Source organism: Lissotriton helveticus, chromosome 8 (assembly GCF_964261635.1).
Source record: "Lissotriton helveticus chromosome 8, aLisHel1.1, whole genome shotgun sequence".
Taxonomy (NCBI): domain Eukaryota; kingdom Metazoa; phylum Chordata; class Amphibia; order Caudata; family Salamandridae; genus Lissotriton; species Lissotriton helveticus.
The window spans coordinates 14,860,004-14,932,092 of NC_136069.1; positions in this window are offsets into that span (position 1 = coordinate 14,860,004).

Below are 72,089 nucleotides of genomic sequence, written 5' to 3' on the forward strand. Positions count from 1 at the left end.
GCCCTACAAGACAAGTGGACAGGGCCCTTCAAGGTGGTCGAGCGCAAGGGTCCGGCTACCTATCTCATCGACTTGGAATCTTCCCGGAACCCCCTCCGGGTCCTCCACGCTAACAGACTGAAACCGCACTTTGTACGGACAGAACTCAGCCTCCTGATGGCCACAGACAATGGGGCTGAAGAGGACTCCGAGCCCCTCCCGGACCTCCTACGAACGCGGGAGAAAGACGGTTCCGTAGATGGGGTCCGACTCTCAGAGACCCTCACCCGAGAGCAACACCAGGAGTGCCAAGTTCTCCTATCACAATTCGCCAGCCTGTTCTCCCTCACCCCAGGTGTCACTTCCTGGTGTACGCACGATGTGGACACGGGGGACAGCCCCCCTATCCGCCACCGGGCCTACCGCGTGCCAGATCGGGTACGGGCCTGCATCCAGGAGGAAGTAGCCAAAATGCTCACGCTCGGGGTCATCGAGCCCTCAGACAGCTCCTGGGCCAGCCCTGTAGTACTGGTCCCCAAGGCAGCTGCCCCCGGCACCACACCAGAACTCCGGTTCTGCGTCGACTACCGGGGCTTGAATGCGGTCACCAGGACAGACGCACATCCCATCCCCCGGGCAGATGAACTAATCGACCGCATGGGAGCTGCCCGCTACCTCAGTATCTTCGACCTGACGGCGGGCTACTGGCAAATCGGCCTCACACCCCGGGCACAAGAACGTTCTGCCTTTTCCACGCCCGATGGCCATTACCATTTCACAGTCATGCCCTTCGGCATGAAGAATGCCCCAGCAACATTCCAACGGCTCGTCAATCAGGTCCTGGCGGGGCTCGAAGGCTTCAGCGCCGCCTACTTAGACGACATCGCTGTATACAGCAACCAGTGGTCCGAGCACCTCCACCACCTCCGAGCAGTACTGCACGCCCTTCAGCAAGCTGGCCTCACGATCAAGGCCAGCAAATGTCAAATTGGGCAAGGGTCTGTAACCTACCTCGGGCACCAGGTGGGAAGCGGCCTGGTGGCCCCTCTGCAGCTAAAAATTGCCGCCATCCAGTCCTGGCAGCCCCCCACTACCCAGACCGAGGTACGAGCCTTCCTGGGCCTCACGGGCTATTACCGAAGGTTCGTGAAAGACTATGGTACTATCGTGAGGCCCCTCACAGAGCTCACGTCAAAAAATCAGCCCCAGAAAGTCAACTGGACCCCAGAGTGTCAAGCTGCATTTGAACAATTGAAAGCCGCCATGTGCTCCGCCCCTGTGCTCCAGGCCCCCGACTACAGCCGGGAGTTCATCGTCCAGACGGATGCCTCCGACCATGGCATTGGGGCAGTCCTGTCCCAAGTGAACACCGAAGGCCATGACCAGCCGGTGGCCTTCATCAGCCGGCGACTCCTACCACGGGAACAACGCTGGAGCACCATAGAGAGGGAGGCCTTCGCGGTGGTATGGGCCCTCAAGAAGCTCCGGCCCTACCTTTTTGGCACACCCTTTCGGGTACAGACCGACCACCGACCCCTGCAGTGGCTGATGCAGATGCGGGGGGAAAACCCGAAGTTACTACGCTGGTCCATCTCCCTACAAGGGATGGACTTCACAGTTGAACATCGGCCTGGGCCCGATCACGCCAACGCAGATGGCCTGTCCCGGTTCTTCCGCCTCGACGCGAAGAGTCCCCAAGAGAACGGGTAACTCTCCCCGCCTTCAGCTGGGGGGGACGCATGTTGGACAGGCCACATGAAGGGCCGCTCTCCCCCGGCCCAACCAGGCCCGAACCAGCCACGCAAGTACCACACACCACCATTGCACGTCCACCGTCCCCGCAGGGACCCCTACACTCGAACCTGTTGACCCCGTAGGCCGACCCACTACCGGCCTGCGCGCCCATCCTGGGCGCCATCTTGGACACTCCACCACGAGGCCGCCTGGCCCCCGATCGACCTCAACCCTGGGCCTGGCCAGGCCTCAGACATTCCGGCACCAACATCCACCCAGGAGGTGAGCGGGCTACTTGGTCAGTCAATGGGAGCAGGAGGTGTCGATGGCTCTCCCCCGCCAAGTGCCGCTCGCCCATCGCCTCCCCGGACGCTGGCTCCACCCCCCTGCTGGGTGTCTGAACCCCCTCATCCCGGACCTCCCGACCTCCAAGTGCGAGGGTCCGGACATCAAAGCACACCAGCCCTATAACTGGGGCAGCTCCAGAGCAGGACGGGAGTTGTATCTTGGAGTCGAGAGACGCAAAGAAGAACTCATCCTTGACGGACTACTGGCGCTGCCGTAGCTCTGTCTTGTGCACCCTCGTCTTGCCTGCTGGCGCTGCCGCGGCTTTGGGAACCACCCTATCCTTCATCATCGTCGGGACCTGCTGGCGTAGCCGCGGACCGTTTGTAACCACCACCTTCATCGGGACCTGCTGGCTCTGCCGCGGACCGTCGTCTGCCTTCATCCATCTCGGGACCTGCTGGCTCCGCCGCGGCCCGTTCATCTACACCACCGAGCTCGAGGATTGAGAGCTATTTTCCATCGTTTTGGTAACAAGACTGTCCCGCTACCCTTTTCCCGAACAGAGACCAGAATAGAGGGGACCCCTGAGTCCAGACCTCCTTGTACCATTCTACCGTACTTGAAGAATTGTCTATAAAGTATCGTTGAACTTTATCATTGTGTGGTGTCCGTCTGTGGGGGGGGAAGTTACTTGTCTGTACGATTCACTGGAGACGGCTCTCCCCGGAGACCTCTCCCCGTATCCTCGGCCGACCCTCCCGGTCCGTCTAACAGGCAGTCACACCTCTTCCTTCTCTGTGAGAGACAGTGGCATCCCTTGTTTGTCTCAGAGGCAGTCACACCTCCTCTCTCTCTGTGAGAGACAGTAGCACCCCTTGTTTGAGAGGCAGTCACACCTCCTCTCTCTCTCTCTCTCTGTGAGAGACAGTGGCATCCCTTGTTTGAGAGGCAGTCACACCTCCTCTCTCTCTCTGTGAGAGACAGTGGCATCCCTTGTTTGAGAGGCAGTCACACCTCTTCCTTCTCTGTGAGAGACAGTAGCATCCCTTGTTTGAGAGGCAGTCACACCTCTTCCTTCTCTGTGAGAGACAGTGGCATCCCTTGTTTGAGAGGCAGTCACACCTCTTCCTTCTCTGTGAGAGACAGTGGCATCCCTTGTTTGAGAGGCAGTCACACCTCTTCCTTCTCTGTGAGAGACAGTAGCATCCCTTGTTTGAGAGGCAGTCACACCTCTTCCTTCTCTGTGAGAGACAGTAGCATCCCTTGTTTGAGAGGCAGTCACACCTCTTCCTTCTCTGTGAGAGACAGTAGCATCCCTTGTTTGAGAGGCAGTCACACCTCTTCCTTCTCTGTGAGAGACAGTAGCATCCCTTGTTTGTCTGAGAGGCAGTCACACCTCTTCCTTCTCTGTGAGAGACAGTAGCACCCCTTGTTGGAGAGGCAGTCACACCTCTTCCTTCTCTGTGAGAGACAGTGGCATCCCTTGTTTGAGAGGCAGTCACACCTCCTCTCTCTCTCTGTGAGAGACAGTAGCACCCCTTGTTTGAGAGGCAGTCACACCTCTTCCTTCTCTGTGAGAGACAGTAGCATCCCTTGTTTGAGAGGCAGTCACACCTCTTCCTTCTCTGTGAGAGACAGTAGCATCCCTTGTTTGAGAGGCAGTCACACCTCTTCCTTCTCTGTGAGAGACAGTGGCATCCCTTGTTTGAGAGGCAGTCACACCTCTTCCTTCTCTGTGAGAGACAGTGGCATCCCTTGTTTGAGAGGCAGTCACACCTCTTCCTTCTCTGTGAGAGACACTAGCATCCCTTGTTTGAGAGGCAGTCACACCTCTTCCTTCTCTGTGAGAGACAGTAGCATCCCTTGTTTGAGAGGCAGTCACACCTCTTCCTTCTCTGTGAGAGACAGTGGCATCCCTTGTTTGTCTGAGAGGCAGTCACACCTCTTCCTTCTCTGTGAGAGACAGTAGCACCCCTTGTTGGAGAGGCAGTCACACCTCTTCCTTCTCTGTGAGAGACAGTAGCATCCCTTGTTTGAGAGGCAGTCACATCTCTTCCTTCTCTGTGAGAGACAGTGGCATCCCTTGTTTGAGAGGCAGTCACACCTCTTCCTTCTCTGTGAGAGACAGTAGCATCCCTTGTTTGAGAGGCAGTCACACCTCTTCCTTCTCTGTGAGAGACAGTAGCATCCCTTGTTTGAGAGGCAGTCACACCTCTTCCTTCTCTGTGAGAGACAGTAGCATCCCTTGTGTGTCTGAGAGGCAGTCACACCTCTTCCTTGTCTGTGAGAGACAGTGGCATCCCTTGTTTGAAAGGCAGTCACACCTCTTCCTTCTCTGTGAGAGACAGTAGCATCCCTTGTTTGTCTGAGAGGCAGTCACACCTCTTCCTTCTCTGTGAGAGACAGTGGCATCCCTTGTTTGAGAGGCAGTCACACCTCTTCCTTCTCTGTGAGAGACAGTAGCATCCCTTGTTTGAGAGGCAGTCACACCTCTTCCTTCTCTGTGAGAGACAGTAACATCCCTTGTTTGAGAGGCAGTCACACCTCCTCTCTCTCTCTGTGAGAGACAGTGGCATCCCTTGTTTGAGAGGCAGTCACACCTCTTCCTTCTCTGTGAGAGACAGTGGCATCCCTTGTTTGAGAGGCAGTCACACCTCTTCCTTCTCTGTGAGAGACAGTGGCATCCCTTGTTTGAGAGGCAGTCACACCTCCTCTCTCTCTCTCTGTGAGAGACAGTAGCACCCCTTGTTTGAGAGGCAGTCACACCTCTTCCTTCTCTGTGAGAGACAGTGGCATCCCTTGTTTGAGAGGCAGTCACACCTCTTCCTTCTCTGTGAGAGACAGTGGCATCCCTTGTTTGTCTCAGAGACAGTCACACCTCCTCTCTCTCTCTGTGAGAGACAGTGGCATCCCTTGTTTGAGAGGCAGTCACACCTCTTCCTTCTCTGTGAGAGACAGTAGCATCCCTTGTTTGAGAGGCAGTCACACCTCTTCCTTCTCTGTGAGAGACAGTAGCATCCCTTGTTTGAGAGGCAGTCACACCTCTTCCTTCTCTGTGAGAGACAGTAGCATCCCTTGTGTGTCTGAGAGGCAGTCACACCTCTTCCTTCTCTGTGAGAGACAGTAGCATCCCTTGTTTGAGAGGCAGTCACACCTCTTCCTTCTCTGTGAGAGACAGTAGCATCCCTTGTGTGTCTGAGAGGCAGTCACACCTCTTCCTTCTCTGTGAGAGACAGTAGCATCCCTTGTTTGAGAGGCAGTCACACCTCTTCCTTCTCTGTGAGAGACAGTAGCATCCCTTGTTTGAGAGGCAGTCACACCTCTTCCTTCTCTGTGAGAGACAGTAGCATCCCTTGTTTGTCTCACAGACAGTCACACCTCGTCCTTCTCTGTGAGAGACAGTAGCATCCCTTGTTTGAGAGGCAGTCACACCTCCTCTCTCTCTCTGTGAGAGACAGTGGCATCCCTTGTTTGAGAGGCAGTCACACCTCTTCCTTCTCTGTGAGAGACAGTAGCATCCCTTGTTTGAGAGGCAGTCACACCTCCTCTCTCTCTCTGTGAGAGACAGTAGCACCCCTTGTTGGAGAGGCAGTCACACCTCTTCCTTCTCTGTGAGAGACAGTGGCATCCCTTGTTTGAGAGGCAGTCACACCTCTTCCTTCTCTGTGAGACAGAAGCATCCCTTGTTTGTCTCACAGACAGTCACACCTCATCCTTCTCTGTGAGAGACAGTGGCATCCCTTGTTTGAGAGGCAGTCACACCTCTTCCTTCTCTGTGAGAGACAGTAGCATCCCTTGTTTGAGAGGCAGTCACACCTCTTCCTTCTCTGTGAGAGACAGTAGCATCCCTTGTTTGAGAGGCAGTCAGACCTCCTCTCTCTCTGTGAGAGACAGTGGCATCCCTTGTTTGAGAGGCAGTCACACCTCTTCCTTCTCTGTGAGAGACAGTGGCATCCCTTGTTTGAGAGGCAGTCACACCTCTTCCTTCTCTGTGAGAGACAGTAGCATCCCTTGTTTGAGAGGCAGTCACACCTCCTCTCTCTCTGTGAGAGACAGTGGCATCCCTTGTTTGAGAGGCAGTCACACCTCTTCCTTCTCTGTGAGAGACAGTAGCATCCCTTGTCTGAGAGGCAGTCACACCTCTTCCTTCTCTGTGAGAGACAGTGGCATCCCTTGTCTCACAGACAGTCACACCTCCTCTCTCTCTGTGAGAGACAGTGGCATCCCTTGTTTGAGAGGCAGTCACATCTCTTCCTTCTCTGTGAGAGACAGTAGCATCCCTTGTTTGAGAGGCAGTCACACCTCTTCCTTCTCTGTGAGAGACAGTAGCATCCCTTGTTTGAGAGGCAGTCACACCTCTTCCTTCTCTGTGAGAGACAGTGGCATCCCTTGTCTCACAGACAGTCACACCTCCTCTCTCTCTGTGAGAGACAGTGGCATCCCTTGTTTGAGAGGCAGTCACATCTCTTCCTTCTCTGTGAGAGACAGTAGCATCCCTTGTTTGAGAGGCAGTCACACCTCTTCCTTCTCTGTGAGAGACAGTAGCATCCCTTGTTTGAGAGGCAGTCACACCTCTCTGTATGAAAGGTAGTCACAGCGCGCTGTCGTCCTTCTCACAAACAGCAGAACCCACTGTCTCTCTGGGAAGCAGTCACACCTCTCTCGCTCAGACGCCGTCACACGGGTTTCTCTTTAAGAGACAGCCCTCGCAGAGATCTCCGAGAGACAGCCAACCATCCTTTCTCTAACAGCAGCAGCAGCAGCACCCCTTGCCCCCCCTCGTAGGGACAGGCGTCCCTCTTGTCTCCCAGAGAGACAGTCTCAGCATCTCTCGCTCACGCCATAGGAGAGTCCCAGACACCTCAAGTGCTCCTAGAAGCCCACGTGACAAGGTTGCGAGTTTTCTCGCTATATGTTAATCTGAATATTTGAGTCAGCGCAAAGGACAGACAGTGGCATGTGGTGGGTCGCTCGTCACCAGTGGCGCCTCCTTTCAGCACGCAGACGTCATTGGAGGGGGGCGAAGAGCAAGACAGATGGCAGCGACGACCCCACCCGTGACATTCCGGGCTCCAAGGCCATTCCCAGCATTCCACGACATCCGTTTTGCCTTCCTTCTTCAGTCTGGTGGGTGAGGCCTGAGCTGGGCACAGCTGGCAGGGAGGGGGCAGCCTGCTGCCTCAGAGAGCTGCTGTTCAAGGGGAGCCTGACCTTGAGGTTTGCAGCCCCAGCCCCCCTGACGCCTCGGGAGGGGGGGGCGGATCTCACAGGTGCAGCATCTCCCTTCAGTCAGGTGGGTGAGGCCTGAGCTGGGCACAGCTGGCAGGGAGGGGGCAGCCTGCTGCCTCAGAGAGCTGCTGTTCAAGGGGAGCCTGACCTTGAGGTTTGCAGCCCCAGCCCCCCTGACGCCTCGGGAGGGGGGGGCGGATCTCACAGGCGCAGCATCTCCCTTCAGTCTGGTGGGTGAGGCCTGAGCTGGGCACAGCTGGCAGGGAGGGGGCAGCCTGCTGCCTCAGAGAGCTGCTGTTCAAGGGGAGCCTGACCTTGAGGTTTGCAGCCCCAGCCCTCCTGACACCTGGGGGGGGGCGGATCTCACAGGTGCAGCATCTGCCTGTGTCCCCAGGCCTGCGTTTCCATCCCTTCGCCCTTCTAGCTGCAGCAGAGGGCCCCAGCATGGAAACAAGCTGCTGGCACCTGCAGGGAGGGGGCCCCAGGAGAGGGATGCCCAGCCTCCCTCGCTCTTGTCACCAGGAGGTGAGGGGACCCCAGGGGCCAGCCCGGGCCAGGCCCAGCCACAGCAAGGGCGCTGCCAAAGCACTGCTGTGCGCTGCACTTTCCAAAACAAGGCCTCAGTCCCAGGAGACTGAGCTGTGATGGAGAAAGGCGGAAGCACCGCCGGCTGCTGCCTCTAGAAGGCAGGGAGGGCTGGGCAGAGTCAGTCAGCATGAGATGACCTGCCTTTACCCCGCATCAACCTGCTCTCTGCTTTGTGTTCACCGGAAGGCGCCTATGTTTCAGGAAGTGCTTCATTTATGAGCCTCACTGAACTTGCATAATACAAAAGGGAGCCTTGTCAGCAACAAATACCAATATACTCCACAGCATTATCGTGTTTTAGTTGTACCGTGTGTAGGAACCGTACAGCGCCTAGACGTCTGTCTCATGAGGATAAGTAACCTGCAGAGCATTAGAGGGAGAAAGAGCGGTGAAGCACAGATGAAAGGAATGAAGACAAATAGAACAGAAAATAACTAAACAAGTCTAAGGTATCTAATGGGGCGGCTCCTCGGTAATGGCGGAGAAACAGGGCGCACTGGTCAGTCAGTCAGCGGTCTAGCACAAAATAAAATGACCACAGTTAGAACTGTGCGTCTCTAGTTGGCTGAGGCAGTTACTTTAGGCCAAATAGGGACCCTTGCTTCTAGTCAGGGAAAGGAGGGACACCCTCTGGTCGGGGACATTCTCCGGCAATTAACTGCTGCACTGAGCGACGCTAAATGGAGAATTAACACAGCTACAGACGTCGGAATATCTCTGCAACGCGCTGTCCGAACTCACTTTAGAAAATTCTACACGTTCGTGGAGAAAACTGCTTCCGAAGTTGGAAAGCCATGCCTTCACTCGCTGGCTCTAAGATGGCGGCACGGTGCGTCCTACATCGAGCGGACGAATAACATCCTGTGAGCCTCCAAACTGCCCGAGCTGCGACATCTGACGGACTGACAATGGCCAACTAGACCCCGCTGCTGAATGCTGTCGATACTTGGGTAAGCTGTATGTTCTATATCGCTCCGCCACATTATTGAACGAACCGACACTCGGAAACTACGAAAATGGCAGAGCGCGACGGACGCGGCAATCCTGCAGCGTCTTGCCCTTGATGCTGCTCCCCCCACCCGCATGATCTTGAGATCGCCCATCTGCTCACTCACCGGAATAGCGGAGCCAGTCCCAGGGGGCATGTGACGCTGATACGACCCCCCCTAGATAGGGAACACACTTGTCGGAGATCAGCGGGGGGGCCCTGCCTGCGCTCCTGGTGCGTGCCTTCCGTGCCTGACTTCATCATGTCGGAGACCGGGGCTTGCATGAAGCACACGTGAGGAGCGCCCGCGAATCTTGGCGAGCCCCTGCAGTCAAGGCAACATCCAAGGTGGTACAGCGAGAGGAGCCTGCCCCAACTGCCCACGGGGACCGCCGGTAAGGAGCAATGGGTCTCCCCACCCCGATATCGGCTGCATGCTCACCAGCATTTGCTGATGCCTGACCTTAAGATGGCGGCGCGTCTCCCCCTGCTTGTGGCGCCATAGGGACCCACGGGGCTGACTTTGAACACCCTTCCAGCAACGTGGGAGCCTTGGTGGGGATGCTGACACTGGAGCCAGGTTTCTGAACAAGGGGAGACAAGCGGACACTGACTCTGCCCTCAAGCTGCTCCTCTGCACAACAATCTCCCCCCCCCCTCCCCTGTTGAGAAAAAGGTTAAAATGGGGACCGGCTGAATGTTAACACCAAGATCAGAACCCCTTGCCTGACCCATAGATGGCTGCCACTAAAGTCCCTTCCATGTTGTGCTCCTACTTTGAGATATTTAATTTGACATTGACCTTTCCCCCATCCGGACATTGAATCTGTGAACTTACCCCTGACCATGGAGACCTAGTATTCTGACCGACGCCCAGTGGAGCTACCTGGTAGCTAAAGAGGAGATGGGCTGTGGACTTTCCCCCTCGGCTGTCACCTACCCAGCTGGACGTTGGGCAGATTTTTCCTGCTTCTCTTTGTCATATGTTCCCTCCTACTCCTTTACCCTTCCCCATTACCTCTAAACGCTCCATTTATTTTGCCCTCTATGGTCTCTAAATGTTTTCCCATTGAGACCTAGCTATTTGGCCAATGCCGGGTGGAGCTACCTGATAACTATAGAGGAGATGGGTTTTGGGACTTCCCCCTCACCGTCACCTACCCAGCCGGACTTTGGGCAGACTTTCCTTCGTCTCTCTGCCGTACCTCCCTCCTACCCCTTTACCCTTACCCCCTTCCCATCTACACTTCACTCATCTCATCTTCCATGCTCTTGTAATGTGTGTCTAGCAACTGATGTAAATCGTAACTGATGTCATTTTGTAATTTGTGGAATCTCATGTAAAGCGCTCTGATCCCTCCGGGTCTAGCCAGCGCTATACAAAAACCTTTGCCCTCACCTGTCCTTGCCCTAGTCCCCACCCTGTTTACCTGTGAATTTCCAGCGTCATTTGAGAGCTAGCTATTTTGTCTGATGCCCGATGGAGCTACCTGGTTTAGCTATAGGGGAGACCAGTCGGGGATTCCCTCCTTGGACGTCACCGACCCAGTCGGTCTTTAGCCAGACTTCCTTTCATCTCTCCTGTCGTCTCTTCTCGCTTCCTCCCTCTATTTATATCTCTACTTCTCTCCTCTCTCAATGTATTGAGACTGAACTATTATGTCTGATGCCCGATGGAGCTACCTGGTTTAGCTATAGAGGAGATGGGCCATGGATTCCCTACTTGGTCGTCACCGACCCAGTCGGCCTTTAGACAGATTTCATTTTGTCTCTCCTTGTTGTCTCCTCCCCTATCCTCCCTTTCTCACCTTCCCTGTTCCCTCCTCTCTACGCTCCATTTATTTTGCCCTCCATGTTATTTAAATGTTTCCCTTTGAGACCTAGCTATTTGGCCATAGCCCGGTGGAGCTACCTGATAGCTATAGAGGAGATGGGTTTTAGGACTTCCCCCTCGACTGTCACCTACCCAGCCGGTCTTATGGGCAGTTTTTCCTTCGTCTTTCTGCCATTTCTCCCTCCCATCCTGTTTTTCTGCGAGCCTCTTCCCTCGACACCGAACTTCTTTGTCTGACGCCCGATGGAGCTACCTGGTTTAGCTATAGAGGAAATGGACCGTGGATTCCCTCCTTGGCCATCACCTACCCAGTCGATCTTTAGACAGACTTCCTCTCATCTCTACGGTTGTCTCTTCTCTTATTCACACGTTCTCACCTCACCTATCCCCCAATTCCTTTCTCTCTCCTCCCTCTCCTCTCATAATGTATTGCTGATGGTTTAATGTAATGTGTAATTGTTGATCTTTTTATGTCATACTGTTAAACCACATTGTTGCACTTCCTTTCGTCCCTCCTGTCGTCTCCTACCACATCCTCCCTCTATTTATGTCCCTTCTTCTCCTCTCTCTCAATGTATTGAGACTGAAGTTTTTTGTCTGATGCCCAATGGAGCTACCTGGTTTAGTTATAGGTGAGATGGGCCGTGGATTCCCTCCTTGGTCTTCACCTACCTAGTTGGTTTTCAGACAGACTTCTTTCCGTCTTGTCTCTTCCCTATCCTCCCTCTCTCACCTCCCCTGCCCCCTCCACTACTTTTCTCTCTCCTTTCTCTCCTCTCCTAATTGTATTGCCTAATTTTTGGGATTTATTGTGTTATTGTTGAACTTTTTCTGTTACATTGTTGTTTCTCATGTAAAGCGCTCTGATACCTCTGGGTCGAGCCAGCGCTATATAAAACTCTTTAAATAAATAAATAAATAAAATAAATTAAAAAAACCCTGGTAGCCTGGCACGAGCCGCCAGGCTTATCTTCAAGGCAATGTGTAGAGCATTTGCAACCACACTCCTAGTGACACAGTGATAACACCACAAATGAACACCATACTGATGTATGAAAATAGCGGTATCTTTATCAAGAAGAACAATTCAGTAAGACCAAACGATAAAAATCCAACATATGTGTATTCATAATATTTCACTTTGCCGGTTATTAGGCCAACCAATACTTGTAGGTTCTTGCGGTATTAATGAGCAGTTCACGATGTCAAATGCAGTCCTAATGCAATGCTATGCAGTTTGTAATGCAGTTCGTATCGTCAGACTAATGCAGTTCGTAATGCAAGAATAATGCAATCCTCAATGCAAGTAATCAGGCAGTTTGCAATGCAAAGAATAAAGCAATCCTCAATGCATGTTATCAGGCAGTTTGTAATGCAAGAATAATGCAATCCTCAATGCACGTAATCAGGCAGTTTGTAATGCAAGAATAAAGCAATCCTCAATGCACGTAATCAGGCAGTTTGTAATGCAAGAATAATGCAATCCTCAATGCATGTAATCAGGCAGTTCGTAATGCAAGTATAACGCACTCCTTAACGCAATAATAAGGCAGTTGGTAATGCGAGAACAATTCAATCCTCAATGCACATAATAAGGCAGTTCGTAATGCAAGTATAACGCACTCCTTAATGCAAGTAATACGGTAGTTCGAAGTGTAAGAATAATTCAATCCTCAATGCACGTAATCAGGCAGTTCGTAATGCAGGAATAAAACAATCCCTAATGCAAGTAATAAGGCAGTTTATAACGCAGGAATAATACCAGGCAAATCAACGCGATTAGCACGGGCACCACTAGGCCCCAACCACAGACAACAGTATTGAACTTCCGAGGGGGCCCCCAGTACTGCCGGGCAGGTCCGGGCCGCTCGATGACTCAGCACGTCTAACACGATGCAGCGGGAGAGAGAGACGGGAGCACTCCTGTACTCCTCTTGCGTGCCTTCCCAGGCCACGCACGCTTACGGCTCCCGACCGGAGTTCAAGCCTTACTTGGGGATGTGCTGCCTCGCTCTCTCTCTCTGCCCGCTCGTCGGACGTCCTGCTGGGCGCTCCCTATGACAACGCAGCTCCGATGCAAGGTGACGCTGTAGCCAGACAGGTTACGGTGCTGCCTTCTCCGATGCTGACGATCTTGGGCAGCGACCCTTGACCTTCCTGGTAGGTCACCCCCCCCCGCTGCAGCTGTGCCGTCACCCCGCTGTCTCCTGCTGCCGCCGGTGTATCGAGGCCCTCCACCACCCGCAGGCTCCACCTGCGCCTCATCCCTGGTGGCCTTAGGTACGCTTTGCTTGCTGCCTGTTGCTTTGAGCCTACTTTGTAACTGTCTGTGCCCCCTGCCACCGCTCGCCGCTCTGATTCTGTGCCCCCTTTTATTTTGTACCCCTCGCTGTTCTTTGTATCTCTGTGCTGACTTGTGCCTCTGTGCCCCTTGATTTTGTCCCCTTTTCTCTTCAATGCCCCGCGCCGGTCTCCTGCCCACCGTCCCCGCCGCTGCCTCCCCTGCGGCCCAGCCCCCTCCGCGCCCATTCGGTCACCCGTCCCTCGCCTCCCGCCTCCCAGCTGCTCCTCCCTCCCCACCTCCCCATATATGGCAGCTGCTGCGCGTCCATGGGCAGCGGGCGCGCCCGTCCGCGCCTAGACCGCGCCCAGGCCAGAACCCCTGGCCCCCGCACCAGCCACGAAGACCGCCTCTGTTACGACGCCAGCACCCTCGTCGCTCTCAACCCAGGAAGAACTCACACCTGCTGCAAGGACGGCCCCAAGTGCACCCACGGCCCCTTCACCTTCAGGGCCGATAATAAACAGCCATGTGCCCTGATTCTCTTAGACCTGTCGGCAGCATTCGACACGGTCAGCCATGCCATCCTGCTGAACCATGTATCGAAACTGGGAATAATGGGGCAAGCATTTAAATTGCTTAAATCCTTTTTAACTGGCCGGACTCACAGTGCAAATGGGAGATCAACTATCATCTGCTAGTTCAGTGATCTATGGCGTGCCCCAGGGATCTGCACTGTCCCCTCTTCTATTTAATATCTACCTGCAACCTTTAGTTGAAGAGCTAACGCATAGAAACTGACAAGTTTTTAACTATGCGGATGACACTCAATTGTTGGTCCAACTTGAGAACACCAGCCAGGCTCAAGACTCGGTAAAAAATCTTCTTAGGTTTACGGTTAACTGGATGGCAAATAATCTCCTGAAGGTTAACCCGGATAAAACTGAGGTGCTCATCATCGCAACACAAGATAACCCCCGGTGTGAGCTTTTCTGGCCCCCAGAACTTGGGGAGGTACCAACCCCAGGAAGAGTAGTAAAAAGCTTAGAAAAAAAACTAGAAATTGATGCAGATCGGTCCATGGCCCCCCAAGTCTTCGCGGTAGTGGGCTCCTGTATAGGCCTACTTAGGCAACTCCGGAAACTTGTTCCTATTCTCTCTGTTCCGACATTACAATCCATTGTGTCCGCCACAGTCATCTCTCGGCTGGACTATGGAAACGCTCCGTATCTGGGTTTCCCTCGGAAGCTCCTTAGGAAATTGCAGGTAGTTCATAATGATGCAGCAGGCTCATTTTCTCCCTACCGAGGAGAACACGAGCGACGCCCCTCTTACTGAAACAACACTGGTTGCCCATCGAACACCGTGTGCAATTTAAATGTCTCTGTATAGCCCATAAAGCCATCTTGGAGAGGCTCCCAAATATATTAAAGATCATCTGAGAAAGTACACCCCAGGCAGAGCCTTGCGCTACTCTAAAGCCTGTAAGTTAACCCCACTGAGATTCAACCTTAAATCAAAGGGCGGTAGACCTCTGTCGGTCCTCCTTCCTCAAATCTGGAACGAGCTACCTGCAACCTTGCAAGGGGAACCAATGTTACTGCCCTTCAGAAAGGCGTTAAAGACCCACCTGTTCAAAAAGACAACATCCTTAATTTAATCGTCAGCTGGGTCGCGGGCGGACAACCGGTGGCTATTTGTTGTGTTCCTTTCTTTAAAAGTGCTTAGAGACCAGTGGTGATTCGCGCTATATAAAACTATAGTAACATAACATAACCTGCTGGAACTGCAGCTTCTCCTGCCTCGAAAGCACCAAGACGCCTGCCACGCCGGAACCCAACCAGCTTAGATGCATCCTGATCAACACCCGCTCCGCACACAAACACGCCGTCGAACTCTGGGACCTACTCGACACCACATCACCGGACGTCGCCTTCCTGACCAAGACCTGGATAAACAAAACCTCCTCGCCAGACATCGCCATAGCCATCCCAGACGGGTACAAGATCACCCGCAGAGACCCCACCAACAGGGCCGGAGGTCCACAAAAAGACCATCAGGGTAGCAACAAACACCAACAACACCCTCAGCACCGCCGAACACATGCACTTCCAGATCCACATGGACCCCAAGACCACCCTTAAGAGGCAGCCTCGTCTACAGACCACCAGGACCCCGGCCTCAATTCTGCGACTCCATCGCCGACCTCATCAGCACGCACGCGCTGACCTCCACCGACTACATCCTCCTCGGAGACCTGAACTTTCACCTGGAGAACAAAAACGACAGCAACTCCTCCACCCTGAAAGACAATCTCACCAACCTCGGACTGAAACAGCTCGACACGCTAGATGCCATCTTCTCCTCAAGCCCCCACGTCACCTTCAGCCACGCCTCCGAACTCACCTGGACAGACCACCACTGCATCCACTTCTCCTTCCGAAAACCCCTCACACACCACCGCACACTACAGACCCCCTGCCGCTGCTGGGGCAAAGTCACTGAAGAACAACTACAGACAAGCCTCGCACTCAACCCTCCGACGAACCCCACCAACTCTGATGAAGGTGCACTCACCCTCGAACGCTGGATGAACGACTGCGCCAACACCGTCGCCCAGCTGAAAAAACCCCACCAGCAGAAACACCAGCTGGTTCACCCCGGAACTCCTTGACTCAAAACGCACCTGCCGGAAACTGGAAAACATATGGCACAGCGACAAGATGCCAGACAGCCGCACTGCCCACAAAGACGCCGTCCGCAACCACCACCACCTCATCAGGACCGCCAAAAGAACCTCCTTCACAAACCGCCTTGACAACAACGCACACAACAACAAGGAGCTCTTCACCATCGAGAAGGAAATCTCCAACCCCAGCTCCAACGACATACCACCATCGCAAGCCCTGTGCGACTCCCTCGCCACCTTCTTTCATCGGAAGATCACCAACATCCATGACAGCTTCAGACCCCGGACGACCCCTGCCGACCACACCGCACCGAACCCCCCGCCCATGACACCCTGACAACCTGGGCCAACATGAGCATCGAGGACACAATCAAGACCATGGGAACAATCGACTCCGGTTCCCCATCCAACCTTCTCCCGCACCACATCTTCAACAAAGCCAGCAATTCCATCGCACCCCACCTGCACAAATTCATCAACCTCTCCTTCAAGACCGCCACCTTCCCTGATAACTGGAAGCTCGCAGAGATCAACGCCCTACTGAAGAAACCCAAGGCGGATCCGAGCGACCTCAAGAACTTCCGTCCCATCTCCCTGCTTCTGTTCCCAGCAAAGGTCATCGAGAAGATAGTAAACACTCAGCTCACCCGTCACCTCGAAGACAACAACATCCTGGACCCGTCCCAATCAGGTTTCCGCAGCAACCACAGCACAGAGACCGCCCTCATCGCCGCCACAGACGACATCAGGATCCTACTAGAGAACGGCGAGACGGCGGCCCTCATCCAGGGCACACGCCTCCACGACACAGGGATCCGAGACAAGGCCCTGGACTGGACCACCTCCTTCCTCTCCGGCAGAACTCGGAGAGTCCACCTCCCCCCGTTCCGATCCGATGCCTCCGAGATCATCTGCGGCGTCCCTCAAGGATCTTCCCTCAGCCCGACGCTGTTCAACGTCTACATGGCTCCACTAGCACGCATCGCCCGACAGCAGGACCTCAACATAATCTCCTACGCCACTCAGCTGATCCTCTCCCTCACCAAGGACCCCCGCACTGCCAAATCCAACCTCCACCAGGGAATGAAGGCCGTCGCAGACTGGATGGAGGACAGCCGCCTCAAACTGAACACAGACAAAACGGAAATCCTCATCCTCGGGTCCAACCCCTCCGCATGGGACGACTCTTGGTGGCCCACGTCACTGGGGTCCCCCCCCAAGCCCCCACCGACCACGCACGCAACCTGGAAGTCATCCTCAACTCAAAACTCTCCATGACCAAACAAGTCAACGCGGTCTCCTCCACCTGTTTCAACACCCTCCGCATGCTCCGCAATATCTACAGATGGATCCCGACAAACACAAGGAAAACAGTCACCCAGGCCCTAGCCAGCAGCAGACTCGACTACGGAAACGGCCTCTATGCCGGAGCCTCGTCCAAGCTCATCAGCAGACTGCAGAGAATTCAGAATGCCTCTGCACGCCTGAACCTCGACGTCCCGCGCCGCGACCACATCACCCCCCACCTGAGGAACCTGCACTGGCTCTCCGTCGACAAAAGAATCTCCTTCAAGCTCCTGATCCACGCACACAAGGCACTCCACAAAACCGGCCCAGCCTATCTCAACAGTCGACTCTCCTTATACGTACCCAACAGGAAACTCCGCTCCGCCGACCACTCCCTGGCCACTGTCCCTCGTATCCGGAGAACTACTGAAGAACCAGGTTTTAGAACCCAGCGGCGCCAGGGGCACGCCCAAAGTCTTCGGGTTCCACCTGTCTTGGTATACAGAGACACGGAATACTTCTGGATGGCGTCAAAGATCAAATGTATTAGCTGCAGCTAGTAACAGTAATCCCAGCAATACAACACGGTGTACAACTCAGGAAACTGCTCAACTTTCGTAGAGCAAGACATCTCTTTTTATCTACATTTTGCTCATTATAAATGCACACCCACTGCGACAAATACTGACGAATGAAATACATTTTCCCACGCATTATCACATCATAAAAGCTCGATTTACATTGTACCAACCCACAAGTTAATTATTAGGAATGTCCCAAATTCGATTTCTACAAGCCGGACAAACCCATAATTGAAAGCACGATCCATGTAATGAAAAGTCATAAGAAAAGGAAACAGTTCAGATGCTGAATAGGATAAGATATGTACAAGAGCACTAAAATGGCCTGATGAAATTGGCTTCGCAAAGGGTCAGTTTCAGGTGACGGGGTCAGCGTCCTACAGTTCACTCACAAGTCAGAAAAGGCCTAGTTAATGCGTACATGAACAACGAAGCCCATGCAACTTGTTCGTTCGGTTACCTCCATAGGCCTATGTGAGGGCAACACAAAATGGCGTCACGAACAACTCAAACAAAATGGAGTCCGGTTCGAGAATCACAGAGCCTCACTACTTCTGGAGGCAGATCCTTCTCCCATCGCGCCACCAGGACATGGAACACCCTCCCCCTCTACCTGCAACAAACCGAAGACCTTCTGACCTTCAGGAGACAACTCAAGACCTGGCTCTTCGACCAAAAGCAGCAGCACTGCCGAGTGATCCTCAATCACTCAGCAGGAGATGGCGCCATTGTTTTATGGCCGCAGCCCAGGCCTCTTCACCTCCAGGGGCTACTCCTCCCCCTACAGTCCAGATGCAGGTCAGCCTGTTGCTGTCCCCTACTCCTCCCCTAGGTCAAGACATTTCCCAGATCCTATCACATTCAAATCCAGACAGTCAATCCACAACCAGGCACACACAGAATTGTTAGAACAAAGAAACCAGCCACTTCTAAAAGCGCGGTTTCTAAACACACAATGCAAAAACCACCGTCACAAAAAGATGTGTTATTAAATTGTGAGTTCAGGCACACTTAACTTCACCTCTCCATCTTAAGCCTATGGGAAGATAGGCTGGAAACATATTACACAGCCTTCCCCATTCTGTCCTATGGGCAAGATGGCCTTGCAACAGTGAAAAACGAAATGGAGAGTATTTCACTGTCAGGACATGGTACACACCTCAGTACATGTCCCACCTTTCACAGACACTGCACCCTGTCCAGGTGGGTACCTTGGACCCACCATAGGGGTGTCTGATGTGCATGGCAAGGGAAGTGTAAGACCTGGCAAGTAGGTGCACTTGTCAGGACAACATGGCAGTTGGCAAACTGCGCACAGGCACTGCTATGGCAGGCCTGAATTCTCTCTTTAGGGCTACTTGTGTGGGTGGCACATTTAGTGCCGCAGGCCCATGAGTAGCATTTGCATTACCAGCCCTGGCACACATAGTGCACTTTACTAGGGACTTTACTAGTAAGGCAAACAAACTAATTATGTACAACCAATTACCATAACACTTTATCACCTTCGGCGCTCATGACGAGCTCAGCTCGTCATGAGCACAGCGCCACTGGGCCTCATGACGAGCTGAGCTCGTCATGACTGCTGCGGTGCGCCCACGCGGGGATAATTTCCCTGCTGTGCTGGGCGTTCCATTAAACGGGCGTGGTCATGACGAGCTCAGCGTGACATGAGCACAGCGCCACCGTGCTGCATGATGAGCCGAGCTCGTAACAAGCACTGCGGCGCCGCGCGCGGCCCCCCTCCCCCCGCGTCGCGGGAGAAATAGCCCCGTGGCGTAGGGGTTATATAGGGAGCATTTCCACTTTGACACTGCTCAGCAGTGGCAAAGTGTCCAGGGTCCTAAAACCAACAAAAACAGGTAATAAACAATACAGGAGGAGGGCAAAAAGTTCAGGGATGACCCTGCAAAAAGGGCCAAGTCCAACAACCACTGACTGAGCTGAATCCGATGTCAGCAGTATAGGCAGGGGCAGGGCTGGGCATATCAGGGTGGAGTCGGGTGTGCACTTTAAGTGCGCATGCCTGTGTAGCCGGTCATCTTAGGCTGTCCAAACAGACATGCGCACTTAGGTTCGGAGGTGGTGTATAATTTATAGCTCATTACTTTGTTGTTTGAACACTTTTCATGACATTTATGAAACTTTACTAAGGTTCTTGAACTGACTGAAAGCATGCACATCACATGGTATGAGCGTTGGACTGGCCCACTGCTTTGCTCAAGTGCACTGCATTTGGGGAACCGGTCTGAGCTACTACCTCTAACATCTAACACACTTATAGCTCCCAGGTCCCCAAGAGCCTCTTGGTCCACCGAAGGTCAACGCAAACCAGATTATCAAGATATTCACATGCAATAGATTCATACTCAATCTATCTACACAGAGGTGAAATACAAAGTTTGTAGTTATCATTCAGATCTGACGTATAATGGCCTCTCCGGTTATGTCATGTTTGGACAGTAATGAATTAAGTGAATCGATTTAAGGCTCATGGCTGTTGGCCACTTGCATTGCATCATCTGCCAACCATGCATAAACGATCGGATGGACAGATTACAAGCATTAGCAGAGCAAATAGGTCCAGGTGTGATGATAGTATTTTTTTTTTTAACTGCAAGCTTCTGGTACAAAAAAAAGAGCAAGAAATAAACATCCTGCTGCCTAAATGTGATGACCATATATGTTTGCAACAACATTTTAGATTTAAGAAAAACTAGCCATCACATAGAATATTAATTGAGAAGTACAAGTGGTTCCCACCAGGAAGTGTAACGGTATAAAAAATCTTTCTAGTTTTAACACACACAGGAAAACATTTGCAAACAGAAAATGCAGTATTGGTTTTCAATTAGTATAACCTGAAAACACAGCTGAAAGATTACATGACAACTAAAAAGCATACAAAGGATAAAGGATGCATGGGCCCGCCAGCTGCGGCAGTGAGATGAGGCAAAATGCGTCACTTACAGTGCAAGAAAACCAATGACCAATATGGGCTGACCCCAAGCTGTGTGTTGTGATGGGTGGAGGCAAAACGCAAATGACAACTGAAGTGCCCGGTCAATGACGAGGGCTGACCAACGGCCCTTTATATGGATGTATGTATGTATTTAAGTATTTTTCTTTTATTACGTACGGCTGGTGACACACCAGACCTAAAAATACAGTTCAAGAAGCCCCACATTTTTGGGTAGTGCATCAACTCTCCTCCATGGAGCAGCAATTACGTGAACAGCCACCAAGATGACATTCAAAATCAATTTACAGTTGCTTCATGTAGCGTAGCCGTCTGGCTGTTTTTTTTTTACCAGCATCACCAGCACTTTAACGTCCCAACTGGTACAAAAATTGGAAAACGCACCTAAAGGCGACATCTCCCTGCCCCCTTTCACTTATCTTAACATACTTTAAACGGTAACTATAAAAAGAAAATGCTATAAAACGTGTGCAAGAGCTGCCTCAATAGCACCTCGCTGATGGTGATAGTAAAGAGAGAAAGGTCATGTGGAGAATTAATAAAGCCAATTTTATTTAAGGTTCTAATTGAGTATCAAGTCTGGGCCTTGCAGCATCTTAAGAAGTGAATGCATGGCCGGTATTTTGTGGGGTGCCCCTAGCTACACCCCAGTTAAAGAATGAAGGACTGTTCCTCAAGAGATGCATTTCCTTGAAGCTTCAATAAAGGCCTCTCCTTCCACCCTCCCTGCTCAGAGTCTTCTCTACGGTGACCCTCCCTTGGGCACTGAAGCTCTGTCCGGTTTCCCAGATCCATGCCTGGCGTGCTGCCCCAGGCTAGGTATTTCCTTTGAATTATGGGACTTGCAGTCTTGTTTCTTCCAATATAAATGAGGTCTCCACGGAGCTGGGGTAACAGCCAGAGTTCTAGACTGTGGAACTGGTGAACTGCGTTCGAGTCTCAGCGTCAGCTCAGCATCCTGTGATCCTGGGCAGATCACTTCATGTCCCCGCGCCTAACAAAAATGAATGTTTTCTTTGGAAGCGCCCCGCGGCCGTTGCAGACCCAACCGTCGCCTCAGGGCCGCCATTTGCCGCGCGTTCCACCGCGCACCTGCTTGGGCCGCAGCCATTGCGTCTGACGTCACGGCGCTGCGTGCGTGGGCGGCCATCTTGTCACAGTGGCTCGCGCACCTGAAAGCAGCACGTGCGCAGCTGAGGGCGAGCTCCATGGATGGCAGCAATGCAGCCCAGTGAAAACAAGAGTATGAAAGAACCAAGACCTGTTAATATCAAATAAAGCTAAAATAGAGACGGGCAATGTCTAGGTTCAATTTCAGTGAGGTGAAAAAAAACATTCTGGGTGCTCGAGCTGGGATTGGGAGTTTAACCCCATATAAACAAGCATTGGCTGGCTAAAGAAGTAACTCTGATGCTGGTCATCAAAGGTGCATCATGCAGCAGAATGTGGTCCTGCCACTTTCCTTTCTTTTACATCCCAGCGTTCCTGACATAGATTGGCCAAAGTGGAAGCAAAGTTTTGAGGCCTATTTGGATGCCATTGAAGAGGAGACTTTTACAAAAAAAGAAAAAAAATGTGCTTTGCTATATATACCATTGCATACTGGCCAATAGATCCGATTTTTGAAGGTCTCCCGCCTGAAATTGCCTCAGCTTCATTGGAAGTCAATGGGGGAAATACATTCTCCCGATTATTGTTATAAAATCTCCCACTTTCCTCTTAGTTAATGTCGGCATGTACACCATTGCTTGGGTCCAATCCTTAAGCATCTTCCGCACGAGACAGCCATGGGAGACGGAGATGCATGTAGCAAGCATGCCTCTCTGAAGAAAATGCACGATGCATTAAGCCTCACGGAAACATTGTGGAAAGGCATGAAGTTTACAGAAGAAAAAATGCATTTCACCCAGGTGGAAGTTTTGTAGGGGCACTGGCGTAATTGGAAGCAACGTGCAGCAACCTGATTAGGGATCAAGGGGCAGAAAATACCCAAAACAGGAAAATATAGGAAACTATATTGACCACTTCTGTACTAACTCTTGACACAGTCACTGAACTAGCCTCGAGCTCGAAAGCACTGTGTCGCATGTGAAAGTAATGGGTTTGTCGTCCCAGTTATTTCAGTTCGTAGTGTTTCTCTCAAAAACAAATCTTTAAGAAGGAAAAGTGGAAGTGTGCTGGATAGAAAATCTAATCCTGTTGAATGCTATTGTTATGGTAGCAATAGTCACTGAGGCAGTGCAATATTTCTTCCTGCTCTAGAATAGGTGTAAGAAAGGAGGGTATTGCCATAGTTGGCAAGAGTGTTGCAAGGCCTGCCTCTGCAAAGGCAATGGGTGTTATTGATGTACATGAAAAATCTTCTAAGGAATCAGACTCAGGGCAGAATTGTGTGGTATTGTGTGTGGACTCAAAGAGCGGGGCAATTAATTCAATAATACACAAATGCCTGTTGGGTGTGTATTAAAATACCTTTTAGCAATTCGCAGTGGGTGAAGTAGGAGAAAGAATGATGGCAAACTCTGGGTCCATCCTACATTCATTAGTGTGGAAGAATGAAGAACCTTTTTAGGTGTGGCTCTGAAGGACACCAGTGTTAGATCAGTGCCAGCCCACTGTGGTACTGGGGGAGTTTAATACTGTTGTGCTATTCAAAGAAAATTCTGCTGCCAGACCAGTGTGAGTTGCAAAGGGTGGGTCATGCCTTTTAGGCTGGGTAGAGCAAAATAATTTACACATTAAGTTAGACCTCCTTAGGGACACTAGCCAAATATACTGAAGAATAAGCTTCTAAATAAAGTAAGCATGGAAGTGAATGTATTGGAAATATTGAATGTCAACATGTTTTCAGACGTCTTCATAAAAAAGTTTTAATCAATTAATCAAAAAGCATTTGTAAAGAGCAGGGCTGCTTCGACTGAAGCATCCCGGCGCTCAAAGCGAAAAATACTGATAGCCCACACAGCCACCTGATGAATGAATCTAAGTCAAACAGTCTGTTTTTTAAGTATCTTTTAAAGATAAACACATAAAATACTGTTAAAGTCGAATGCCCAACCTGAGGTTCACGAAGTCTGTAGAATGCTGTTATTGGTGAGTCCAGACCTGAAGAAGGAAATAGACAGTTTGTGTTCTCAGAGTAGTATTGAACCAACTGAAGGTTCAGAATCGTTTTATTTAGTGGTATTGTTGCATAATTAGAAGTCTGTCAACTTGCTTGATCTGAATGTCATGTCAACAGACATCCTCTCTCAAACATTACTGGGAAGCAGATATTATTCAAGGACGCCAAGTGGTTTCTCTACTGTAGACATGGCATTCACATATCAAATGGCTGTCCAGCATAGTAAGACTCACCCTTTGATGTGGTTTGTAACCTCAGAGGGTGCATTTAATTTCAAGTGAATGCCTTCTCGCCTTGCATCAGCTGTTTTCAGAAGAGTTATGGAGTCATCATTCATGAGTCCGATGGCGTTGTCTGTTTTCAAGATGACATTAATTTATATGAGTAGCAAGGAAGAGCGTGACAGAAGGCTCACACATATTTTGGCTATTCTGGAGGAAAGGGGAGTTACTTTGATGGCTGAGAATTGAAGTTCCTAGGGGCTGATTCACAGAACTAACTTAAGACAAAATCCTAACTTAAGTCTGTCTTAAGTCTGTCTTAAGTCTTTAAGTCTGTCTTAAGTTTCTCTTAAGTCTGTCTTAAGTCTGTCTTAAGTTAGTCTTAAGTCAAACTTAAGACAAAATCCTAACTTCACTACTACTAAATGCCTTCTGTGAATACCAAAAGTAGTACGTTTAGGATTTTGTCTTAAGTTAGTTCTGTGAATCGGGCCCGTAGTGTCTTGTGTAGTATACGGAGGATATCAGTTGTCTCCTCAATGTATGAAACCCAAGAAGAGTCTGGTGCAAGCAGTTTCCGAATCACTAACTCTGGGCAATAAAGACTCATGTCCTTCCTGTGTTTGCTGGAATTCTATGCCAGGTTTCTTCCAAACTTACAGGTTGAATGAATTGTTTAAAAAGAACATTAGGCTAGTTTGGGATGAAGATTGCAACAAGGAGTTTGAGAGGATCACAAAGGAGATTTCTTGTGCTTAACCCGTTAACCTGTTTGACACAAAGGGTCCCAGTGTGGTTGTTATGGATGCCAGCCAGTGTGGTTCGGGTGCGGCTTCATTGCCAGCCAGGAATCGGAGGATGAAGTCATGGTTTTGCCTTGATGAGTCTACTGAGAGTGGAGCCCACATCTTCTGTTGTGAAGCAAGACGATCTGGCATGTTGGTGCAGCATCAACCATTTTCAGCATTAATTGTGGAGCGTCAAGTTGTAGTCCCTTTACAGTGATTGTGGATCATAAACAATTAGTGGATTATTCACCCCCACGGGAGCAGGGAAAGTGGCTCCCAGGATTGTCAGGTGGCAGAGAAGGCTACAGGATGTCTGTACTTTTACAGAGTATATACAAAATGTATCAAAGACATCATGGCTGGTTGCCTACTTACCCGGGTTTCCTTTGGAACATGTTGTTGAACATGAAGCAACAGTGACATGATTTAGTTGTGGTCTGTGCTTTGTTTGGTGTCACTCAAGGAACAGTTACAGAGGCTGAGTTGTTGAAGGCATCCAAGAAGGACAAATGTAAAAAAGGTCTTGAAATATTTCTGATTAGCTTGCCTGAATGTGAAGGATGTTGACAGGGAAACTGGTGCTTTTCATCATGCCAGGGGCAAATTATCTATTGTGTTGGGTCTCATAAGGAGGTGTGACATGTTGATGGTTCGCTGTCGACCTGATGACAAATTGTTGGATCTGGCCCCTGAAGTCCATATTGGCAGGAGGGCCGTGGGACATTTTTGGTGGCCTGGATCAGATAAATGTGTGGAACAGTATCTTAGTCATTCCATACCATATGTGGTGAGACATCGATCTCAAATGATGTCCCTAGTACAATAGAGTTGGTCCCAATACTGAACAAAGCTTGGCCAAAATTGGGTCTGCACATTGGTGGTCCTTTGAGCTTGTTGAGGGGTATTGTTAAGTATGGCATAGTGACTACAGATTAATACTAATGTTGGCCAGAGGTTAAGGCTGAGGCATGTGACAGCAGCAGAGTTTGGAATATTTTGGCATTGTTTTCCAGAGAACCGGTGTCTGACAAGATCGCGACAGACAACGGTCCGCAGATTTCTTCTGAGGCGTTTTCTTGTTTCTTAGTGGATCTTGGAGTCAAACATGTGGCTACTTTATTTTATCATCCGCGCAGTGATGGGCTAGTGGATGAGTGCAACAAATTAATCAAAGAAAATGTACAGTTATCTCTGCCTAATGGTTTGGCTTGGTCACAGGAAAGGGAGAGATTGCTGTGGTCGATCCGCACCACACCTAATCCTAATGCTGGTGTTTCTCTTTTTGTATTGCTAATGTTGATGGGATCCACATTGAGTAGATTTTGGATGGAAAGTTTGTAAGATGGTGTGAGGCAAAAAGCAGGCCTCTAGACTCAGGCCACAGGGTAATACATGCTTGATATTTTTGCTGGCACTCTATTCTTCGGAGTCATTGGCGAGCCCCCGATCTGAACATGGTGCCCTTTTGTTACCCTGAAGTTTGTTGAAGGAGTTGATGTCCCTAGTGACGGCAGCATCTATCCTTTGGGGATCCCTTGCACCCCTGTGTGCAGTGGGATGAACCCCGCAGGGAATGAGCTGTAGGTGGGATGGAAAGGTTGTTCGGTCCTTCCCGACCGCGTTGGGTAATGCCAGTACTGTGCTGAGGCCATGCTGGTGGGTGCACTTGCTGGCCACTGACCCTGTTAAAGCTAGGATGTTCCTGAACTACTGACTACCCCATCTGATCCTGATGCAGCCACACCTTTCAGGCCCCTTTCAGCACAATGAAGCATAGAGGAAGGCCTCACACCCTTTCCACCTGGGCATGTCAGAAGCTTCACTGATACACAAAGCTTCTTATTAACTCAGGTAAATATCACTTTTTGCATCTGCAGACAGGCAACAATACATGCCTTTGGTGATCAGAAGGGCCTGAAAAACATGTAGGTGGTAAGGTGACAAAAACATGTTGACCACCTCCAACCTGCCCAACTAAGAGATGGGCACATGGGACCTCTGGTGCCAGTCTGAAAGCAAAAGCCTAATGCACACAACCAAGGAGTATCAAAATTGAGTAGTTGTCTCTTTCACTATTCTGTGTCAAGTGGACACAATTACGCACAGTAATACATATGTTGCCAACAGAGAAACCTCAGGGCTGTAAATGTTCAGGTGAAAAAAGAAAGGTCACTAGGCCGGTGATATTTCCAACCCGGACGGAGCTCTGTAAAGCTCATAAAGGGTAATTCCGCCCGTGGGATTCCGCCCGCAGCCGCTGTAGCTACAGGAACACGGGATCCCGCTTGGATACTTGCAGCTCGCTATCAGTCTTCCTACTTCGGAATCGGAAACTCACCGTGAGGGAGCACACACGCTCAATTGTTTCACTACAGCGGCTGCGGGCGGAATCCCACGGGCGGAATGACCCTTTATGAGCTTTACAGAGCTCCGTCTTCACCCGCCGCCAATACTGAGTGACCCACTCACTTTCAAATCAAAACTGATCCAGCAGAAACTCACACACGAGTTTCAGATCGGATCTTGGAGTCCGTGACCGTGACTCCTTTCTTCACCTTGTCTCGAGCCCGGCCGGGTTGGAAATATCACCGGCCTAGCGACCTTTCTTTTTTCACCTGAACATTTACAGCCCTGAGGAGTCGCATTGCTATGCGACGAAACACGTGTCAGCTGGCTACAAAGAACATTAAAAGAAGACTTGTTCTAAAGACATTGTGGTTTCTCTGTTGGCAACATATGTATTACTGTGTGTAATTGTGTCCACTTGACACAGAATAGTGAAAGAGACAACTACTCAATTTTGATACTCCTTGGTTGTGTGCATTAGGCTTTTGCTTTCTGTTATGTATACGTATGTTCTCTGAACACATGCATTCGAGGGGTTAGAGGGCTTATCCCCCCACCTGTGTGCACCAACACTCACCACCAATATCCTTTCTACAATCTTTGCGTCCACTTTAACAGAGCGCCCATTCCCTTCACTAAAAAACCCTTTCTTACAGATATCTGGTGCCAGTCTGCCCTGAGTTTGCGAGGCGCTGGAGAAAATTAGCTTTGGTGTGGGCGCTAACTTAAGACTCTGCATGACTCGATGCGAACATTTAAATGGGGTGACCGGCCTTTACTTGTCCTCCTCTCTTACCCAGTACAAAACATTTATATTTATGTTGATCGTGAAGGCCTTTCTCTGACTTGCCCCGGGTCCCACCTTTTCTTTGAATGTCTCCACCAGGGCACATTTCAAACCACTGAACTCCTTCACAGGACTGGGGGATATCAACTCTGCAGGGAATGTCCTCATCTCCTGCTTTACAGTGATCCCACCATGATCCCCTGTGTTTTGTTTCATGGGCATGTGAATTCTGTGTAGCAGTTGACGCATATAAAATAGGAATAGGAACTGTGATCCTAAGTGCAAATGGGACAGGGGCAGTAAGTGTGGGGGAGGGACCAGAGACGTGGATAAAAAAAAAAACATACTTATCAAAAACATGTATTTTTAAAGTACTCTACCCCAACATCCACCAACTCATGTCATGTAATAATAGTTTGTTTTTCCATGTTCATAGCATGTAAGACTGTAGCTACCCATACTCTAACATCTAGTGTTGGACTAGGACATTTGCAAGTTGTTTTTCTTTGAAGAATTCTTTCAAGGCAGGGGAGCACTGTGACTCCTCCATTAGTGGCCAATGTCCATGGGCACAGACTCCATGGTACATCGCTTTATATCACTATCAGGTTCGAATGTGTACGGATGGGGCTCCAAGACTCGACATGTCGTTGACATTTTTGCGGGGCCATGTGGTAAAACAACGTCAACTCCCACAACTATCACCATCAGCCTCATCCCCAAGTCCCGCAATGCCAAGGCCACATGCCCACTTTGCCAGCCATCAACACCGATGAATGAGGAGCTTCCAAGAGTGATGAAACAGATCCTCTTTCAGTACTGCCCCACTTCCACGCAAAGTACCCGTGGTTGGACCATCATAAGATTTAGAACCTCTGCCTCTTGCCAGACCACAATGATGCCTCGTGCAAAGCTTGCCTTGCCTTCTGTTCAAGGAGAAGCCTACGGTGTAGATGTTGGGTTCACAGTAAGAATTACTAATAGTCTGCTACTGATACCTATCCCTGCTCTCTTTGCCAATCAAGACCCCTTTAGTGCCAAGCAGGAATAGGACCCTAGCCCCTACAGCATTCAGCCATACGAGGCTACACCCTGACCATCCGACCTGACGCTGCAATTCCTGCCACGCTCAAGGGTTTACATAAATCCACCCCTGAGACATTCAAGGCCCTGTTAAGGAAGAGTTAGTAACAAGAAGTGTACAGAAAAACTATAAGCCCTCCCCCAGCAACCTGTCTATATCAGAGGCCATGTTTCCTTTGGCTCCCTAGTCACCCACAAACGGGCCTCTGCTCCGGCCACTGGCGATGCCTGACCACGTGACAAAGACGGTAAGAAGTTTGGTGCACAGGGAAAAATGGTGCCTACTTGGGCAGTAATCCAGTGGTGCTTGGCATCTCTGGATGGCTCCTCTCCCACTATGACTGGTCCCAGTCGGAGGAGATGCAGAAGATGGTCAAACATCTCCCTAAAGAGTTCAGGAAGAAGAGGGTTGAGATAGTGTCTGAGGGCAAGGCTATCGCCAATGCCAACATCTGTTTTGGCCTGGATGCCGTGGACACAGCCTTCCAGATGGGCTAACGCCAACATTATCCTCAGGCCTAATCCTGTCTCCATATCTTATGGTTGAAGTTGGAGGTAAATCAGCTTCTCCACAACCTCCCATTCGATGGATGACACCTATTTGCTGGTGTCGGCGGTATAGCATTGGAATGGCTCAGGAATTTTTTAACTGGCAGATCCTTCCGGGTTTCAACCCCCCCATTTCTATCTAAGGAGCGGCCAATTGAGCAAGGGGTCCCACAGGGCTCGGCACTCAGCCCCACATTATTCAATCTATATGTCCAGCCACTGGCGAGGTCGCCAAGCAATGGGAGCTTTCAATAGTCTCATATGCGGACGATACTCAGTTAGTGGTGGCACTGAGTGACGAATCTGCCCTGAGTTTGTCTAAGTTTAAGAATGGCCTAACGGCAGTGACGAACTGGATGACCTCAAACTATCTACAGCTCAATGCCAGCAAGACAGAGGTCTTGCTGGTTGGGAAAAATGTAGCTGCTTGGAGAGAAAACTGGTGGCAAAGAATCTGGGCAACCTTCCCGACCCACAACTTGAAGTAAAGAACTTGGGAGTCTGGATAGATACCTCTCTCAATTTTATTACTCACACTAAGAAAAGTGCAGCCACCTGCTTCGGGATTTTACGGAATCTTAGGCCCATCTTAACATTTTTCGATCCCCCCACTCGGCAGCTCGTGGTGCAATCTACTATTCTGTCGCGCCTGGACTATGCGAGCTCCCTGATGTTAGGGGTAAATCAGGCTGAGGTTCAGAGATTGCAAAGGGTGCAAAATGCGGCAGCGAGAATTTTGATAGGTCTTCCCCGCTTTCATCCGGTAACTGACACCTTGATGAAACTGCATTGGCTACCGGTAGCTAAGCGGATTCAGTTCAAGGCCCTTTGTCTTTCATTCAAAATTCTGAAACTTGCGACTCCACCTATGCTTTGCCCTTTGCTAACCCCGTATGTTCCCCAGTGAGCGTTACACTCGGAAGGCCAGCACCTGATGGTGGTACCTCGGATAAAACGTGCGCGAATGGGCGGCCGCTCATTCCGCTACTTGGCTGCAAAATTATGGAATTCACTGCCATTCCAGCTGCGAGGCTTAAATGACCTTCTGACATTTAGGAAGGCCATTGAGACTTATCTTTTTCCGTAATCTGGAGCACTTGATTTGGTTATGTAATGTCTGCCAAACTGTGGCGGTGCAGCTCTCTTTCTACTGTTTAAAAAGCGCCGGGACGCTCCTTAGCTGGAGCAGCTGAGCGCTATACAAAACTATATAACATAACATAACATACCATTTGGATGAGAAACTGACAAGAGGCTGGAGAAAACCAAGAAGGACTACATCATTGCAAAATTGATGGGTGTCCTTCAAATTGCAGCTGCTAGTGGCTCCACCCCAAATCAGACACACTGCTAGGAGTGACACCTGCATTCCTTTCACCAGCAGGAGTTAGGGAGGGACTGTACCAAAGATGCTTAAACAGGTGAAAACAAGGGCAGGAGTAGAGGAGGTCCCAGTAAAGGAACTACTTCCAAGCACTGACTCACCCTACCTTCCACTGTTACACATGATTTGTCAAGGGAGGAAATAGCCCCAGATTATAGGGTTCTCGCAGTTGTCTACTATGGCTACGTAGAGCTTCTCACATTCCCCCAGCATTCCACCCTTCACACACACCCTCCGCAGAGAACATCTTTGCCTCCTCCAGGAAGAGGTGATAGGGATCCTTCTCAAGAACAAGGCAGAGAGGGTACCCCCAGGGCAAGGCCGTCTACTTTCTTCACTTCTTCTTTTCCAAGAAGGATGGCTTCTTGGGGCAATCCTGGACCTCAAAGCCCCTCAACTAATGCATCCAGTCAGAACATTTCCATGTGACATTTCTGCAGGGTGTCGTCCCTCTGCTCCAGCAAGGGGCGTGCATGATGGAGTTAGTGGCACTTTGACCACTATATAAGCCGATGCTTGCATGGATGTGCAGTCTTAGAATCGGGTTGTGGTCACAGCAGAAGGGACTACATTTTTATAGTGCGTTCATTCTGGCTTATGTCTTGTGACCTTATTTTCAATTACCTTTTTTAAAAAGCGGCGTTGGCCTCCGGTCCACTGCAGCACTGCCATATGTAGTGGAGAGAGCATCTTCCTTACCTGACTCGCACACTAAGGCTCCCATTATGATGTCGGGCGGATTGCCCCCGCCAGGCTGGCGGTAGCCACCGCCGGCCTGGCGGGGGCAATCCGCCCGACATCCTCTCCAGAATTCCCCCCGCCATATTAGAATGGCGGGGGGGGACCGCGGCGGATGGAAAGACCGTCTACCGCTTTTCCGCCCCGGTCGCCTTGCGGCCGGGCCGGAAAAGGTTTAATATGGTGGCGGTGTCTATTAGACACCGCCAGCCATATTATCATGGGCTTTCAGACATGCCTTTTCGTGGCGGCATTGGCATGCGGTCTTCATTATGGGGTGGGAGTAGCACACGGGGGGGTTACAAATGGGGGTGGGGTCGCACACTACTCACACACCGGCGGTGTCGCCCCTAAGGACTCTGGTCAATGTAGTAAAGTGTTCGCGATGCATCATCTTTCGATCTTCTGCTATCTTCGCTGTCTTCGCCATCCCTGGACACATGTTTCGGGGTATCACCCCTCGTCAGCAGGGATAGGCCGTGTACTGGGGTTGCCGATGGCTGGCAATATCTGCCAGGTATAGTACCACTCAGGCGCGTAGGTGCGGGATCCCAGGCTCGTCAGCCCACTGCTCACGGGAGCTTTAAAGTTACAAATGGGGGTGGGGTCGCACACTACTCACACACCGGCGGTGTCGCCCCTAAGGACTCTGGTCAATGTAGTAAAGTGTTCGCGATGCATCATCTTTCGATCTTCTGCTATCTTCGCTGTCTTCGCCATCCCTGGACACGTGTTTTGGGGTATCACCCCTCGTCAGCAGGGATAGGCCGTGTACTGGGGTTGCCGATGGATGCCAATATCTGCCAGGTATAGTACCACTCAGGCGCGTAGGTGCGGGTTCCCAGGCTCGTCAGCCCACTGCTCACGGGAGCTTTAAAGTTACAAAAGGGGGTGGGGTCGCACACTACTCACACACCGACGGTGTCGCCTCTAAGAACTCTGGTCAATGTAGTAAAGTGTTCGCGATGCATCATCTTTCGATCTTCTGCTATCTTCGCTGTCTTCGCCATCCCTGGACACGTGTTTCAGGGTATTACCCCTCATCAGCAGGGATAGGCCGTGTACTGGGGTTGCCGATGGCTGCCAATATCTGCCAGGTATAGTACCACTCAGGCGCGTAGGTGCGGGATCCCAGGCTCGTCAGCCCACTGCTCACGGGAGCTTTAAAGTTACAAATGGGGGTGGGGTCGCACACTACTCACACACCGGCGGTGTCGCCCCTAAGGATTCTGGTCAATGTAGTAAAGTGTTCGCGATGCATCATCTTTCGATCTTCTGCTATCTTTGCTGTCTTCGCCATCCCTGGACACGTGTTTTGGGGTATGACCCCTCGTCAGCAGGGATAGGCCGTGTACTGGGGTTGCCGATGGCTGCCAATATCTGCCAGGTATAGTACCACTCAGGCGCGTAGGTGCGGGATCCCAGGCTCGTCAGCCCACTGCTCACGGGAGCGTTAAAGTTACAAATGGGGGTGGGGTCGCACACTACTCACACACCGGCGGTGTCGCCCCTAAGGACTCTGGTCAATGTAGTAAAGTGTTCGCGATGCATCATCTTTCGATCTTCTGCTATCTTTGCTGTCTTCGCCATCCCTGGACACGTGTTTTGGGGTATCACCCCTCGTCAGCAGGGATAGGCCGTGTACTGGGGTTGCCGATGGCTGCCAATATCTGCCAGGTATAGTACCACTCAGGCGCGTAGGTGCGGGTTCCCAGGCTCGTCAGCCCACTGCTCACGGGAGCTTTAAAGTTACAAATAGGGGTGGGGTCGAACACTACTCACACACCGGCGGTGTCGCCCCTAAGGACTCTGGTCAATGTAGTTAAGTGTTCGCGACGCATCATCTTTTGATCTTCTGCTATCTTCACTGTCTTCGCCATCTCTGGACACGTGTTTCGCGGTATCACCCCTCGTCAGCAGGGATAGGCCGTGTACTGGGGTTGCCGATGGCTGCCAATATCTGCCAGGTATAGTACCACTCAGGCGCTTAGGTGCGGAATCCCAGGCTCGTCAGCCCACTGCTCACGGGAGCTTTGTAGTTACAAATGGGGGTGGGGTCGTACACTACTCACACACCGGCGGTGTGGCCCCTAAAGACTCTGGTCAATGTAGTTAAGTGTTCGCGATGCATCATCTTTCGATCTTCTGCTATCTTCGCTGTCTTCTTGATATTGTTGCTGGCACTCTATTCTTCCGAGTCATTGGCGAGCCCCCGATCTGAACATGGTGCCCTTTTGTTACCCTGAAGTTTGTTGAAGGAGTTGATGTCCCTAGTGACGGCAGCATCTATCCTTTGGGGATCCCTTGCACCCCTGTGTGCAGTGGGATGAACCCCGCAGGGAATGAGCTGTAGGTGGGATGGAAAGGTTGTTCGGTCCTTCCCGACCGCGTTGGGTAATGCCAGTACTGTGCTGAGGCCATGCTGGTGGGTGCACTTGCTGGCCACTGACCCTGTTAAAGCTAGGATGTTCCTGAACTACCGACTACCCCATCTGATCCTGATGCAGCCACACTTTTCAGGCCCCTTTCAGCACAATGAAGCATAGAGGAAGGCCTCACACCCTTTCCACCTGGGCATGTCAGAAGCTACACTGATACACAACGCTTCTTTCTAACTCAGGTAAATATCACTTTTTGCATCTGCAGACAGGCAACAATATATGCCTTTGGTGATCAGAAGGGCCTGAAAAACATGTAGGTGGTAAGGTGACAAAAACATGTTGACCACCTCCAACCTGCCCAACTAAGAGATGGGCACATGGGACCTCTGGCACCAGTCTGCCCTGAGTTTGCGAGGCGCTGGAAAAAATTAGCTTTGGTGTGGGCGCTAACTTAAGAATCTGCATGACTCGATGCGAATATTTAAATGGGGCGACCGGCCTTCACTTTTCCTCCTCTCTTACCCAATACAAAACTTTTGTATTTATGTTTATCGTGAAGCCCTTTCTCTGCCTTGCCCCGGGTCCCACCTTTTCCAATAATGCCGCCATAAGGGCACATTTCAAACCACTGAACTCCTTCACGGCATTGGGGGATATCAACCCTGCAGGGAATGTCCTCATGTCCTGCTTTACATTGATCCCATCACAATCCTATAGGTTTTGTTTCATGGGAATGTGAATTCTGTGCAGCAGTTGACGCATATAAAATAGGAAAAGGAACTGTGATCCTAAGTACAAATGGGACAGGGGCAGTAAGCGTGGGGGAGGGACCAGAGACGTGGATAAAAAAACAAAACATACCAATCAAAAACATGTATTTTTAAAGGACTCTACCCCAACATCTACAAACTCATGTCATGTAATAATAGTTTGTTTTTCCATGTTAATAGCATGTAAGACTGTAGCTACCCATTGTTAGATTTGGGGGTCTCTAGTTGGCACATGTAGGTACTTGTGACAAATAGGGACCCTCTCCTCTAGTCAGGGTAATGGGATTACACTCCTAAAATAACCCCTGCTCACCCCCTTGGTAGCTTGGCACGAGCAGAAGGGCTTTACTTCAGAGGCATAGTAAGTTAAACAGTTGTGACCACAGACAGTAACCCTGTGACAACATTACAAATGTACACCACACAGGTTTTATATAAAAAATAAGTAGACTTTATATAGAGTTACCACAAGACCATAAACGACAAAAATACACACTATGATTACTTTAAGATGGTAGATTTAAGCTTAGTTCAGTTCAGTTCTTAGATGCGACACTCTGCGTCAATGTAACTTAAGTTGCGTTGCGCTTCCACGGCAAGCAATGTCACAGCGATGGGAAATGCGGCAACGTTCAGGTGCAAAGAAATAAAGACGTGAAGATCTTCCAGATGCGGCACGCTTCTCGGGGATGCGAGAAGCTCTCGGTTCGATGCGTGGACTACAGCGGTGACATCCAAGATGCGAGGGCAGCAGCTCCAGGAGCTACGCTCCTCTGCCACGATACGTGAAGCTTCCGCACGATGCGACAACTACAGCGGTGACATCCAAGGTGCGACGGCAGCAGCTCCGACGGTGGCGCGCTTCTCGGGGGATGCGAGGTGCTCTTGATCGATGTGGGGCAGTGCGACAGTGCCAGCGGCGACACCCTCCTTCGGAGTTGCGACGGCAGGCACAACAACAGCGACACGCTCTGACCTCGTTGCGAGATTCTTCTCCTGATGCGGTGCAGTGCGACACCCACAGCGGCGACACCCTCCTTCTTCGGATTTGCGACAGCGATACGCTTCCTCTTCGTTGCGGCACGCTTCTCTCCGATGCGGTGCAGTGCGACAGTTCCAGCGGCGACACCCTAATTTCTCCTGAGTTGCGACGGCAGGCACAGCGATGGCGACACGCTTCTTCTCGTTGAGGCGTGCTTCCAGCTCCTTGCGACACGCAGTTCCTCAGAAGGCCCAAAAAAGCAGCAGGCACTTCCAAAAGAACTCTGGGGAGCTGGGGGTGAAGTCTGTTGTCCCTGAGACTTCAGCAGGCGGCAAGCTCTTTTCCAAGCCCTTGGAGATCCTTCACAAGTTGAAAGCAAAGTACACAAAGTTCCTTTCTCCTTCCTTTGGCAGTAAGGCAACCACTGCAGGCCAATCCACCAAGCAGCACTTCAGCTTGGGAATAGTCTCTCCTCAGTTTCTTCAGGTTCCTCTCCTCAGTAAAGGTTTCTTCTTGCTGTCCAAAAGTGATCTAATTTCATGGGAGTAGGGTCCCAATATTTATATCCCAAAATCCTTTGTTCTCGGAGGGGAGAGGGGCCTGTGCCTAGTCCAAACCAGTTCCTGAGCACTTTGTTTTCCAGACTTCTCCTTTCCTTTCTCAGTGCAGGGCAGAAACATCAGACGCCCCACAGGAGGTGGAGCCAGCATTGTGGAAGGCAAGTACAGTCCTGGAGCACTTTGTTGACAGGACTCCTTCTCTTCTTTCAGTGTGCAGGGCAGAGACATCAGCCGCTCCCCAGGGGGTTGAGCCAGCATTGTGGAGGGCAGGCACAGCCCTATTCAGAGTTCAGGTGGACTCCTCCCTCCCATCTAGATGCAGATCTCTCTATTCACCACTGGGTGACTCAGCCTGTCTCCTGGAATTCCCCAGCCCTGTCACTTCATGACAACAGACATAGGAATACACATCCTAGCAGAGGCAGGTTTGAATGGTTAGACAAGCAAAGACCTACTTTCTAAAAGTGGTATTTGCAAACACAGAATATTAAAATAAACTTCACTAAAATATATATTTTATTATTCTGAGTTCAGGCATACTAAACTCGAATTTCTACCATGTTCTCTGAGCCTGTTAGGATTATAAAATGTAACAATTCTAACAGCCCATTCTGGCCTATGGAGAAAAGGTAGCCTTGCAATAGTGAAAAACGAAAATGGCTGTAATTCACTATTAGGACATGCCACACACACCAGGGCTTGTCCTACCTTATACTTACAATGCACCCTACCCGTGGGCCTACCATAGGGGTGACTGATATGAAGAAAAGGAAAGGTTTAGGGACTGGCAAGTGGATGCACTTGCCCAGTCAGCATGACAGTACCAGACTGCACGCAGGCTCTGCTATGGCAGACCTTGGACACATTTTACAAGGCCTCTTCTGTGGGTGGCACAACCAGTGCTGCAGGCCCACCAGCAGCATTTGGATTACACGCCCTGGCACACTCAGTGCACTAGACTAGGGTCTGACAAGTAAACCAAATAGCCAAACATGGAACCACTAATTCATAGATCAATTTACAATAGGGAGCACTTGCACTGTGGCACTGAACAGCAGTGGCACAGTGCGCAAAACATCTAACACCAGCAAAAACACATGATGCAATAGCAAAAATGGAAGGGAGACCCACGCCAATGGTGCCGGGTCTAACACCCATACTCTGACATCTGGTGTTGGACTCGGACATTTGCTAGTTGTTTTTCTTTGAAGAATTCTTTCAAGTAAGGGGAGCACTGTGACTCCTCCATTAGTGGCCAATGTCCATGGGCACAGACTCCATGTTACGTTGCTTTATATCACCATCGGGTTCAGATGTGTATAGATGGGGTTCCAAGACTCGACATGTCGTTGAAGTTTTTGCGGGGCCATGTGGTAAAAAAAGTCAACTCCCACCATCAGCCTCATCCCCAAGTCCCGCAATGCCAAGGCCACATGCCCACTTTGCCAGACATCAACACCGATGAATGAGGATCTTCCAAGAGTGATGAAACAGATCCTCTTTCAGTACTGCCCCACTTCCACGCAAAGTACCCGTGGTCGGACCATCATAAGATTTAGAACATCTGCCTCTTGCCAGACCACAATGATGCCTCGTGCAAAGCTTGCCTTGCCTTCTGTTCAAGGAGAAGCCTACGGTGGAGATGTTGGGTTCACAGCAAAATTTACTACTAGTCTGCTACTGATACCTATCCCTGCTATCTTTGCCAAGCCACAAAGGGCACTTACGAGTCATAAAGTTAGACTTCTGCCTCAGTTTTGTTCTCAGTTAAACTTAAGACCAAATCTTAAGTTTAACCTAAACAAAAGTCTAACTTTACTACTCGTAAATGCCCTTGGTGGATACCAAAAGCTGTAAAGTTAGACCTTCGACTCAGTTTAGCTTTGTGAATCGGGCCCTGGGTTTTTACAGCAAGAAACCCCTGCTTGTTGGAAACCACATAACAGAAGTGCAGCAATGTGAATCGGTACAAACAATGTAAATAGTTTGGATACCCTTAAGGGGAATCCATGAAAAAATAGTTTGCAACTAGTTCTGCTCTGGGGTACCTCCCTCCTTCTTCTTGTTGGTTTGTAGACAATGCAGTCCTTGGATAGCATGGGCTAACGAACCGTTGTCCAGGTCATTCCTGGGGATAAAAGTACAACAGAAAGCACCAATCTTGGCACACACCTCACTGTCCATAGCGGTCATCAAGTCCAACACATACCGATGTTGCATCACCATAAGGCGGGTGGCTCTCAACTCCTCCTTGATTGTCAAGCTCAGTACTGTTGATTAGTTTAATCATCTCCCATCTGGTTATTTGTAACCAGCGGCATTGGCTTTTGTTTACATCGTGAAAAAGTGTATTGATCCAAAGGCGTTTATTTGGGCTTCTGTGAACAGTCTGAATCCTTCTTGAATGTCTTTGTACTGAGCTCAGCCGAAATACCCGGCAGATCCTCTCCTTTGTGCCTGATGCAACCGAGTTGTTTTCTTCTATAATGGATGTTGAGACAACTCAGACAGATCTTCTCCAGGGATAACCATGGTTGGGGTATGGATGCTTACGAAGGTGCAGAGGCCACGCCTTCCAGGGACGCGCTGGGTGTAGGCAAGATTGCCACACTGCCAGTACAGATTTATCAATGCAGAGGTGCCCCATTAAGGGTCCAGTATCTGTATTATTGTAGCACAGTTCTCGTTGATATCCAAAGGTATGGTTCCTTTGCCTCCGAAAGATAAAGAGTGCAATGTAAGTTTCCGTACAATTAGGGGTGCCCTCTCCAACCACTTATACCTATCGATCTCGATATCCCAGATTTGTTGGCACAGGGTGTCCATGCTGGTGTTGGACCCCCTCTGATGGGTCTCATTCCCCCCATCGAAGTGATTGAGATGAGTGGTCCTGCACTGGAATTCCATGCCTGTTGTCTATTGTTCGTTAATGAAGGTGCTCCCAATGATGTTAAGGGCCGCCCTAGGACCCCAGATGGAGGCAGGAGTGGATGTGTTTGTGCACTGGTGTGGTTGTCTTGCTACCTCCAGGAAACTCTTTTCTACAAAGTCCCGGGGCCAAACAGTGCCCTCCCCTATGGGGCTCTTCCTGCGCATCCTGTCTAGCTCAGTTTGGATGTCGCTTGGTTTGGTAAAAAGATACAGCCCTGTGGGGATGGTCTCAATGTTTCCTACAGTCCTAGAGCATTCTACTCAGTTGGGTTGGAGTGTTGCCTTGATACTACACGGATACAGATGGATGAGGCATTTTGCTTTTTCAGGGTCTATCTCCTGTGATAAGTAAAGCCGCGTTCGACACGGTGTGCCACTCCACCCTTATCAGGAGACTGGAGGAGAGCGGTGTTACGGGAAAAGCTAGGGATTGGCTAGTTTCCTATTTGGACAACAGACAGCAGGTAGTGGCTCTGCCGCCTTTTAAGTCGGATGTGAGGAAAGTTGGGCAGGGGGTACCACAGGGCTCGGCCATCAGCCCCATATTCTTCAACTTGTACCTCCGCCCTCTGATCCAACTGATAAAATCTTTTGGCATTTCGGTGTTTAACTACGCAGACGATACTCAGTTGGTTTTCTCATTGGAGGGCAAAGATGCCATCTCTTTAGAGACCTTCCACCGCTGCCTGACTGCCACTTCGAACTGGCTATGTTCCAACTCTCTCCAGTTCAACGGATCTAAGACGGAGGTTCTTTACTGCTCCAATGATCGCGTACCTCGCGCATAACCGGACGAGTTCTGGCCTCCCTCCTTTTCTGGGACGGTGACTGCCGCAGAGTCTGCCCGTAATCTGGGGGTCATGTTCGGCCCCAACCTTCAACTGGATCTTTTTGTAAATAAGTCCGTGGCCACTTGCATGATGCTGCTTCGGATGCTGCAGAAGGTCCTACCACTTCTGCCAGCGCAGGCTAGGCCAGAGGTAGTGGGAGGTCTGATCCTAAGCAGATTGGACTATTGTAACGCACTACTTCTGGAGGCACCTAAAATGCTGGTGGGCAGGCTGCAGCGGGTCCAGAACATGGCAGCCAAGCTGGCGCTATCTCGACCACGCGCTGCCTCTTCTACTCTGGCATTACAAGATCTACATTGGCTGCCGGTTCACCAGCGGATCCTCTTTAAAGCATCCTGTCTTGTTTTTAGAGCTCTACATAGACAGGGCCCAGTGCTGTTACAGAATCTTTTTTCCTGGTATACCACATCTCGGAGCCTGCGTTCCTCGTCGGCGTACTTGGCGTCGGTTCCTAGAGTGCAGAGAGTAAGGATGGGTGGACGGTCGTTTGGTTTCGCGGCCGCCAGACTCTGGAACTCCCTCCCGCTCTCGTTAGGAAGCCAGGGTGAATTTCTAGCCTTTAAAAAAGGGCTGAAAACCCATCTGTTTCCCAGAATAGCCTAGCTTTGTATCTGTTTTTAGAGCAGCCTACCTCCGCATCGATAGTTGTTGGCTCATCTAGTCAAAGCGCCAGGATGCCCTTTGGGTGACAGATTAGCGCTATATAAGTATGCCAAATAAATAAATAAATAAATAAAGCCTGTCTGCACCTGGGGTGTGAGGTATAAGCGAACAGACATAGCCCAATCCATTCGTAGTTTGGGTACCTATACTGCTCATATGCTGATACCAGGTGTTGTGTAGCAGTGCAGTGTGTAGTACATAAGGTATACTAGTGTTTGGTTCTATTTAGGTGTAGGTGAGGTGAGAGAGGTCTCAGCACATGTATTGTAAGAATGAAGAAGTAGAGTTTACAAAATCATGTACACTTTTGGTTCTCGAGGGTGTCGAAAGCACCCTGGCTGAAGAGAGCATGTACAAACATATAAGGGAACGTAACTTAGGAATCATTTGTAGAATATAGAATCATCTTTGGGAGAGATTGTCTGTTGTCTGGGTCTGTCTTTTGTTGTTCTTTGTCTGTGGTCAGGTGGCTGTTGTCTGTGCTTTGATGTCTGATGTTTGTTGTCTGGGCGCCCAGGGCTGTTTTCGTCTTGGTGCGGTGAAAAAATAATGTCTCTTGAAAATGAAGTCACAAAGGTAAATGGAATTTAGAAGCACTTTAGCAATTAGTCTTTTGAGAGTCTGGATTAGAGGAATGGCAGGTTACAGCCTCATTGGTGCCCTTACAATTCGATTGCGGACCTGACGGGTTTCAGCTGTGGGTCGCGGGTTAACTGCGAAAAATACATTTGTTAGGCAATGTATTGGAACATTACTGGTTCATTTATAAAATGACCCTTCATATGATTTCACATTGGAGCAAATTTTCCTATCGGGATTGGACGGAGGTGCTAGACATTTTTAACTGGCATTGGTGATGTTTTTAAGGTTTTCAAACACATTTTTGTGAGCATTAGAATGTTTGGGGGCGACTGGGGATTTTTAAACTAATTTTAATGTTGTTCGCATTCTGGGTTTCTCCCCCTCTCCAGTATTTTATTTGCAAGCTATTCTATTCAGAGAATGATGTATTAGCAGCTGCTTAGGTGTTCTTTTGACCTATATGGGATGTGCGCAATTGTGAGGGGAGGCGGATGTTTCATTTTTAGGCTTGATTTTCTGTTGACACATGCATGCCCCTGTGGGTCTTGAACATGTCATGGAACAAGGTCTTTCCAATTGGGCTGAATTTTAAGGACCTTCACCCTTTTTCTGGAAGGGTTGAGAAACTTTGGGTTGCATTGTGTGGGTCCCAGTGGGCTGTTTCCCAGATCTTAGCTGTTGCCACTTCTACCAGGATACACAAGGTGGTTGTAAGGTCACGTGTGGACCCCTTGTTGTGGACATGCAGTGGAAAAAATGTCTGGGACTATGTTTGCCTGCAGTGTTTTCCCTGCAAGACTCTAGGGTCCCATTGGGACTATAGGTGCCTGGCCTGATGGAGTGGATGTAAATGGATTTGGTGGGACTTTCCAATTGATTCGTCCCACAACTGGATTCTTTCCTTGAGGTTTTGGGGGTCCGTCAGTGGGATGCTGTCCTATGGACCCTGTGGCTTGAATGGAGGCATGGCTGGGATTGGGATATCCACTTCTATGAATGCTGTCTCATGGGGTCCTGATAGTGTCAATCTGACCAGCTGGTACAAAAGGGGGTGGTGATGGACGGAGCATCTGAACCAATCAAACACTCACACCCAGTCAACAGATCTGGGTTTAATCCATCACCGTTCTTTAGCCCACTCTGCCACCCCAGTTCAGACATGGCTATATGCAAATCAGTCTGACCGTGTGCCTCATGGGAACAGTCCAGCCCGAACTACCAAGCCATGCCTTCCCTGGACCGGAAACAAGCTTCCTAGGACCGGTTTCTGGCATTACAGCTGTCTTCAGCCAGGCTTGCTTGAATCCAGTGGCAAAGTGAGCAAGGGACTCATGTCTGAGCATTCCCTGCCAACTTATGGCGAACAAAGTGGTACAAAAGGGGGTGGTGATGGACGGAGCATCTGAACCAACCAAACACTCACACCCAGTCAAAAGATCTGGGTTTAATCCATCACCGTTCTTTAGCCCACTCTGCCACCCCAGTTCAGACATGGCTATATGCAAATCAGTCTGACCCTGTGCCTTATGGGAACAGTCCAGCCCGAACTGCCTAGCCATGCCTTCCCTGGACCGGAAACAAGCTTCCGAGGACCGGTTTCTGGCACCCCAGCCGTCTTCAGCCCGGCTTGCTTGAATCCAGTGGCAAAGTGAACAAGGGACTCACTTTTGAGCATACCCTGCCACACTTATGGCGGCCAAAAGCGGTACAAAAGGGGGTAGAGATGGACGGAGCATCCGAACCAATCAAACACTCACACCCAGTCAAAAGATCTGGGTTTAATCCATCACCGTTCTTTAGCCCACTCTGCCACCCCAGTTCAGACATGGCCATATGCAAATCAGTCTGACCCTGTGCCTGATGGGAACAGTCCAGCCCGACCTGCCAAGCCATGCCTTCCCTAGACCGGAAACAAGCTTCCGAGGACCGGTTTCTGGCATTACAGCCGTCTTCAGCCCGGCTTGCTTGAATCCAGTGGCAAAGTGAGCAAGGGACTCACGTCTGAGCATACCCTGCCAACTTATGGCGAACAAAGCGGTACAAAAGGGGGTGGTGATGAACGGAGCATCTGAACCAATCAAAGACTCACACCCAATCAACAGATCTGGGTTTAATGCATCACCGTTCTTTAGCCCACTCTGCCACCCCAGTTCAGACATGGCCATATGCAAATCAGTCTGACCCTGTCCCTCATGGGAACAGTCAAGCCCGAACTGCCAAGCCATGCCTTCCCTGGACCGGAAACAAGCTTCCTAGGACCAGTCTCAATACATTGAGAGAGGAGAGAAGGAGAGACATAAATAGAGGGAGGATGCGGGAAGAGATGACAGGAGAGACAAAAGGAAGTCTGGCTGAAGACCGACTGGGTAGGTGACGTCCAAGGAGGGAATCCCCAATCTGTCTCCCCTATAGCTAAACCAGGTAGCTCCATCAGGCATCAGAGAAAATAGCTAGATCTCAAATGATGAGGGAAAATTCACAGGTAAACAGGGTGAGGACTAGGGCCAGGACATGGTGAGGGCAGAGGTCAGTAGCAGGCAAGTGGAGAGGAGTAGAGCGGGGAGGGGTAGGGGGTAGGTAGTTCGGTAAAAGTTCCCATGGATCTGCTTTGAGTCATTCAAAAAGCAGGTCCGTTCCTTCTCAGGTGCCATCTTAAAACGCTAGGTGAGATTTTCGCCAGTAGAGGGGGGGAATGGGCGAGACAGGGAGAAGTGGGAAACTGTGCCCAAGGTCCGGCTGGGCAGGTGATGGTCAGGGGGTGAGCCAAGGCCGATCTCCTTATTAGCTGAACAGAGTTGCTCCACCGGGCATCGGACATAATATTCGGACTCCGCTGTCAGGATAGAGGTCATGTGTGTACAGGGATAAGTGGCGGGGAGGGGCCATGGTACGAAAGAATTGCAGATGTTCTCATAAGGGTAGGCGCAGTCCTGGACGGGTAGAGTAACTCAAAGTTCAGCAAGGGGGGGAAGAAGTCATCATTATCGGCCATGATGGGGTCGGGCATCCTTGGACCCTGTTCCATATCAAGTGTGTCGAGTGCGGCCGAGCTTTGCAGGGAGGGGGCGCCCATTAGTTGTTAAAACAGGCAACAAAGATCACCCCTGGCGTCCCTGGGCGCCCTACCCTGTAGGTGCGCTGGGACACAGCGGGGGCGGCCAATTTGCCTCGCGTATGGGTGGGGGGAGGAGGGGGTCGCTCACCTCGCTCTTCAGCAACCGGAAGTTCTGAGCAGACACGCTGACATGTCCGCTGAAGCATTCCTCTTAGCATTACTTTGTGTATTTGAGATGCAAAGCAACAACCTGGTCAACAGCACACACATTTACCAAACACCATTGTGAATCCCCTATCCCATCAAGAGGCTGTGGTTGGCCAGACAGTGTTAATAACTTTGTTCCAGACTTTTGCATTAACCGCTGGCTAACTCCTACTTATAGAGGGTTCTACTTTACAGTGCATGCAGAGCATGTGTAGCTACAGTCACATGTGCTACAAAAGGAACATTTTACTTACCCTGCAACGTTCATTCGTAGCGTGTAGAGCTGTAGATTCACATGCATCCTTCCTCCTCCCGAGGGCCTGTGTCTGCTATAAATGTCTCCTTTTCACATCTATTTTGAATTCACAGTATATATAGTGCACCATGCTACGCTCACTCACCACTCCACACTTAGGTATGTGTGCTGTGCAGGAAACAGTCTAACACGGAGTTTGTGCCCACGCGGATTTCCCACTAAGGGAGGAGTCACAGAGCATCCCATGACTCGAAGGGGTTCTTTGAAGGAGAAAAACTTGCAAATGTGCGAGCCCAACATTAGATGGCAGGAGTATGCATAGCATGTGAATCTACAAAGAGATGCATACAGGGTAAGTAACATTTTTCTTCAATAGGTTGTTTTTATATCACACTTTATACTACACTTCTGCTGTTCCTATTCACTGTCAATATCGGGTATTAATGGTGCACTCATTAAAGCACCTTTTTTAGAATGGCGCTCTCTATAAACACGGTCGGACTAATTAACACAGAGTATGTGAAGGAGTACAGAATTCAGTGAAGGAGTAATTCACAAAGAGTGTGACGTACTTCTGTAGTACCACTTCACATACCCTCAAGTCCCTTTCTGAATTAGCCCCAAAACCATCCAACATGGGAATATTCAGGGAATATTAATTTATAATTAGTTCAAATAGAAAGGACTGTGCTGTTTGCAGTTTTACTTATAGAGAGTTGGACATTTTGGGGCTGATTCACGGAGGTGCTTATAACACATTTAGTAAACTCCCATTCACGAAGGTGTTTATGAGTGCATGAAGTAAACTCCCATTCATGAAGGTGTCTATAAGTGCATGAAGTAAACTCCCATTCACGAAGGTCTCTATGAGTGCATGAAGTAAACTCCCATTCATGAAGGTGTTTATGAGGGCATGAAGTAAACTCCCATTCACGAAGGTCTCTATGAGTGCATGAAGTAAACTCCCATTCATGAAGGTGCTTGAGTGCATTAAGTAAACTCCCATTCATGAAGGTCTCTATGAGTGCATGAAGTAAACTCCCATTCATGAAGGTGCTTGAGTGCATTAAGTAAACTCCCATTCATGAAGGTGCTTGAGTGCATTAAGTAAACTCCCATTCATGAAGGTGTTTATGAGTGCATGAAGTAAACTCCCATTCATGAAGGTGTCTATAAGTGCATGAAGTAAACTCCCATTCATGAAGGTCTCTATGAGTGCATGAAGTAAACTCCCATTCATGAAGGTGTTTATGAGTGCATGAAGTAAACTCCCATTCATGAAGGTGTCTATAAGTGCATGAAGTAAACTCCCATTCATGAAGGTGTTTATGAGTGCATGAAGTAAACTCCCATTCATGAAGGTCTCTATGAGTGCATGAAGTAAACTCCCATTCACAAATGTGTTGAGTGCATGAAGTAAACTCCCATTCACAAATGTGTTGAGTACATGAAGTAAACTCCCATTCACAAAGGTGCCTATGAATGCATGAAGTAAACTCCCAGTCACAAAGGTGTTTGAGTGCATGAAGTAAACTCCCATTCATGAAGGTGTCTATAAGTGCATGAAGTAAACTCCCATTCATGAAGGTGTCTATAAGTGCATGAAGTAAACTCCCATTCATGAAGGTGTCTATAAGTGCATGAAGTAAACTCCCATTCATGAAGGTGTCTATGAGTGCATGAAGTAAACTCCCATTCATGAAGGTCTCTATGAGTGCATGAAGTAAACTCCCATTCATGAAGGTGTCTATAAGTGCATGAAGTAAACTCCCATTCACAAATGTGTTGAGTGCATGAAGTAAACTCCCATTCACAAATTTGTTGAGTGCATGAAGTAAACTCCCATTCACAAAGGTGCCTATGAATGCATGAAGTAAACTCCCAGTCACAAAGGTGTTTGAGTGCATGAAGTGAACTCCCATTCGCGAAGGTCTCTATGAGTGCATGAAGTAAACTCCCATTCATGAAGGTGTCTATGAGTGCATGAAGTAAACTCCCATTCATGAAGGTGTCTATAAGTGCATGAAGTAAACTCCCATTCATGAAGGTGTTTATGAGTGCATGAAGTAAACTCCCATTCATGAAGGTGTTTATGAGTGCATGAAGTAAACTCCCATTCATGAAGGTGTCTATAAGTGCATGAAGTAAACTCCCATTCATGAAGGTCTCTATAAGTGCATGAAGTAAACTCCCATTCATGAAGGTCTCTATGAGTGCATGAAGTAAACTCCCATTCACGAAGGTGTTTATGAGTGCATGAAGTAAACTCCCATTCATGAAGGTGTCTATAAGTGCATGAAGTAAACTCCCATTCGCGAAGGTCTCTATGAGTGTGTTAGACGGGGACCTGGAGGGTCGGCCGAGCACAAGGGGAGAGGCCTCCGGTGAGGGCCGTCTCCAGCGATCGTACAGACAAGTAACTTCCCCCCCACAGATGGACACCACACGAAGATCAGCTTAACACCTTTTATAGGCAATTCTTTGAGTAAGGTGGTACGATACAAGGAGAGTAGGACACGAGGATCCTCTCAATTCTAGTCTCTATTAGGGAAAGGGGGTAGCGGGACAGTCTTGGTACCTACAGGTACTGAGGTGAAACGGTGGTAGCTCACAATCCTCGAGCTCGGCGTTCGGACGGGTCAGACCAGTGGCGGCTATACACCGCGATGTCGTCCAGGTATGCGGCGCTGAACTCTTCGAGGCCCGCCAATACCTGGTTCACAAGTCGTTGAAACGTGGCTGGAGCGTTTTTCATGCCGAAGGGCATCACTCTGAAATGGTAGTGTCCGTCCGGGGTGGAGAAAGCGGATCATTCTTGTGCCCTGGGGGTGATGCCGATCTGCCAGTAGCCCGCCGTCAGGTCGAAGATGCTTAGGTAGCGGGCCGCCCCCATGCGGTCAACTAGTTCGTCGGCTCGGGGGATGGGGTGAGCGTCGGGTCGGGTGACAGCGTTCAGACCCCGATAGTCGACGCAGAACCGGAGCTCGGGTGTGATGCCTGGGGCCGCAGCTTTGGGGACCAGTACAACCGGGCTGTCCCAGGGGCTGTCCGAGGGTTCGATGACTCCGAGGGCGAGCATCTTGGAGACTTCTTCTTGGATGCAGGTGCGTACCCGATCTGGTACTCGGTACGGCCGGTGTCGGATCGGAGGACTGTCGCCAGTGTCCACGTCGTGCAGACACCAGGGGGTGACCCCGGGTGTGAGGGAGAATAGGTTTGCAAATTGCAGCAGGAGGGCCCGACAGTCTTGGCGCTGCTCCGGGGTCAGGGCCTCGGAGAGGTGGACCCCGTCCACTGAACCATCTTTTTCCCCGGTCCCCAGCAGGTCAGGGAGGGGCTCGGAGTCCTCTTCAGCTCCACTGTCTGTGGCCATCAGCAGGCTGAGCTCCGAGCGCACGAAGTGGGGTTTGAGTCTGTTGGCGTGGAGGACCCGGAGGGGGTTCCGGGGGGATTCCATGTCGATGAGGTAGGTGACGGGGCTCTTACGCTCGATCACCTTGAAGGGCCCCGTCCACCTGTCCTGTAAGGCACAGGGTTCGATGGGGGACATCACCCACACCTGCTGGCCAGGCTCAAATTCGATGGAGGAGGCATGTTGATCGTACCACTTCTTCATGTCCTCCTGACTAGCCTCAAGATTGGCTTTGGCGAGCTCTCTGAATCGCCGGGTCTGATTGCGGAGGGTCAGAAGGTACTTGTAGACGTCTGGAGGGGTCTTCAGGGGGGCCATTTCCCACTCCTCCTTAACTAGGCTGAGAGGCCCGCGAACAGGGTGTCCGTACAGGAGTTCGAAGGGGCTGAAGCTGAGGGACTTCTGGGGGACTTCTCGGTAGGCGAAGAGGAGGCACGGTAGTAGCACGTCCCACTGGCGGCGTAGGGGTTCTTCCAGCCCCATGATCATCCCCTTGAGAGTGCGGTTGAATCGCTCGACCAGTCCGTTTCCTTGCGGGTGATAGGGGGTTGTGAATCGGTAGGTGACTCCGCACTGCTGCCATAGGGATTTCATATATTTTGAAATAAAGTTTGTTCCCCTGTCACTGACGACCTCCCTGGGGAAGCCCACTCGAGAGAAGATCCCCATTAAGGCTCGCCCTACCACGGGGGCTGTTACAGTTCGAAGGGGAACCGCCTCAGGATAGCGGGTGGCGTGGTCCACCAGGACCAGGATGAAGCGATGCCCTTCTGCTGTTCGGGGGTCCAGGGGCCCCACAATGTCTATTCCCACCCTTTCGAACGGGGTGGTCACAACGGGGAATGGTTGCGGGGGTGCCTTAAGTTTGCGGCCGCTCTTCCCGCTGGCCTGGCAGGTCGGGCAGGACCGGCAGTGGTTGGAGACGTCATTTCTCATTCTCGGCCAGTAAAAGTGAGTCACCAGGCGGTTGTATGTTTTGTCTTGCCCCAAGTGTCCAGCCAGGGGGACATCATGGGCCAGGTTCAAAAGGAAGTCTCTGAAGCGGAGGGGCACCACCAGCACTCGACTGGCCCCCAGCTCCGCTACTCTTTGTTCGCTGTACAGTAGGTCATTGTCCCAATAGATCGAGTGGGCCCCTGCGGTGTCTCCTGCGCTCTGGGCGAGCGCTTGCTGTCGCAGTCCCTCGAGGGAGGGACATGTCTTTTGCTCTTGCCGGAATTGTTCTTGGGTGGGCCCCCCTTCCTGACGCCACTGAGCCAGGTCCGGAAGGTCTTGGGGCTGAGCGGGCTCTTCTTGGGTTTGTTCCGGGTTGTCGGTAGGGATGGAGTCTCCCTCCGGAGCGATCGGAGGAGGAGGTGCTGGCCATGCGGGTTCTTCAGATCTAGGGATGGTGTCGGCGGCCATGGACCGGGTTGTTACGCACGCCCAGCCCGGGAGGCCTAACATCCCCAGGTGCTCTCTTCTTTCAACGGCTGCCCACGGGGAACTCTCGAGATCGTTCCCCAGGAGGCATTCATGAAGGTGCTTGAGTGCATGAAGTAAACTCCCATTCATGAAGGTGTTTATGAGTGCATGAAGTAAACTCCCATTCATGAAGGTCTCTATAAGTGCATGAAGTAAACTCCCATTCATGAAGGTCTCTATGAGTGCATGAAGTAAACTCCCATTCACGAAGGTGTTTATGAGTGCATGAATTAAACTCCCATTCTTGAAGGTGTCTATAAGTGCATGAAGTAAACTCCCAGTCACAAAGGTGTTTATGAGTGCATGAAGTAAACTCCCATTCATGAAGGTGTCTATAAGTGCATGAAGTAAACTCCCATTCATGAAGGTGTCTATGAGTGCATGAAGTAAACTCCCATTCATGAAGGTGTCTATAAGTGCATGAAGTAAACTCCCATTCATGAAGGTGGAGAGGTGTGGCTCACTGGTTAGAGGTGGCAGACCTGTAAGCAGAGAACGGCCCGGGACCAGGGTTCAATTCCCGATGCGGCAGGGTCTTGGACCAGGGTCAACGGATTCGATAATTCTCGCCTCAGTGCCTACTCTAACCAGGGAACACACTCGGTAACTCTGGGCATTAAGCTTGCCTCATCTCTACAACGGCCCCCACAGATGCCGGGGATGCCTGGTTTCACCCTGGAGATAGCCAGAAAGGGACCATCTCACAGGGAAAACCAGGACGGGTTCCCCAGTGGTCTACAGCGCCAGGACACTCGGGTAGAGTAACAGTGCGCTTTACAAGTATCCCACACAAGTAAACTCCCATTCATGAAGGTGCTTGAGTGCATGAAGTAAACTCCCATTCACGAAGGTGTTTATGAGTGCATGAAGTAAACTCCCATTCATGAAGGTGTCTATAAGTGCATGAAGTAAACTCCCATTCATGAAGGTGCTTGAGTGCATGAAGTAAACTCCCATTCATGAAGGTCTCTATCAGTGCATGAAGTAAACTCCCATTCATGAAGGTCTCTATGAGTGCATGAAGTAAACTCCCATTCATGAAGGTGTCTATAAGTGCATGAAGTAAACTCCCATTCATGAAGGTGTCTATAAGTGCATGAAGTAAACTCCCATTCATGAAGGTGTCTATGAGTGCATGAAGTAAACTCCCATTCATGAAGGTCTCTATAAGTGCATGAAGTAAACTCCCATTCATGAAGGTCTCTATGAGTGCATGAAGTAAACTCCCATTCATGAAGGTGTCTATGAGTGCATGAAGTAAACTCCCATTCATGAAGGTCTCTATGAGTGCATGAAGTAAACTCCCATTCATGAAGGTCTCTATAAGTGCATGAAGTAAACTCCCATTCATGAAGGTCTCTATGAGTGCATGAAGTAAACTCCCATTCATGAAGGTGTCTATAAGTGCATGAAGTAAACTCCCATTCGCGAAGGTCTCTCTGAGTGCATGAAGTAAACTCCCATTCATGAAGGTGTTTATGAGTGCATGAAGTAAACTCCCATTCATGAAGGTGTCTATAAGTGCATGAAGTAAACTCCCATTCGCAAAGGTCTCTATGAGTGCATGAAGTAAACTCCCATTCATGAAGGTGCTTGAGTGCATTAAGTAAACTCCCATTCATGAAGGTGTTTATGAGTGCATGAAGTAAACTCCCATTCATGAAGGTCTCTATCAGTGCATGAAGTAAACTCCCATTCGCGAAGGTCTCTATGAGTGCATGAAGTAAACTCCCATTCATGAAGGTGCTTGAGTGCATGAAGTAAACTCCCATTCATGAAGGTCTCTATGAGTGCATGAAGTAAACTCCCATTCACGAAGGTGTTTATGAGTGCATGAAGTAAACTCCCATTCATGAAGGTGTCTATAACTGCATGAAGTAAACTCCCATTCATGAAGGTGTCTATAAGTGCATGAAGTAAACTCCCATTCATGAAGGTCTCTATAAGTGCATGAAGTAAACTCCCATTCATGAAGGTCTCTATGAGTGCATGAAGTAAACTCCCATTCATGAAGGTGTCTATAAGTGCATGAAGTAAACTCCCATTCATGAAGGTGTCTATAAGTGCATGAAGTAAACTCCCATTCATGAAGGTGCTTGAGTGCATGAAGTAAACTCCCATTCACGAAGGTGTTTATGAGTGCATGAAGTAAACTCCCATTCATGAAGGTGTCTATAAGTGCATGAAGTAAACTCCCATTCATGAAGGTCTCTATGAGTGCATGAAGTAAACTCCCATTCATGAAGGTGTCTATAAGTGCATGAAGTAAACTCCCATTCATGAAGGTGCTTGAGTGCATGAAGTAAACTCCCATTCACGAAGGTGTCTATAAGTGCATGAAGTAAACTCCCATTCATGAAGGTGTCTATAAGTGCATGAAGTAAACTCCTATTCATGAAGGTGTCTATGAGTGCATGAAGTAAACTCCCTTTCATGAAGGTCTCTATAAGTGCATGAAGTAAACTCCCATTCATGAAGGTCTCTATGAGTGCATGAAGTAAACTCCCATTCATGAAGGTGTCTATAAGTGCATGAAGTAAACTCCCATTCATGAAGGTCTCTATAAGTGCATGAAGTAAACTCCCATTCATGAAGGTCTCTATAAGTGCATGAAGTAAACTCCCATTCATGAAGGTGTCTATAAGTGCATGAAGTAAACTCCCATTCTCGAAGGTCTCTATGAGTGCATGAAGTAAACTCCCATTCATGAAGGTGTTTATGAGTGCATGAAGTAAACTCCCATTCATGAAGGTGTCTATAAGTGCATGAAGTAAACTCCCATTCATGAAGGTGTTTATGAGTGCATGAAGTAAACTCCCATTCATGAAGGTGTCTATAAGTGCATGAAGTAAACTCCCATTCATGAAGGTCTCTATGAGTGCATGAAGTAAACTCCCATTCATGAAGGTGTCTATAAGTGCATGAAGTAAACTCCCATTCATGAAGGTGTTTATGAGTGCATGAAGTAAACTCCCATTCATGAAGGTGTCTATAAGTGCATGAAGTAAACTCCCATTCATGAAGGTCTCTATAAGTGCATGAAGTAAACTCCCATTCATGAAGGTCTCTATGAGTGCATGAAGTAAACTCCCATTCATGAAGGTGTCTATAAGTGCATGAAGTAAACTCCCATTCTCGAAGGTCTCTATGAGTGCATGAAGTAAACTCCCATTCATGAAGGTGTTTATGAGTGCATGAAGTAAACTCCCATTCATGAAGGTCTCTATGAGTGCATGAAGTAAACTCCCATTCACGAAGGTGTTTATGAGTGCATGAAGTAAACTCCCATTCATGCAGGTGTCTATAAGTGCATGAAGTAAACTCCCATTCGCGAAGGTCTCTATGAGTGCATGAAGTAAACTCCCATTCATGAAGGTGTTTATGAGTGCATGAAGTAAACTCCCATTCATGAAGGTGTCTATAAGTGCATGAAGTAAACTCCCATTCGCGAAGGTCTCTATGAGTGCATGAAGTAAACTCCCATTCAGGAAGGTGCTTGAGTGCATGAAGTAAACTCCCATTCATGAAGGTGTTTATGAGTGCATGAAGTAAACTCCCATTCATGAAGGTGTCTATAAGTGCATGAAGTAAACTCCCATTCGCGAAGGTCTCTATGAGTGCATGAAGTAAACTCCCATTCATGAAGGTCTCTATGAGTGCATGAAGCAAACTCCCATTCATGAAGGTGTTTATGAGTGCATGAAGTAAACTCCCATTCATGAAGGTCTCTATGAGTGCATGAAGTAAACTCCCATTCACGAAGGTGTTTATGAGTGCATGAAGTAAACTCCCATTCATGAAGGTCTCTATAAGTGCATGAAGTAAACTCCCATTCATGAAGGTCTCTATGAGTGCATGAAGTAAACTCCCATTCACGAAGGTGTTTATGAGTGCATGAAGTAAACTCCCATTCATGAAGGTGTCTATAAGTGCATGAAGTAAACTCCCATTCGCGAAGGTCTCTATGAATGCATGAAGTAAATTCCCATTCATGAAGGTGTTTATGAGTGCATGAAGTAAACTCCCATTCATGAAGGTGTCTGTAAGTGCATGAAGTAAACTCCTATTCATGAAGGTGTCTATAAGTGCATGAAGTAAACTCCCATTCATGAAGGTCTCTATGAGTGCATGAAGTAAACTCCCATTCACGAAGGTGTTTATGAGTGCATGAAGTAAACTCCCATTCATGAAGGTGTCTATAAGTGCATGAAGTAAACTCCCATTCGCGAAGGTCTCTATGAGTGCATGAAGTAAACTCCCATTCATGAAGGTGCTTGAGTGCATGAAGTAAACTCCCATTCATGAAGGTGTTTATGAGTGCATGAAGTAAACTCCCATTCATGAAGGTGCTTGAGTGCATGAAGTAAACTCCCATTCATGAAGGTGTTTATGAGTGCATGAAGTAAACTCCCATTCATGAAGGTGTCTATGAGTGCATGAAGTAAACTCCCATTCATGAAGGTACTTGAGTGCATGAAGTAAACTCCCATTCATGAAGGTGTTTATGAGTGCATGAAGTAAACTCCCATTCATGAAGGTGTCTATAAGTGCATGAAGTAAACTCCCATTCGCGAAGGTCTCTATGAGTGCATGAAGTAAACTCCCATTCATGAAGGTGTCTATAAGTGCATTAAGTAAACTCCCATTCACGAAGGTCTCTATGAGTGCATGAAGTAAACTCCCATTCATGAAGGTGTCTATAAGTGCATGAAGTAAACTCCCATTCGCGAAGGTCTCTATGAGTGCATGAAGTAAACTCCCATTCATGAAGGTCTCTATAAGTGCATGAAGTAAACTCCCATTCATGAAGGTGTCTATAAGTGCATGAAGTAAACTCCCATTCGCGAAGGTCTCTATGAGTGCATGAAGTAAACTCCCATCCATGAAGGTCTCTATGAGTGCATGAAGTAAACTCCCATTCACGAAGGTGTTTATGAGTGCATGAAGTAAACTCCCATTCATGAAGGTGTCTATAAGTGCATGAAGTAAACTCCCATTCGCGAAGGTCTCTATGAATGCATGAAGTAAATTCCCATTCATGAAGGTGTTTATGAGTGCATGAAGTAAACTCCCATTCATGAAGGTGTCTGTAAGTGCATGAAGTAAACTCCCATTCATGAAGGTGTCTATTAGTGCATTAAGTAAACTCCCATTCACGAAGGTCTCTATGAGTGCATGAAGTAAACTCCCATTCATGAAGGTGTCTATAAGTGCATGAAGTAAACTCCCATTCATGAAGGTGTCTATAAGTGCATGAAGTAAACTCCCATTCGCGAAGGTCTCTAGGAGTGCATGAAGTAAACTCCCATTCATGAAGGTGTCTATAAGTGCATGAAGTAAACTCCCATTCATGAAGGTGTCTATAAGTGCATGAAGTAAACTCCCATTCGCGAAGGTCTCTATGAGTGCATGAAGTAAACTCCCATTCATGAAGGTGCTTGAGTGCATGAAGTAAACTCCCATTCATGAAGGTGTTTATGAGTGCATGAAGTAAACTCCCATTCATGAAGGTGTCTATAAGTGCATGAAGTAAACTCCCATTCGCGAAGGTCTTTATGAGTGCATGAAGTAAACTCCCATTCATGAAGGTGTCTATAAGTGCATTAAGTAAACTCCCATTCACGAAGGTCTCTATGAGTGCATGAAGTAAACTCCCATTCATGAAGGTGTCTATAAGTGCATGAAGTAAACTCCCATTCATGAAGGTGTCTATAAGTGCATGAAGTAAACTCCCATTCGCGAAGGTCTCTATGAGTGCATGAAGTAAACTCCCATTCATGAAGGTGTCTATAAGTGCATGAAGTAAACTCCCATTCATGAAGGTGTCTATAAGTGCATGAAGTAAACTCCCATTCGCGAAGGTCTCTATGAGTGCATGCAGTAAACTCCCATTCATGAAGGTGCTTGAGTGCATGAAGTAAACTCCCATTCATGAAGGTGTTTATGAGTGCATGAAGTAAACTCCCATTCATGAAGGTGTCTATAAGTGCATGAAGTAAACTTCCATTCGCGAAGGTCTCTATGAGTGCATGAAGTAAACTTCCATTCACAAAGGAGCTGGAGTGCATGAAGTAAACTCCCATTCATGAAGGTGTTTATGAGTGCATGAAGTAAACTCCCATTCACGAAGGTGCTTGAGTGCATGAAGTAAACTCCCATTCACAAAGGTGTTTGAGTGCATGAAGTAAACTCCCATTCGCGAAGGTCTCTATGAGTGCATGAAGTAAACTCCCATTCATGAAGGTGTCTATAAGTGCATGAAGTAAACTCCCATTCATGAAGGTGTCTATAAGTGCATGAAGTAAACTCCCATTCATGAAGGTGTTTATGAGTGCATGAAGTAAACTCCCATTCGCGAAGGTCTCTATGAGTGCTTGAAGTAATCTCCCATTCACGAAGGTGTTTATGAGTGCATGAAGTAAACTCCCATTCATGAAGGTGTCTATAAGTGCATGAAGTAAACTCCCAGTCACAAAGGTGTTTATGAGTGGATGAAGTAAACTCCCATTCATGAAGGTGTCTATAAGTGCATGAAGTAAACTCCCATTCATGAAGGTGTCTATGAGTGCATGAAGTAAACTCCCATTCATGAAGGTGTCTATAAGTGCATGAAGTAAACTCCCATTCATGAAGGTGCTTGAGTGCATGAAGTAAACTCCCATTCACGAAGGTGTTTATGAGTGGATGAAGTAAACTCCCATTCACGAAGGTGTTTATGAGTGGATGAAGTAAACTCCCATTCACGAAGGTGTTTATGAGTGGATGAAGTAAACTCCCATTCATGAAGGTGTCTATAAGTGCATGAAGTAAACTCCCATTCATGAAGGTGTCTATGAGTGCATGAAGTAAACTCCCATTCATGAAGGTGTCTATAAGTGCATGAAGTAAACTCCCATTCATGAAGGTGTCTATAAGTGCATGAAGTAAACTCCCATTCATGAAGGTCTCTATGAGTGCATGAAGTAAACTCCCATTCATGAAGGTCTCTATAAGTGCATGAAGTAAACTCCCATTCATGAAGGTGTCTATAAGTGCATGAAGTAAACTCCCATTCATGAAGGTGTCTATGAGTGCATGAAGTAAACTCCCATTCATGAAGGTCTCTATGAGTGCATGAAGTAAACTCCCATTCATGAAGGTGTCTATAAGTGCATGAAGTAAACTCCCATTCATGAAGGTCTCTATAAGTGCATGAAGTAAACTCCCATTCATGAAGGTCTCTATGAGTGCATGAAGTAAACTCCCATTCACGAAGGTGTTTATGAGTGCATGAAGTAAACTCCCATTCATGAAGGTGTCTATAAGTGCATGAAGTAAACTCCCATTCGCGAAGGTGTCTATGAATGCATGAAGTAAACTCCCATTCATGAAGGTGTTTATGAGTGCATGAAGTAAACTCCCATTCATGAAGGTGTCTATAAGTGCATGAAGTAAACTCCCATTCGCGAAGGTCTCTATGAGTGCATGAAGTAAACTCCCATTCATGAAGGTGCTTGAGTGCATGAAGTAAACTCCCATTCATGAAGGTGTTTATGAGTGCATGAAGTAAACTCCCATTCATGAAGGTCTCTATAAGTGCATGAAGTAAACTCCCATTCATGAAGGTCTCTATGAGTGCATGAAGTAAACTCCCATTCACGAAGGTGTTTATGAGTGCATTAAGTAAACTCCCATTCATGAAGGTGTCTATAAGTGCATGAAGTAAACTCCCAGTCACAAAGGTGTTTATGAGTGCATGAAGTAAACACCCATTCATGAAGGTGTCTATAAGTGCATGAAGTAAACTCCCATTCATGAAGGTGTCTATGAGTGCATGAATTAAACTCCCTTTCATGAAGGTCTCTATGAGTGCATGAAGTAAACTCCCATTCATGAAGGTCTCTATAAGTGCATGAAGTAAACTCCCATTCATGAAGGTGTCTATAAGTGCATGAAGTAAACTCCCATTCGCGAAGGTCTCTATGAGTGCATGAAGTAAACTCCCATTCATGAAGGTGCTTGAGTGCATGAAGTAAACTCCCATTCATGAAGGTGTTTATGAGTGCATGAAGTAAACTACCATTCATGAAGGTGTCTATAAGTGCATGAAGTAAACTCCCATTCCCGAAGGTCTCTATGAGTGCATGAAGTAAACTCCCATTCATGAAGGTGTCTATAAGTGCATTAAGTAAACTCCCATTCACGAAGGTCTCTATGAGTGCATGAAGTAAACTCCCATTCATGAAGGTGTCTATTAGTGCATTAAGTAAACTCCCATTCACGAATGTCTCTATGAGTGCATGAAGTAAACTCCCATTCATGAAGGTGTCTATAAGTGCATGAAGTAAACTCCCATTCATGAAGGTGTCTATAAGTGCATGAAGTAAACTCCCATTCGCGAAGGTCTCTAGGAGTGCATGAAGTAAACTCCCATTCATGAAGGTGTCTATAAGTGCATGAAGTAAACTCCCATTCATGAAGGTGTCTATAAGTGCATGAAGTAAACTCCCATTCGCGAAGGTCTCTATGAGTGCATGAAGTAAACTCCCATTCATGAAGGTGCTTGAGTGCATGAAGTAAACTCCCATTCATGAAGGTGTTTATGAGTGCATGAAGTAAACTCCCATTCATGAAGGTGTCTATAAGTGCATGAAGTAAACTCCCATTCGCGAAGGTCTTTATGAGTGCATGAAGTAAACTCCCATTCATGAAGGTGTCTATAAGTGCATTAAGTAAACTCCCATTCACGAAGGTCTCTATGAGTGCATGAAGTAAACTCCCATTCATGAAGGTGTCTATAAGTGCATGAAGTAAACTCCCATTCATGAAGGTGTCTATAAGTGCATGAAGTAAACTCCCATTCGCGAAGGTCTCTATGAGTGCATGAAGTAAACTCCCATTCATGAAGGTGTCTATAAGTGCATGAAGTAAACTCCCATTCATGAAGGTGTCTATAAGTGCATGAAGTAAACTCCCATTCGCGAAGGTCTCTATGAGTGCATGCAGTAAACTCCCATTCATGAAGGTGCTTGAGTGCATGAAGTAAACTCCCATTCATGAAGGTGTTTATGAGTGCATGAAGTAAACTCCCATTCATGAAGGTGTCTATAAGTGCATGAAGTAAACTTCCATTCGCGAAGGTCTCTATGAGTGCATGAAGTAAACTTCCATTCACAAAGGAGCTGGAGTGCATGAAGTAAACTCCCATTCATGAAGGTGTTTATGAGTGCATGAAGTAAACTCCCATTCACGAAGGTGCTTGAGTGCATGAAGTAAACTCCCATTCACAAAGGTGTTTGAGTGCATGAAGTAAACTCCCATTCGCGAAGGTCTCTATGAGTGCATGAAGTAAACTCCCATTCATGAAGGTGTCTATAAGTGCATGAAGTAAACTCCCATTCATGAAGGTGTCTATAAGTGCATGAAGTAAACTCCCATTCATGAAGGTGTTTATGAGTGCATGAAGTAAACTCCCATTCATGAAGGTGTCTATAAGTGCATGAAGTAAACTCCCATTCGCGAAGGTCTCTATGAGTGCATGAAGTAAACTCCCATTCATGAAGGTGTCTATAAGTGCATTAAGTAAACTCCCATTCACGAAGGTCTCTATGAGTGCATGAAGTAAACTCCCATTCATGAAGGTGTCTATAAGTGCATGAAGTAAACTCCCATTCGCGAAGGTCTCTATGAGTGCATGAAGTAAACTCCCATTCATGAAGGTCTCTATAAGTGCATGAAGTAAACTCCCATTCATGAAGGTGTCTATAAGTGCATGAAGTAAACTCCCATTCGCGAAGGTCTCTATGAGTGCATGAAGTAAACTCCCATTCATGAAGGTGCTTGAGTGCATGAAGTAAACTCCCATTCATGAAGGTGTTTATGAGTGCATGAAGTAAACTACCATTCATGAAGGTGTCTATAAGTGCATGAAGTAAACTCCCATTCCCGAAGGTCTCTATGAGTGCATGAAGTAAACTCCCATTCATGAAGGTGTCTATAAGTGCATTAAGTAAACTCCCATTCACGAAGGTCTCTATGAGTGCATGAAGTAAACTCCCATTCATGAAGGTGTCTATTAGTGCATTAAGTAAACTCCCATTCACGAAGGTCTCTATGAGTGCATGAAGTAAACTCCCATTCATGAAGGTGTCTATAAGTGCATGAAGTAAACTCCCATTCATGAAGGTGTCTATAAGTGCATGAAGTAAACTCCCATTCGCGAAGGTCTCTAGGAGTGCATGAAGTAAACTCCCATTCATGAAGGTGTCTATAAGTGCATGAAGTAAACTCCCATTCATGAAGGTGTCTATAAGTGCATGAAGTAAACTCCCATTCGCGAAGGTCTCTATGAGTGCATGAAGTAAACTCCCATTCATGAAGGTGCTTGAGTGCATGAAGTAAACTCCCATTCATGAAGGTGTTTATGAGTGCATGAAGTAAACTCCCATTCATGAAGGTGTCTATAAGTGCATGAAGTAAACTCCCATTCGCGAAGGTCTTTATGAGTGCATGAAGTAAACTCCCATTCATGAAGGTGTCTATAAGTGCATTAAGTAAACTCCCATTCACGAAGGTCTCTATGAGTGCATGAAGTAAACTCCCATTCATGAAGGTGTCTATAAGTGCATGAAGTAAACTCCCATTCATGAAGGTGTCTATAAGTGCATGAAGTAAACTCCCATTCGCGAAGGTCTCTATGAGTGCATGAAGTAAACTCCCATTCATGAAGGTGTCTATAAGTGCATGAAGTAAACTCCCATTCATGAAGGTGTCTATAAGTGCATGAAGTAAACTCCCATTCGCGAAGGTCTCTATGAGTGCATGCAGTAAACTCCCATTCATGAAGGTGCTTGAGTGCATGAAGTAAACTCCCATTCATGAAGGTGTTTATGAGTGCATGAAGTAAACTCCCATTCATGAAGGTGTCTATAAGTGCATGAAGTAAACTTCCATTCGCGAAGGTCTCTATGAGTGCATGAAGTAAACTTCCATTCACAAAGGAGCTGGAGTGCATGAAGTAAACTCCCATTCATGAAGGTGTTTATGAGTGCATGAAGTAAACTCCCATTCACGAAGGTGCTTGAGTGCATGAAGTAAACTCCCATTCACAAAGGTGTTTGAGTGCATGAAGTAAACTCCCATTCGCGAAGGTCTCTATGAGTGCATGAAGTAAACTCCCATTCATGAAGGTGTCTATAAGTGCATGAAGTAAACTCCCATTCATGAAGGTGTCTATAAGTGCATGAAGTAAACTCCCATTCATGAAGGTGTTTATGAGTGCATGAAGTAAACTCCCATTCGCGAAGGTCTCTATGAGTGCTTGAAGTAATCTCCCATTCACGAAGGTGTTTATGAGTGCATGAAGTAAACTCCCATTCATGAAGGTGTCTATAAGTGCATGAAGTAAACTCCCAGTCACAAAGGTGTTTATGAGTGGATGAAGTAAACTCCCATTCATGAAGGTGTCTATAAGTGCATGAAGTAAACTCCCATTCATGAAGGTGTCTATGAGTGCATGAAGTAAACTCCCATTCATGAAGGTGTCTATAAGTGCATGAAGTAAACTCCCATTCATGAAGGTGCTTGAGTGCATGAAGTAAACTCCCATTCACGAAGGTGTTTATGAGTGGATGAAGTAAACTCCCATTCACGAAGGTGTTTATGAGTGGATGAAGTAAACTCCCATTCACGAAGGTGTTTATGAGTGGATGAAGTAAACTCCCATTCATGAAGGTGTCTATAAGTGCATGAAGTAAACTCCCATTCATGAAGGTGTCTATGAGTGCATGAAGTAAACTCCCATTCATGAAGGTGTCTATAAGTGCATGAAGTAAACTCCCATTCATGAAGGTGTCTATAAGTGCATGAAGTAAACTCCCATTCATGAAGGTCTCTATGAGTGCATGAAGTAAACTCCCATTCATGAAGGTCTCTATAAGTGCATGAAGTAAACTCCCATTCATGAAGGTGTCTATAAGTGCATGAAGTAAACTCCCATTCATGAAGGTGTCTATGAGTGCATGAAGTAAACTCCCATTCATGAAGGTCTCTATGAGTGCATGAAGTAAACTCCCATTCATGAAGGTGTCTATAAGTGCATGAAGTAAACTCCCATTCATGAAGGTCTCTATAAGTGCATGAAGTAAACTCCCATTCATGAAGGTCTCTATGAGTGCATGAAGTAAACTCCCATTCACGAAGGTGTTTATGAGTGCATGAAGTAAACTCCCATTCATGAAGGTGTCTATAAGTGCATGAAGTAAACTCCCATTCGCGAAGGTGTCTATGAATGCATGAAGTAAACTCCCATTCATGAAGGTGTTTATGAGTGCATGAAGTAAACTCCCATTCATGAAGGTGTCTATAAGTGCATGAAGTAAACTCCCATTCGCGAAGGTCTCTATGAGTGCATGAAGTAAACTCCCATTCATGAAGGTGCTTGAGTGCATGAAGTAAACTCCCATTCATGAAGGTGTTTATGAGTGCATGAAGTAAACTCCCATTCATGAAGGTCTCTATAAGTGCATGAAGTAAACTCCCATTCATGAAGGTCTCTATGAGTGCATGAAGTAAACTCCCATTCACGAAGGTGTTTATGAGTGCATTAAGTAAACTCCCATTCATGAAGGTGTCTATAAGTGCATGAAGTAAACTCCCAGTCACAAAGGTGTTTATGAGTGCATGAAGTAAACACCCATTCATGAAGGTGTCTATAAGTGCATGAAGTAAACTCCCATTCATGAAGGTGTCTATGAGTGCATGAAGTAAACTCCCTTTCATGAAGGTCTCTATGAGTGCATGAAGTAAACTCCCATTCATGAAGGTCTCTATAAGTGCATGAAGTAAACTCCCATTCATGAAGGTGTCTATAAGTGCATGAAGTAAACTCCCATTCGCGAAGGTCTCTATGAGTGCATGAAGTAAACTCCCATTCATGAAGGTGCTTGAGTGCATGAAGTAAACTCCCATTCATGAAGGTGTTTATGAGTGCATGAAGTAAACTACCATTCATGAAGGTGTCTATAAGTGCATGAAGTAAACTCCCATTCCCGAAGGTCTCTATGAGTGCATGAAGTAAACTCCCATTCATGAAGGTGTCTATAAGTGCATTAAGTAAACTCCCATTCACGAAGGTCTCTATGAGTGCATGAAGTAAACTCCCATTCATGAAGGTGTCTATTAGTGCATTAAGTAAACTCCCATTCACGAAGGTCTCTATGAGTGCATGAAGTAAACTCCCATTCATGAAGGTGTCTATAAGTGCATGAAGTAAACTCCCATTCATGAAGGTGTCTATAAGTGCATGAAGTAAACTCCCATTCGAGAAGGTCTCTAGGAGTGCATGAAGTAAACTCCCATTCATGAAGGTGTCTATAAGTGCATGAAGTAAACTCCCATTCATGAAGGTGTCTATAAGTGCATGAAGTAAACTCCCATTCGCGAAGGTCTCTATGAGTGCATGAAGTAAACTCCCATTCATGAAGGTGCTTGAGTGCATGAAGTAAACTCCCATTCATGAAGGTGTTTATGAGTGCATGAAGTAAACTCCCATTCATGAAGGTGTCTATAAGTGCATGAAGTAAACTCCCATTCGCGAAGGTCTTTATGAGTGCATGAAGTAAACTCCCATTCATGAAGGTGTCTATAAGTGCATTAAGTAAACTCCCATTCACGAAGGTCTCTATGAGTGCATGAAGTAAACTCCCATTCATGAAGGTGTCTATAAGTGCATGAAGTAAACTCCCATTCATGAAGGTGTCTATAAGTGCATGAAGTAAACTCCCATTCGCGAAGGTCTCTATGAGTGCATGAAGTAAACTCCCATTCATGAAGGTGTCTATAAGTGCATGAAGTAAACTCCCATTCATGAAGGTGTCTATAAGTGCATGAAGTAAACTCCCATTCGCGAAGGTCTCTATGAGTGCATGCAGTAAACTCCCATTCATGAAGGTGCTTGAGTGCATGAAGTAAACTCCCATTCATGAAGGTGTTTATGAGTGCATGAAGTAAACTCCCATTCATGAAGGTGTCTATAAGTGCATGAAGTAAACTTCCATTCGCGAAGGTCTCTATGAGTGCATGAAGTAAACTTCCATTCACAAAGGAGCTGGAGTGCATGAAGTAAACTCCCATTCATGAAGGTGTTTATGAGTGCATGAAGTAAACTCCCATTCACGAAGGTGCTTGAGTGCATGAAGTAAACTCCCATTCACAAAGGTGTTTGAGTGCATGAAGTAAACTCCCATTCGCGAAGGTCTCTATGAGTGCATGAAGTAAACTCCCATTCATGAAGGTGTCTATAAGTGCATGAAGTAAACTCCCATTCATGAAGGTGTCTATAAGTGCATGAAGTAAACTCCCATTCATGAAGGTGTTTATGAGTGCATGAAGTAAACTCCCATTCGCGAAGGTCTCTATGAGTGCTTGAAGTAATCTCCCATTCACGAAGGTGTTTATGAGTGCATGAAGTAAACTCCCATTCATGAAGGTGTCTATAAGTGCATGAAGTAAACTCCCAGTCACAAAGGTGTTTATGAGTGGATGAAGTAAACTCCCATTCATGAAGGTGTCTATAAGTGCATGAAGTAAACTCCCATTCATGAAGGTGTCTATGAGTGCATGAAGTAAACTCCCATTCATGAAGGTGTCTATAAGTGCATGAAGTAAACTCCCATTCATGAAGGTGCTTGAGTGCATGAAGTAAACTCCCATTCACGAAGGTGTTTATGAGTGGATGAAGTAAACTCCCATTCACGAAGGTGTTTATGAGTGGATGAAGTAAACTCCCATTCACGAAGGTGTTTATGAGTGGATGAAGTAAACTCCCATTCATGAAGGTGTCTATAAGTGCATGAAGTAAACTCCCATTCATGAAGGTGTCTATGAGTGCATGAAGTAAACTCCCATTCATGAAGGTGTCTATAAGTGCATGAAGTAAACTCCCATTCATGAAGGTGTCTATAAGTGCATGAAGTAAACTCCCATTCATGAAGGTCTCTATGAGTGCATGAAGTAAACTCCCATTCATGAAGGTCTCTATAAGTGCATGAAGTAAACTCCCATTCATGAAGGTGTCTATAAGTGCATGAAGTAAACTCCCATTCATGAAGGTGTCTATGAGTGCATGAAGTAAACTCCCATTCATGAAGGTCTCTATGAGTGCATGAAGTAAACTCCCATTCATGAAGGTGTCTATAAGTGCATGAAGTAAACTCCCATTCATGAAGGTCTCTATAAGTGCATGAAGTAAACTCCCATTCATGAAGGTCTCTATGAGTGCATGAAGTAAACTCCCATTCACGAAGGTGTTTATGAGTGCATGAAGTAAACTCCCATTCATGAAGGTGTCTATAAGTGCATGAAGTAAACTCCCATTCGCGAAGGTGTCTATGAATGCATGAAGTAAACTCCCATTCATGAAGGTGTTTATGAGTGCATGAAGTAAACTCCCATTCATGAAGGTGTCTATAAGTGCATGAAGTAAACTCCCATTCGCGAAGGTCTCTATGAGTGCATGAAGTAAACTCCCATTCATGAAGGTGCTTGAGTGCATGAAGTAAACTCCCATTCATGAAGGTGTTTATGAGTGCATGAAGTAAACTCCCATTCATGAAGGTCTCTATAAGTGCATGAAGTAAACTCCCATTCATGAAGGTCTCTATGAGTGCATGAAGTAAACTCCCATTCACGAAGGTGTTTATGAGTGCATTAAGTAAACTCCCATTCATGAAGGTGTCTATAAGTGCATGAAGTAAACTCCCAGTCACAAAGGTGTTTATGAGTGCATGAAGTAAACACCCATTCATGAAGGTGTCTATAAGTGCATGAAGTAAACTCCCATTCATGAAGGTGTCTATGAGTGCATGAAGTAAACTCCCTTTCATGAAGGTCTCTATAAGTGCATGAAGTAAACTCCCATTCATGAAGGTCTCTATGAGTGCATGAAGTAAACTCCCATTCATGAAGGTGTCTATAAGTGCATGAAGTAAACTCCCATTCATGAAGGTCTCTATAAGGGCATGAAGTAAACTCCCATTCATGAAGGTGTCTATGAGTGCATGAAGTAAACTCCCATTCATGAAGGTGTCTATAAGTGCATGAAGTAAACTCCCATTCTCGAAGGTCTCTATGAGTGCATGAAGTAAACTCCCATTCATGAAGGTGTTTATGAGTGCATGAAGTAAACTCCCATTCATGAAGGTGTCTATAAGTGCATGAAGTAAACTCCCATTCATGAAGGTGTTTATGAGTGCATGAAGTAAACTCCCATTCATGAAGGTGTCTATAAGTGCATGAAGTAAACTCCCATTCATGAAGGTCTCTATGAGTGCATGAAGTAAACTCCCATTCACGAAGGTGTTTATGAGTGCATGAAGTAAACTCCCATTCATGAAGGTGTCTATAAGTGCATGAAGTAAACTCCCATTCGCGAAGGTCTCTATGAGTGCATGAAGTAAACTCCCATTCATGAAGGTGTTTATGAGTGCATGAAGTAAACTCCCATTCATGAAGGTGTCTATAAGTGCATGAAGTAAACTCCCATTCGCGAAGGTCTCTATGAGTGCATGAAGTAAACTCCCATTCATGAAGGTGCTTGAGTGCATGAAGTAAACTCCCATTCATGAAGGTGTTTATGAGTGCATGAAGTAAACTCCCATTCATGAAGGTGTCTATCAGTGCATGAAGTAAACTCCCATTCGCGAAGGTCTCTATGAGTGCATGAAGTAAACTCCCATTCATGAAGGTCTCTATGAGTGCATGAAGTAAACTCCCATTCATGAAGGTGTTTATGAGTGCATGAAGTAAACTTCCATTCATGAAGGTCTCTATGAGTGCATGAAGTAAACTCCCATTCACGAAGGTGTTTATGAGTGCATGAAGTAAACTCCCATTCATGAAGGTCTCTATAAGTGCATGAAGTAAACTCCCATTCATGAAGGTCTCTATGAGTGCATGAAGTAAACTCCCATTCACGAAGGTGTTTATGAGTGCATGAAGTAAACTCCCATTCATGAAGGTGTCTATAAGTGCATGAAGTAAACTCCCATTCGCGAAGGTCTCTATGAGTGCATGAAGTAAATTCCCATTCATGAAGGAGCTTGAGTGCATTAAGTAAACTCCCATTCATGAAGGTGTTTATGAGTGCATGAAGTAAACTCCCATTCATGAAGGTGTCTATAAGTGCATGAAGTAAACTCCTATTCATGAAGGTGTCTATAAGTGCATGAAGTAAACTCCCATTCATGAAGGTCTCTATGAGTGCATGAAGTAAACTCCCATTCACGAAGGTGTTTATGAGTGCATGAAGTAAACTCCCATTCATGAAGGTGTCTATAAGTGCATGAAGTAAACTCCCATTCGCGAAGGTCTCTATGAGTGCATGAAGTAAACTCCCATTCATGAAGGTGTTTATGAGTGCATGAAGTAAACTCCCATTCATGAAGGTGTCTATAAGTGCATGAAGTAAACTCCCATTCATGAAGGTGTCTATGAGTGCATGAAGTAAACTCCCATTCATGAAGGTCTCTATGAGTGCATGAAGTAAACTCCCATTCACGAAGGTGTTTATGAGTGCATGAAGTAAACTCCCATTCATTAAGGTGCTTGAGTGCATGAAGTAAACTCCCATTCATGAAGGTGTTTATGAGTGCATGAAGTAAACTCCCATTCATGAAGGTGTCTATAAGTGCATGAAGTAAACTCCCATTCGCGAAGGTCTCTATGAGTGCATGAAGTAAACTCCCATTCATGAAGGTGTCTATAAGTGCATTAAGTAAACTCCCATTCACGAAGGTCTCTATGAGTGCATGAAGTAAACTCCCATTCATGAAGGTGTCTATAAGTGCATGAAGTAAACTCCCATTCGCGAAGGTCTCTATGAGTGCATGAAGTAAACTCCCATTCATGAAGGTCTCTATAAGTGCATGAAGTAAACTCCCATTCATGAAGGTGTCTATAAGTGCATGAAGTAAACTCCCATTCGCGAAGGTCTCTATGAGTGCATGAAGTAAACTCCCATTCATGAAGGTGCTTGAGTGCATGAAGTAAACTCCCATTCATGAAGGTGTTTATGAGTGCAAGAAGTAAACTCCCATTCATGAAGGTGTCTATAAGTGCATGAAGTAAACTCCCATTCGCGAAGGTCTCTATGAGTGCATGAAGTAAACTCCCATTCATGAAGGTGTCTATAAGTGCATTAAGTAAACTCCCATTCACGAAGGTCTCTATGAGTGCATGAAGTAAACTCCCATTCATGAAGGTGTCTATAAGTGCATGAAGTAAACTCCCATTCATGAAGGTGTCTATAAGTGCATGAAGTAAACTCCCATTCGCGAAGGTCTCTATGAGTGCATGAAGTAAACTCCCATTCATGAAGGTGTCTATAAGTGCATGAAGTAAACTCCCATTCATGAAGGTGTCTATAAGTGCATGAAGTAAACTCCCATTCGCGAAGGTCTCTATGAGTGCATGAAGTAAACTCCCATTCATGAAGGTGCTTGAGTGCATGAAGTAAACTCCCTTTCATGAAGGTGTTTATGAGTGCATGAAGTAAACTCCCATTCATGAAGGTGTCTATAAGTGCATGAAGTAAACTCCCATTCGCGAAGGTCTCTATGAGTGCATGAAGTAAACTCCCATTCATGAAGGTCTCTATGAGTGCATGAAGTAAACTCCCATTCATGAAGGTGTTTATGAGTGCATGAAGTAAACTTCCATTCATGAAGGTCTCTATGAGTGCATGAAGTAAACTCCCATTCACGAAGGTGTTTATGAGTGCATGAAGTAAACTCCCATTCATGAAGGTCTCTATAAGTGCATGAAGTAAACTCCCATTCATGAAGGTCTCTATGAGTGCATGAAGTAAACTCCCATTCACGAAGGTGTTTATGAGTGCATGAAGTAAACTCCCATTCATGAAGGTGTCTATAAGTGCATGAAGTAAACTCCCATTCGCGAAGGTCTCTATGAGTGCATGAAGTAAATTCCCATTCATGAAGGAGCTTGAGTGCATTAAGTAAACTCCCATTCATGAAGGTGTTTATGAGTGCATGAAGTAAACTCCCATTCATGAAGGTGTCTATAAGTGCATGAAGTAAACTCCTATTCATGAAGGTGTCTATAAGTGCATGAAGTAAACTCCCATTCATGAAGGTCTCTATGAGTGCATGAAGTAAACTCCCATTCACGAAGGTGTTTATGAGTGCATGAAGTAAACTCCCATTCATGAAGGTGTCTATAAGTGCATGAAGTAAACTCCCATTCGCGAAGGTCTCTATGAGTGCATGAAGTAAACTCCCATTCATGAAGGTGCTTGAGTGCATGAAGTAAACTCCCATTCATGAAGGTGTTTATGAGTGCATGAAGTAAACTCCCATTCATGAAGGTGTCTATAAGTGCATGAAGTAAACTCCCATTCATGAAGGTGTCTATGAGTGCATGAAGTAAACTCCCATTCATGAAGGTCTCTATGAGTGCATGAAGTAAACTCCCATTCACGAAGGTGTTTATGAGTGCATGAAGTAAACTCCCATTCATTAAGGTGCTTGAGTGCATGAAGTAAACTCCCATTCATGAAGGTGTTTATGAGTGCATGAAGTAAACTCCCATTCATGAAGGTGTCTATAAGTGCATGAAGTAAACTCCCATTCGCGAAGGTCTCTATGAGTGCATGAAGTAAACTCCCATTCATGAAGGTGTCTATAAGTGCATTAAGTAAACTCCCATTCACGAAGGTCTCTATGAGTGCATGAAGTAAACTCCCATTCATGAAGGTGTCTATAAGTGCATGAAGTAAACTCCCATTCGCGAAGGTCTCTATGAGTGCATGAAGTAAACTCCCATTCATGAAGGTCTCTATAAGTGCATGAAGTAAACTCCCATTCATGAAGGTGTCTATAAGTGCATGAAGTAAACTCCCATTCGCGAAGGTCTCTATGAGTGCATGAAGTAAACTCCCATTCATGAAGGTGCTTGAGTGCATGAAGTAAACTCCCATTCATGAAGGTGTTTATGAGTGCAAGAAGTAAACTCCCATTCATGAAGGTGTCTATAAGTGCATGAAGTAAACTCCCATTCGCGAAGGTCTCTATGAGTGCATGAAGTAAACTCCCATTCATGAAGGTGTCTATAAGTGCATTAAGTAAACTCCCATTCACGAAGGTCTCTATGAGTGCATGAAGTAAACTCCCATTCATGAAGGTGTCTATAAGTGTATGAAGTAAACTCCCATTCATGAAGGTGTCTATAAGTGCATGAAGTAAACTCCCATTCGCGAAGGTCTCTATGAGTGCATGAAGTAAACTCCCATTCATGAAGGTGTCTATAAGTGCATGAAGTAAACTCCCATTCATGAAGGTGTCTATAAGTGCATGAAGTAAACTCCCATTCGCGAAGGTCTCTATGAGTGCATGAAGTAAACTCCCATTCATGAAGGTGCTTGAGTGCATGAAGTAAACTCCCATTCATGAAGGTGTTTATGAGTGCATTAAGTAAACTCCCATTCACGAAGGTCTCTATGAGTGCATGAAGTAAACTCCCATTCATGAAGGTGTCTATAAGTGCATGAAGTAAACTCCCATTCGCGAAGGTCTCTATGAGTGCATGAAGTAAACTCCCATTCATGAAGGTCTCTATAAGTGCATGAAGTAAACTCCCATTCATGAAGGTGTCTATAAGTGCATGAAGTAAACTCCCATTCGCGAAGGTCTCTATGAGTGCATGAAGTAAACTCCCATTCATGAAGGTGCTTGAGTGCATGAAGTAAACTCCCATTCATGAAGGTGTTTATGAGTGCAAGAAGTAAACTCCCATTCATGAAGGTGTCTATAAGTGCATGAAGTAAACTCCCATTCGCGAAGGTCTCTATGAGTGCATGAAGTAAACTCCCATTCATGAAGGTGTCTATAAGTGCATTAAGTAAACTCCCATTCACGAAGGTCTCTATGAGTGCATGAAGTAAACTCCCATTCATGAAGGTGTCTATAAGTGTATGAAGTAAACTCCCATTCATGAAGGTGTCTATAAGTGCATGAAGTAAACTCCCATTCGCGAAGGTCTCTATGAGTGCATGAAGTAAACTCCCATTCATGAAGGTGTCTATAAGTGCATGAAGTAAACTCCCATTCATGAAGGTGTCTATAAGTGCATGAAGTAAACTCCCATTCGCGAAGGTCTCTATGAGTGCATGAAGTAAACTCCCATTCATGAAGGTGCTTGAGTGCATGAAGTAAACTCCCATTCATGAAGGTGTTTATGAGTGCATGAAGTAAACTCCCATTCATGAAGGTGTCTATGAGTGCATGAAGTAAACTCCCATTCGCGAAGGTCTCTATGAGTGCATGAAGTAAACTCCCATTCATGAAGGTGTCTATAAGTGCATGAAGTAAACTCCCATTCATGAAGGTGTCTATAAGTGCATGAAGTAAACTCCCATTCGCGAAGGTCTCTATGAGTGCATGAAGTAAACTCCCATTCATGAAGGTGTCTATAAGTGCATTAAGTAAACTCCCATTCACGAAGGTCTCTATGAGTGCATGAAGTAAACTCCCATTCATGAAGGTGTCTATAAGTGCATGAAGTAAACTCCCATTCACGAAGGTCTCTATGAGTGCATGAAGTAAACTCCCATTCATGAAGGTGTCTATAAGTGCATGAAGTAAACTCCCATTCGCGAAGGTCTCTATGAGTGCATGAAGTAAACTCCCATTCATGAAGGTCTCTATAAGTGCATGAAGTAAACTCCCATTCATGAAGGTGTCTATAAGTGCATGAAGTAAACTCCCATTCGCGAAGGTCTCTATGAGTGCATGAAGTAAACTCCCATTCATGAAGGTGCTTGAGTGCATGAAGTAAACTCCCATTCATGAAGGTGTTTATGAGTGCAAGAAGTAAACTCCCATTCATGAAGGTGTCTATAAGTGCATGAAGTAAACTCCCATTCGCGAAGGTCTCTATGAGTGCATGAAGTAAACTCCCATTCATGAAGGTGTCTATAAGTGCATTAAGTAAACTCCCATTCACGAAGGTCTCTATGAGTGCATGAAGTAAACTCCCATTCATGAAGGTGTCTATAAGTGTATGAAGTAAACTCCCATTCATGAAGGTGTCTATAAGTGCATGAAGTAAACTCCCATTCGCGAAGGTCTCTATGAGTGCATGAAGTAAACTCCCATTCATGAAGGTGTCTATAAGTGCATGAAGTAAACTCCCATTCATGAAGGTGTCTATAAGTGCATGAAGTAAACTCCCATTCGCGAAGGTCTCTATGAGTGCATGAAGTAAACTCCCATTCATGAAGGTGCTTGAGTGCATGAAGTAAACTCCCATTCATGAAGGTGTTTATGAGTGCATGAAGTAAACTCCCATTCATGAAGGTGTCTATGAGTGCATGAAGTAAACTCCCATTCGCGAAGGTCTCTATGAGTGCATGAAGTAAACTCCCATTCATGAAGGTGTCTATAAGTGCATGAAGTAAACTCCCATTCATGAAGGTGTCTATAAGTGCATGAAGTAAACTCC